We start from the raw sequence: 72,089 nt of genomic DNA, 5'->3' as shown, positions 1-72,089 counted from the left end.
TGCATTATATACTTCTCTTTTTGTTACAATACATTATATACTTTTCTTTGGTTACAGTGCATTATTTTCTTTAGGTTACAATGCATTATATACTTTCCTTTTGGTTACAGTGCATTATGTACTTTTCTTTTGGTTACAGTGCATTATATACTTTTCTTTGCTGAGCATCTTAATATAGAAGAACCACGTGGATCTCTCAGGGGTAATTCAGGATTCACCTTGCCTTCACCTTAGCGTGCAGGTGCTCCCAGGAATTTGAAAACTTTCCCTCACTCTGTATTTTGTCCTCCTGTTCCCTCCTCTTCCCAGAGTTGGATTACTGCATTCACTCCCAGCAGGATTTTGCAGCTTCCCTGCCAAGCATCCCACAAAGCCACGGTGCCATGTTGAGATTAACCACAACAAGACCAGCTGAAGTCCTCATTTAGGTCTTAATTAAGTCAAAAGTACCATTAACTTCAGCAGAAACCACTTGATCAAACGCTGCATGTGAATGAAGAGGAGCTGAGTGAAGATTTGGCTGGCAATTATCAGCAGATCCTGCTTGGGAGCACCGTGCCAGGATGCCTGGGATGAGATTATTTTTGGGAAATATTCTAGAAGTCACCCTCCTCAGTGACAAGGACAGCTCTGCACAGGCCCCTGGGGTGCAGGTGGGCTCTTTGCCAGCTGCTGCACTCTTTGCAGAGGTGTCTCCTTCCCCAAGCAAGGCAACTGCACCAGGGATGGGATTGTTTTTCCATGCCTGGGCTTGCCTGATAAGGAGCCGGGGCTCCCTCGCCCAGGCAGGAAAATGTCTCCTGGTGTCTGAAAACGCAGATGATCGAAATGTCTGCCCTGGGCATTGTTCAGCTCTGAATGGAGCTGAGAAAACACTTCAGAGTGTGGTGAGCACCGACATTCCAGCCTGGGGATGCCTGAGGAGGCTCTGGCTCCCTGGGAAGAAAGAACAGAGGAGGACAAAGGAGTCTGGAGCTGCTGGGCCAGCAGAGCAGCCTGGGCAGGAATCAGACACAGGAGCAAATTGTACCCCTGAGAGAAGCCCCAGGCTCATCCCCCAGGAGGGGCAGGGTCTCACTGAGCACCTCAGCCCCAGAGCAGGCTCAGCTGCTCCAAGAAAACTCAAAAGTCACAGAATGGTTTAGACTGGCATGTCACCACCATATTCTCTGAAAAATTTCTTTGCCCAGGATTCTTCTCCAAGGAAGCTGAGAAGCCTCAGAGAAAAATGAAAACAATAATTTTCTGATTTGCTTCTCCTGTGTTTTGCTCCTTTGAAATGTGTTTGGAGATTGTTTACCCACAGGGGATTGTTTCATTGGTTTCATGTGAATTGTTTTGACTTAATGACCAATCAGGGCCAAGCTGTGTCAGGACTCTGGAGAGAGTCACAAGTTTTCATTATTATCTTTTTAACCTTCTGTAAGTGTCCTTTCTGTATTCTTTAGTATAGTACAGTATAGTATTATATAATATAATATAGTATCATAAAATAATAAATTTGCCTTCTGAGAACATGAAGTCAGATTCATCATTTCCTTCCAATGACGTGGGTCTCAGAAAATACAACACTGGAAAGGAATTTAAAGATCACCCCAGGGACACCTCCCACTGTGCCAGGTGCTCCAGCCTGGCCTTGGGCACTGCCAGGGCTCCAGGGGCAGCCACAGCTGCTCTGGCAATTCCAGCCCAGCCCTTGCCCACCCTCACAAGGAGGGATTTCAGAGGATTTCCAACTCTCAAATGCCAATAAATCAGTACCAGAAGTGAGCTGGCCACACCTTGAGGGCGAGGGTGTTCTGGTGATAAACACTGGAGAGCTTCTGCTGAGTGAGATGGATTTGACAGGACAAGGGGGAATGGAGGCAAACTGAAAAAAAGTAGGTCAAAATTAGATGTGAGGAGTGAGTTTAGAGATTAGATTAGATTAGATTAGATTAGATTAGAATTAAGAAAGAGGAAGTTCTTTGCTGTGAGGGTGGGAGGCCCTGGCACAGGGTGCCCAGAGCAGCTGTGGCTGCCCCTGGAGCCCTGGCAGTGCCCAGGGCCAGGCTGGACATTGGGGCTGGCAGCACCTGGCACAGTGGCAGGTGTCCCTGGGCTGCAATCAGCTGCCATTGAAGATCCCTTCCCACCCAAACCACTCTGGCATTCACATTCCTGAACCAAGGATGGAAACCAGCACCAAAACCCATTGCAGCAAATGGAGAAAGGAAAGGAAAGAATGATTTCCTGGCTGGTTCCAGGTGCCCCCAGTGCCATTTGCCACAGGGGGTTTGTAGCCTGGCAAGGCCTGGTTCGAGAGGTTTGGGCTGTGCCAGGGTGCCCAGAGCAGCTGTGGCTGCCCCTGGAGCCCTGGCAGTGCCCAAGGCCAGGCTGGAGCACCTGGCACAGTGGGAGGTGTCCCTGCCATGGTTTGGGTTTGAATAAAATGAGTTTTAAGGTCCCTTCCAACCCAAACCATTCCATGATTCTGATTTAGGGCTGATTGGGCACATCCTAAAGCACAACCCAAAGCTTTTGCATGGGGAGGCTCAGAATCTCTCCCACCTCCCAGGGCTATCCCCAAAGTCCTTGTGTCCCTGAAGTCTGCTTTCATTTTGCTGCCTCAAATCAAACGGTTTCTCCTGTTGTGGATGTTTCCAGAAACAGCAAATTCACTCCAAAACAGCCCTCCCAAGATTTACTAAATGGGAAATCAGAGAAAAGGTGAAGGGCAGAGCAGAGGGGAAGGGGAGGGCTGGGGGTGCCACATAGCTTTAAAGGGCTGAGCAAATGTGCTTTATCCAGACACACTGAGTCCCCTCCTGCCAGCCTGGAGCCTCACAGGATGCCTTTGGCACCACCAGGAAAACCCCCTGGCCTCCCTGAAATGCCAAGCTGAAACATTTTCAAGGTAAAGAATGAAAAAAAAAAACAAGCCAAAGCAAGCCTCATCTGTTTCAGATATTTTTATTTCTTTTCATACTTCTGGGATTGAGATAAGGGACAATAACAGGAAAATCTCCAATTCAGGGCACTGGATGAAGAAATTCCATGACAGATTTCCAACAAAACAAAACAAAAAAAAAAATCATTCATTCAAAATAAGTGGTGGAAAATTCCTCGTTGTGGCCGGCTCTGCTTTCAGAATTCATTCCCCCCTGCACATATTTGTACTTCACATCCAAAAATCATAACCATGATTTTTCCCCTGTCCACTACATGAAAATGGAGTCAGTTGAACAATTTAGGGTGTTTGGGGGTTTATTTCTGGTTCTACTCATACCTTTTGGTCAGGATTTCTGGGATTATTCAAGGGTGGGATTCTAAGGGAGAAAAAATTCCAAATGAGAATGAGGAAAACATAAAACACACAAAAACATCCAGCAATAAAACACACCACGCCAAAAAATCTGGAATGAAAGGAAGTTGATCAATGGACCCCAGGGAAATATTTGGTTTATAAACTTACTCAAATGTCACTGAATGAATCTTTAATTTGTTATTAAAAGATTGTACTGTAGTATAAACTTTTAATAACAAATCTTTAGTACTACAGAACTCAGTATTGACTTCTGAGGGCTGTGGGGCCACTGAGGAAAAGTTTGGCACTGCAACATTTGCAGCTTTGGTGGCTTGTGGGGCAGTAGAAACAATGTGTGGTGAGTGCTGATGACCACTGGAGATAGTAAGGATTTTATCTATGACTGTAAACTATAAAATTATATTTTTAGAATAAATTTTAAATAAAAATTTTAATAATTAAAAAAAAATAATGGATGAAGAGACACAAACAAACACACAGAGTAAAGCAAGGCCTGAAAACCTGAGGGCTTTTCTTCTGCAGTGCTCTTCCTTGGTCCCTTTCTGGGTCCTCTGTTGTGTTTTTCCTGTCAAGGCCAAGCCTGGAGTTCCCAGCTCCCTCCTGCTTATGCTGGACACTGCTGGGAGCACCTGGGAGCCCCTGGGAACACCCTGCTCCCTTGCTGCAGATGCAGGGGATGGAGAGGGCACTGGCCTGTCCCAGTCACCCAACTGTCCCTGGAAATGCTGGTGCCCCCCAGGTGCCTCAGTGGTGGCCACTGCCCTTCCAAAGGGATCCCAAACCCCTTGGAGCACATTCCTCCATGGTTGGGAATCATCCTGCTGTCACTGCCCTTCCAAAGGGATCCCAAACCCCTTGGAGAACATTCCCCAGGACTGGGAATCATCCTGCTGTCACTGCCCTTCCAAAGGGATCCCAAACCCCTTGGAGCACATTCCTCCATGGCTGGGAATCATCTTTCTGTCACTGCCCTTCCAAAGGGATCCCAAACCCCTTGGAGCACATTCCTCCATGGCTGGGAATCATCTTTCTGTCACTGCCCTTCCAAATGGATCCCAAACCCCTTGGAGCACATTCCCCAGGGCTGGGAATCGCCCTGCTGTCACTGCTCTTCCAAAGGGATTCCCCATGGCTGGAAAGCATCTCCTGCTGTCACTGCCCTTCCAGAGGGATCCTAAACCCCTTGGAGCACGTTCCCCCAGGTCCCATCTGTCACTGTCCTTCCAAAAGGATCCTAAATTCCTTGGAGCACGTTCCCCCATGGCTGAGAATCATCCTGCTGTCACTGCCCTTCCAAAGGTATTCCAAACCCCTTGGAGCTCGTTCCCCAGGGCTGGGAATCATCCTGCTGTCACTGCCCTTCCAAAAGGATCCTAAACCCCTTGGATCACATTCCCCCAGATCCCTGCTGTCACTGCCCTTTCAAAGAGATTTCCCATGTCTGGGAAGCATCCTGCTGTTACTGTCCTTCCAAACGGATCCCAAAATCCCAGGTCCCTGCTTTCACTACCCTTCCAGAGGGATCCTAAACACCTTGGAGCACATTCCTCCATGGCTGGGAATCATCCTGCTGTCACTGCCCTTCTAAAGGGATCCTGAACTCCTTGGAGCACATTCCCCCAGGTCCCTGCTGTCACTGCCTTTCCAAAGAGATCCTAAATTCCTTGGAGCACGTTCCCCAGGTCCCTGCTGTCACCCTGACTCCCTGAACATCCCCCGAGTGCAGCAGCTCCAGCAGCTCCTTTGGGACTGAAGGAAACATCCCTGAGCCATTCCTGGCTGAGAGCTGGCTCACACCAGCTGGCCTGGGCAGAGATTCCTCCTGAAATTCACCTCTGAAATGGTGGTGATTGTGTGCGGATCCAGAAGCTGACTCAGGAAAATGATCCCATCCAAGCTGTTTCTCAAAGTCATCATGACTACAGCAGCTTTTCTGAATCAGCACCCAGATAAGGCCTGGCTATATTTATTTGTGGCAAATAATTTTTATGGTCTCCCTTTCATAAAATGAAAAGTCCATAAGTCTTCGTGGTTGGGGCTGTTAAATTTAGATAATGTGTTTCTGTGTATTAAATTGAGTTTATTATGGTCAGATAAGCTCTTGCATGAGCAAGGACATCCCTGTGCTGGTCCTTGCTTTAGATTGGGCCAGGTCAGGTTCAAGGAGAACTTGGCTTAAGGATCCCCTTTGTGATAGATGAGTAATGTGATGATTGACTCTCACAATTAATGGACAAATATCATGTATGTAGGTTAAGAAAAGTTTTATAGGTTTATAGTTCTGTTGTACCCCCTCACGTGGTTATCAAGGGACAGGTGGGTTGGGACACTGGGAGGGCTGGCTTGTCACTGTGGAACACCTGAGCTCCAATCAGGATTTGAGGAGTGATATCCACCACTGGAGAAGGGGTTGATGGACAGAACTTTGGGAGGGGTTAAAGGGTTAAACAGGGTAAAACCTCCATGGTGAGGGAGCTGAGCGCATGGGAGGGAAAATCTTTTATTCCCAGTGCCATAACCTTTTTTCTTTATTCAGCCTTCTGTTGTATTTTTGATAAGGTTTAATAAACCTTCCTAAACTAAGAGAAGTGAGCAGCTATTTCTCACATGCTGAACCACAGATGCTGATCTGGGTGAGGTGAGAGGCTGAGGGACTTTTCATGAGGCCCTGACAGGAGCTGTGGGGTTTTTATCTGGGGTGGGGAGCTGCAGGCTCCCCTCATCGCCTCTGGTGATGAGAAATTCTGCTTCTCTCAAGTGCAGGTGAAAGAAATGTGGATTTCACTGAGGCAGGTTCAGAGGGCAGCAAGGAATGGTTTGGATTTGGCCAGGAGTCAAGGCAGATGACACATCCAGTATTCCACAGAGCTTTACTTTTGCATTGCTCTTAGTCACACTTCAGGCATCCCTTTATTTCCCGGAGCTCCCCCAGCCAGCCCAGCGACCTGCTCTGTAATTACCCAGCCAATGTCATGCAAACACTGCCCAGGCAGAATCTGGGGCAGGTCGGCGCAGGTTACCTGGTAATTATCTCCCCAATTACCCAGTAATTCCCAGATGAATTACCGGGTAATTGGATAGCATGACCAGCGCTGTGCTGGAGACACGGCCTGTTCTTGTCTCCCTCTGGAGCCAGGCAGCTCTCCATGAACTCACACAGCCAAAGGGAAGCACAGCTGACAAACCCAGCCCTGCTCAGGGCTCATTCCTCACTGGGAGTTCCACCCCATGACTTGCTCGTGGATTCATAGAAGTGATAAAAATAGGATAATAACAATGATTATTAATAATAATGGCAATGTGGCAGCAGTGACTCATGGCCTGTAGGAGCCCCAATGAGGGCTTACACTGAAGGAATTCTCTGTGTGACAGATGAGCAATTCCAAGGCTGATTCCCACAATAAAATGCAAATATAATGGATATATGTCAGGAGAAGTTTAATAGATTTATAGTTGTGTTTTACAGAGCAGCACTGTGCTGGAGATACAGCCTGTTCTTGTCTCCCAGGCAGCTCTCCATGAACCCACACAGCCAAAGGGAAGCACAGCTGATAAACCCAGCCCTGCTCAGGGCTCATTCCTCACTGGGAGTTCCACCCCATGACTTGCTCGTGGACTTCTAGAAGTGATAAAAATAGAATAATGATAATAATGATAATAATAATTAATGATAATGGCAATGTGGCAGCACTGACTCATGGCCTGCAGGAGCCTCACTGAGGGCTCACACTAAAGAAATCCTCTGTGTGACAGATGAGCAATTCCATGGCTGATTCTCACAACTAAAAGGCAAATATCATGGATATATGTCAGGAGCAGTTTTATAGATTTATAGTTGTGTTTTACCCCCTTGTGTTGTTCTCAGGGGTGCCCTGGGTGGGTTTGGGACATTGGGGAGGGTCCCTCGTTCCCATGGCAACAGCTGCCCCCCAATCCAGGTGTCCGGCAGGGATCTCCACCCCTGGGCAGGGAAGGAGGAGTCCATGGACAGAACTTTGGGGGGATAAAGGGTTAAAAGGGGAAACCTCCATGGTGTGGGTGAGCACATGGTGGGGAACATCCTCTGCTCCTGGTGCTGGGATATTTTCTCTATTCAGTCTGCTGTTGTATTTTTGGCAAGGTTTTAATAAACCTTTTACATTTTTGGAAGTGAGGATCATTTCTCACACTCTGGCTCTCTTCACACCTCAGTGGGAGTGGGTTTGGGCTGGATCCCAGCCCTGGGAGGTGTAAAGGTTATTTCTCTACAGAAAAGTGCTTTGATTATTTGGAGTCACAGATTCAGCAGGACTTTGATGCCAGGTCAAGGCTAAGGATTCTCCTTAGCTCCTCCATCCCACAAACACCCAAGGAAGGTCCCAGACACACCAGCTCTGCCCCTGATGGCAGGAGGCACCTCCAGACCTGCTGGGCTCTCCCTGGGCTGTCCCTTCTAATCCTCCTTTGGTAAATACAGCCAGGATTTGGGATTTTCACAGGAAATAACCAGCTCATCCTAATGATGGCATCAGCCTGCCTGGAACTGCTGGGCTTGGGCCAGGGTGACATCACCAACCTGCAGAGACTGAGAGGCTGGCAGGAGCAGAGGGGCTGTCCTGGGCTGTCACAGTAATGCCTTAGGGTATCAGCTTTTATATTTTTCAGATCCTGCACTGCATTAGTGTATAATTCCAACCTCCATGTAAAGTGTTATTTTCTGTCCTCACGTGTTGATCAGATAAAACAATTCCTCCAGGCCTGAAACTCAAGGACACCCTCTGCCTCAGGGCCCAAAAAGTACAAACAAAAGTGAATTGGGGGGAGCAAACTGGGGGTAAATGACTTCACTACCTGAGGTTGTAATTGCAGAATTAACCCCTGATATGTGAATGGACCAAATTTAGAATTGTCTGAAAAAGTGTTGCCCATTGTCCATCTTGGGTGCAGCCTCTGGGAGATTTAGCTACCCAAGGCGTATCTGTTGAAGGCCTTTAATAAAAACCCACTGATTTGTTCCCAATAACAAATTCCCAGTAATTTATTCCTTTAATCTTTTCCAGGCTCTGATCTAGGGAGCCCCTCCAGGCATCACCAGGAGCAGAAGGGCACTCAGTCCCTGCCTGCCCTGGCATTCCCACCTGGGCCAGGCCCAGCCCTGCCTGCTCCCTGCAGCTCCTGTGCTGTCACTTACAAGGACTCAGATGTGGCACCTGCTGGCTCTGATTAGTGACAAAATCACCTTTTTGGGGAGCAGGGCTGTGCTTCCCTAAGCTGTATTTCCTGGGGGATCACTCTGCCTCTATCCAGGCAGATGCAAAAGCTCACTGTGAGACATCAGTGGCAGCAGAAAAAAAGCCGGATCTCAAACTGTAGCCAGACAACAACACCATTTCCAATGAATGCATGGAGAAATGCATTAGTTGCCCAAAAACATCCCCCATGGCATCACTCTCTGTGGGGAATGGATTTGTAAAGAATTGTACAAAATTTACAAAAAGCTAAAATCCATTTAGCCTCTGATGGAATGATGTTGAGCTTTACATCTCTTGTGTCTCACTATTCATCGAGACTGATAATGCAACAAAACCTTTTAAAACACCTCTCACTTATCCATTCTCTAGAAAAGCTGGGAAAACCAACAACTCCCAACCTTTTGGAAGGCCAGAGCATCCTGTTGGGTGGTACTGCACAAACACAGGTGGAGAGGAGATGGGCTTTTGTCTTGGTTTGGAAAGACAGGTGTCTGCTGAGCAAGGCAGGAGCTTCCCCTGAAATGGAAAAAATTAACTGCCCCCCTGAATTGCTATAAATTTTAAATTAAGGGGCTATCAGGCAACAAAAATATGGGAGCAGGAAATAAAAATTCTTTAATAGGGAAGAAAATAAAAGGATAAAATAAACAATGCAGTGAACGAAACCAACAGTGCCAGAGTCAGAACCCAACCTGACACCCTGTGGGTCAGGCTGTTGGCAGCAGTGCCATTGGAATTGTGGCTCAGCCCTCCTGCAGTGTCAGGGCTGGTTCTGCTGGAGCAGGGATCCTGGAGAAAGGTGCAGTCTCTGCCTCTGAAGATCCAGGGGCAGAGGCAGCTGCTGTTCCTCTGGGCAATCCAGTGCAGAAGCCGTGCTGGTGTTCCAGAATCTCCAGATTCTATCCGGGTAGGAATGCTTGGCTCCTCCCTCTGGGCTCCCATCTCCCAATGGGATGCTGTAGTTCTTATCAGCCATGCAGGGACATTCAATAGCTGTTATCAGCAGTGTCCCCTCCTGAGGGAGGAGTGATTGTGGTCACTCAGAGAGAGAGATAAGGCAAACTGCCCACTTGACAAAAGATAATCTGCCATACAGATGGTAATGGAAAACATCTTGCCTTGCAATCTGAAACAGCTTTTTTAAGTTTGCAGTCTTGGGCTCAGCTCTGTGAAGATTCACAGCAATATTTGATGTAGGTTGTTGACCAAACCCTCCAGGAGAAGAGGTGTGGAAGTGGCAGAGGATTGGTGCTCACTTATACAGCAATTCTTGTCCTACTGGGGATCAAATTGGTGTCACTGCTGCTCCAGGTTTGCAGGAGCTGCTGTCAGCAGGCTCAGAAATGAATTCTATTTATTTATTAGATTTATTCCTGGGCTGCAAGCCCCTGAACACATATTTAAAGGGACAGGGCAGGGATGTCTGTCAGGGGTTCCTGCTGCAGCAGTTGAAGGGTGAACAGAGGGGAGGGTCAGCAGGAAGCAGCTCTGTGCTCTCCTGAAATACCAACACCATTGCTGCTGCAGAGACAGAGCCTTGGGCCAGCTGGGCCAGCAGGCTGACCCATTTCCCTCGGAATTCTGTACACATCAATAACTCCATTGAAGGAAACCATGGAAAGGTTTGCAAACTCAAGCCTCCAATGAAGTTGGTTAAATCTCTCCTAACTCCTTGTCTCCTGCGTGGAGGAAGGGAGCAGAGGTGGTCCAGGAGTCCCTGCAGAACCAGGACTGTAAATGGAATCAGGACCTCTGTTTTCCTGCATTCAGTTCACACCTGTGGTGGTTTTGTTGAATTCAATCCCTGTTTCAGTGTGCAGGAAAAGAGAGAAATCTCTTGCAAGGAATTTCTGTTCTTTTGCATTTCAGCAAGGACTCCTCTGTGGTATTTGCAGGGGTCCCCAGGATGAAGTGAGAGATGAGTGAATCTGATTCCACATTCTTAGAAGGCTAATTTATTATTTTATGTACTTATATTAAAACTATAATAAAGAATAGAGAAAGGATACAGACAAAAGGCTTAATAAGAATGATAAGGAAAAACTCATGTCTCTCCAGAGCCTTGACACAGCTGGACAGTGATTGGTCATTAAGTTAAAACAATTCACATGAAATTGAATCAAACAATGACCAATTGGGAAACAGTCTCCAGACCACATTCCAAAGCAGCAAAACACAGGAGAAGCAATGAGATAATTATTGTTTTCATTTCTGTCTGAGGCTTCTCAGCTTCCCAGGAGAAGAAATCCTGGCAAAGGGATTTTTCCAGAAAATATGACAATGACATTATACATTGACTCTCACTGCCCCTATGGGTTTCCAAGGAAAAATATCCTCCTTTCCTCCTCCATGGACTGCTCTGCTGTCAGTGAACCTCAGAAAACATTATTGAAAGGGTCTTTTTTTATGATTTTTTCTTAATTTATTATTATGTTAGCAACAATAGTAGTTATTATTATTATTATTATTATTATTATTATTATTATTATTATTATTATTATTATTATTATTAATAATAATAATAATAATAATAATAATAATAATAATAATATTTCTCTAGCTTATCTGAAGATAGAGAACTAATCTGAACTGCCAACCCAATGCTCTTTTCACAGCAAAGAGAGGAGAACCCCATTCACTTTCTTTCAGACATTTTTATTCAGGATTGTGCAATTTTTTTTTTTTTGCTTTCTTCTCCACGAGTGGCAGAACAAACTCCTCAGTGTTCCGTGATGGGCCCCCAGAGCTGCTGTACCTGCGACAGGATGAGTAATAGGTTCCTCCCTGATGCAGAGCTGCTCGTGCACAGCAAGCTCCTGTTCACTCTCTTTATTTATTCTGTCTTATCTTCCTCACATTTCATCACTTTCTTGTTATGTTTGCTCAGTTAAGTCATTAAGACCACTTTGTTTTTTCTCTTTCCATGTTTAGCCCTAGGAAAGCAGCTAAGCCTGTGTAATTGATTTAGCATTTAATTTCCCTAAAAACCCCTTTTTCCTGCCATCAGGCTGGGGCCCTGAGACATTCCCGCTCCTGACTGGATTGGGTGCTGTGGGAAGGTGTCGCCACATTTCTCTTCACAGAGAAAGGCAAGGCACAATTCTTCCCAAGAATATTTCAGGGTTTCACATTCTCTGAACCCCAGAGAAAGGAAAAACAATTCTTATCATTTGCTGTGCCTGTGTTTGTGCCAAAGCAGAATGCAATATGGAGATTGTTCACCCACAGTGATGGTGTTTGGGTTCCTTGGCCTGTCCGCGCCAAGTGTGTATCCCCACATTTCTCTTCACAGAGAAAAGCAAGGCTCAATTCTTCCCAAGAATATTCTTATCTCATTTGCTGTGCCTGTGTTTGTGCCACAGTAGAATGCAATATGGAGATTGTTTACCCACAGTGATGGTGATTTGGTTCCTTGGCCTCTCAGGGCCAGGTGTGTGTTTGTGTGTGTATCAGGACTGTTGGGTGACAGTCACGAGATTCTGTGCAGTGTGTGCAGGGTTGAGTGCTTGGCACATTCAGTTTAGATATAATGTAATATAGTGTAATGTAATATAGAATAATATAATGTAATTAATTAGCCTTCTGATAAAATGGAGAAAACATCATCGATAAGAAGGAAATCTCTGAGCCAGCTCACAGATCTGAGAGGTGCTGGGGAGGTTTCTGCACCTCCATGCAGGTACTCTTCTACCTGTAGGGGTGTTCTGGGTTAAATCCCCATTTCAGTGGGCAGGAAAAGGGATAAATAACTTGTGAGGAACTTCTGCATTTCAGTTCTCACCCGTGGTGGTTTTGATGAATCAAATCCCTGTTTCAGTAGGCAGGAAAAGAGAGAAACCTCTTGTATGGAATTTCTGTTCTTCTGCATTTCAGTTCTCACCTGTGGGGGTGTGGATAGCTGAGCTCTCTTGTTTCCACGTTATAAATCTGCCTGGTGGGGAGCTAAAAAGACAAGAAGGGCAAGCAGGAATATCCAAATCCAAACAATTTGGCTTTCAAAAAAATTGCAGGGACATTAAGATTGGAGAAGAACTCCAAGATCCAATGTTTGACTGAATCCCAGCTGAACCAGACCACCAAGTGCCACCTCCACATGGTTTTTTGGACACTTCCAGGCCTGGTCACTCCAGCATTGCCCTGGCACCCTTTCAGTGCCCCATTTCTCACCACCCTGGTTTGCACAGAGACACCACCACAGCTTCACCACAGCAAATCTCCACTTCACATGGACATTGTCCCCTCTCCCTTGAGGTCTCCAGGCTCCAGGACCTGCTCAGCCCTTCTGGGTACTTTCCTTCCAGGATCCTTTGCAAGAACCAGTCGAGCTCTGGCTCAGGTGGGTCCCTCACCTCCTGCTCCACCTCTTCACCCCCCAAGGGAAGGAAATCTTGGAATCTCAGAGGTGTTTGTGCTCATCCTGCATCACTGCAGCCCTCAAGTTTAATCACTTTGCAAACCTGATCTTCTACCCCCTGGTTTATTTATACAACATTTGAATCGTTGCTCTGCTGAATTAATCAAGATTTTGGGTTCCCTCTCTGGAGACAACAATCCCGGAATCCTAAAAAAGACCTTTAGGATCATCCAGTCCAACTGTTCCCCCAGCACTGCCAAGGCCAGCACTGACACATGTGCCACCACTGACCCATGTCCTCAAGTGTCACCACTGACCCAAGTGCCGCCGCTAAAACACATCCCCAAGTCCCATCGTTGATCCACATCCCCAGGTGCCACCACTGAGACATGTCCTCAAGTGTCACCACTGACCCACATCCCAAAGTGCCACCACTGAACCACAGTCCCTAGTGCCATCACTGACCCATGTCCCCAGGTTCCACCACAGACCCACATCCCCAGATGCCACCACTGCCCTGTGTCCCCAAGTGCCACCATTGACCCATGTGCCCAGGAACCATCACTGACCCACGTCCCCAGGTGCCACCACTGACCCATGTCCCCCTGATGCCACATCCCCCTGGTTTTTAAGCCCCTCCAGGGCTGTTCCAGAGCTTGACAGCCCTTTCATGAAGAAATGAAATTGCAGCTTTGAGAGCCCCTGGGCAGCTCCCAGGCTGGCACAGCTCATCTGTGCCACCCAAACCAGGCTGACCCAAGCCAGGTCCCCTCCACCTGCTGGGGATGAACCCAGCATGGTCCCAAACCCAACCTGGCTGGGAATTCCTGTCACCCCTGAGACCCCACCTGGCTCCAGGGGCTGAGCAGAGCCCTGCCCTGTCCCCCCAGAGCCCCCTCAGACAGAGGGGCTTTGTTGGAAATGGATTTAAATGGATTTTAAAGAGGGTGATATTTGCAAAAAGGAGCCCAGACGAACAAAGCAATCCCAGCTGAGCTTATTACACAAGATGGAATTAAATAATGGGGATTTTACACTCTAATTGGGGTTTAAATCCTGGTTCTGAGCAGCTGCTGAGCTCCAGGAAGAGGCAGGAGGAGGTGCTGAGCCCCCCAGCCCTGAATGGGTGCATTCACAGCCCAGAGTTTCTATCTGAACAAGGAATTTGCTGACTGCTAATCTCTGCTGATTAATGATGTTTTCTCAAAGCCACCACAGAAGGTTTGCTGGTCTTGTCTAGAGAACCAGACTTTGGCCAAGCAAAGCCCTTTATCCAAAAATGTATTTGTCTAGAAAGCGCCATTATTATTCTTAGGAATGCCAGGTATGGATGCCCGTGTTTCTTGTTCTTGTTAAATGCAAGTTGTTCTGCAGATAAGGAGGCGAAAGAGTACAAGATAGGAGAGGTTTGTCACGACAGATAAAATCTTCAATTAGACCAAAAGCAGCAGGAGAAAATTCAGACAAACTTTCAGACACAGAAGCAGACGTGAAAGAAGCCTGGGTGTCCAAGAGCTGACACGTTTTTTTCTGCCCATTTATCACAGGAAAGATATCACCCCCTCCCCAAAAATTAAAAAAAAAATCATGCTTTTTTTGGTTTAATTCCCATTAAAAGGGGATTAAGGCAGGGAGGAACAAGGCAGACTTGTTCCACATCCACAGTGTGAGTTCCTTGCTGCTTTCTGAGTCAGATAACTCTGTTTAACAGCAACCTTTAGCTTTTATCAACGTCAAAGCCAAATCTCTGGTGCTAAAATTATTCCAACTTTCATCTGGGTGTTTGATTGCTGCAGAGCAGAGCTCTGGAGTGATCCAGTTACTGGGACAAGGGTCCCTCTGAACATGTGGGTAAGAAGATCTGCCTCTCATCCCTTGGAGTGGAACAGGATTCCTGACAGTTTGACATCCAAATCCCAGCAGGAAGGAGAACATTTCTGGCAGTGTTGAAATCTGGCACCTTTCTCCAGAGAACATAATCTCACTCCCAATAATCATCGAGTCGTTATGAATAACAAATGATTTCCTAGAAATCAAGACAGAGAGGAGTGAGTGCCAGTCAATATTGCAGCAGGGTGAATGATTTGGCTGCAGAGCTCAGGAGGAACAGCCAGGCCAGTTCCCAATAACCACGAGTGACGATCAAAGTGCTCTGCTCCCACAGATGCAGATGGAACAGATTGTTCCCTCCAACTGCTGCTCTGCCAGCAGCCCTGAGCTGAGCTCTGCAAGGCTCAGCCTGGAGCAAAGGAGGCTCAGGGGGCCCTTGTGGCTCTGCACAGCTCCTGCCAGGAGGGCACAGCCGGGGGGGTCGGGCTGTGCCCCAGGGAACAGGGACAGGAGCAGAGGGAACGGCCTCAGGCTGGGCCAGGGCAGCTCAGGGTGGGCACAGCAGGAATTTCCCCATGCAAAGGGGGCTCAGGCCTTGCCAGGGGCTGCCCAGGGAGCTTTGCAGTGCCCATCCCTGCAGGTGCCCCAGCAATTCCTGGAGGTGGCACTCAGAGCTCTGGGCTGGGGACAAGGTGGGATCAGCTGGGACTCGATGTCCTTGGAGCTCTTTTCCCACCTCATCTCTGCATCCTGAACACCAGAATCCCAAAGGCTTTTCCCACAAGGGAATATCCATCCAATGTAAGCCCAGCAGCAGAGGTGTCCCTGCCCCAGCCCCTTCTGGCAGGGAACATTTCCTGCTCCCCACAGCTCCAAACCCCTCACACCAACAACAGAAAAGGAGCCCTGAAAGGCCTTAAAATCCCATTTTTGCATATTGGGGGAAAATTTCTGCATGGACAGGGGGCTCAGGCCTTGGCAGAGGCTGCCCAGGGAGGTTTGTAGTGCCCATCCCTGGAGGTGCCCCAGCAATTCCTGGATGTGGCACTCAGAGCTCAGGGCTAGGTGAAGAATTGTTGTTTAGTCACACATTGAGGAAACGGCCTCAAGTTGTGCTCAGTTTGTGTGTTCATAATAATAAGTTCATTATTATGAACAATTCCTTCATAGTAAAGGGCTGGAAAACATTGGGATGGGCTTTCCAGGGCAGTGTGGAGTCACCATCCCTGGGAGTGTTCATAAAACCTGTGGATGTGGCACTTGGGGACACGGTGACCATGGTGGTGGTGGTTGCACTTGGTGACCTTTAAGGTCTTTTCTAACCTTAACAATTCTGGGGTTGATGTTTCTGCTCCCCTGCAGTTGCAGTAGATGCATCCTTCACTTTCAGGTTCTCAGGGTTATCTCTGAGTGCTGAAAGAACCTACACACCCTGGGAAGAGCAAAAGAGCCCAGCAAATCCTCAGTGGGAGTGGGCACAGCTCCATGTTTGATTTATAAATGGAGAAACAGCAAAATCCAGTCCTCAAGAGCCTAAAAAATTCTCTCCTGTCTCCAAATTTTATTTGGGGACAATGTCAAAATGCCCCTTATAAATCATATTTCATGTGTCCCCTGTCCTAAGCAAAGATAACAGGTCTCCAAGGAAAACATAGACATGATTTTGGAAATGCCTGACAAAATTTGCTCCTCGTGGGTTTTGGCCCTGCTTTCTCAGTCACTTTAGTTTCATCTGTCACAGGAAGATCCATCTGTAAACCTCATTAGATTCAAAATAACATGAGACAGATGAGGCCAGAAAAATTGTTTTTCTGCCTCCTCAGAATATTTTTTTAGTTTTTAAATGCAGTGTGGGCTTTTTAAAGCAAATTTGATTAATTGACAACAAAAGAGGATGGAGCAGGAGATGACAGAGCTGTTTATGGGTTGGGATGGTCTGATCCTGTCCTGGCTGAGACCAGCACTGACTGAATGCCCAAAATGGACCTGAGAGGTCACTCATGGCCACCTGGGGCTGGGTTGGGCTGAATCCTCAGGTGTGGATGGCCAAAAGTGACCCATGAGAGTCCCCATGGCCACACAGGGCTGGGCTGGGCTGAACCTGTGGGTGTGGGTGGCCAAAAGTTGTTGGAGCCCTGGACAGAGATAATTTGGGACTTTCTGTGCTGCCAGGCAATGACCCCCAGAGAACACTGCACTGATCTGAGGCTGTGGAGAAGCTTCCAGAATGGAATGACAGAACTGGGATTGTGGGTGTGGAGTTTGGGTAGAAGTGTGTGAGATCACAGGGTGGGAAACTCAGAGTTTGGGGTTTTAGAATAAAGTAATAGATATGGAGCAAGATGGAGGCTTTGGGGCTGATCCTTCTCCTTCTCCTTCTCCTTCTCCTTCTCCTTCTCCTTCTCCTTCTCCTTCTCCTTCTCCTTCTCCTTCTCCTTCTCCTTCTCCTTCTCCTTCTCCTTCTCCTTCTCCTTCTCCTTCTCCTTCTCCTTCTCCTTCTCCTTCTCCTTCTCCTTCTCCTTCTCCTTCTCCTTCTCCTTCTCCTCCATGGGTTTGGGTGGTTTTGTGTAATTGGATAAAAAGTCCCAATTGGGGGCATGGGTAGTTGGTTATTGGGTTAAAAGTGAAAATAATTTAAGTATCATTTCTTAATTGGACAGTTTAGCCTCAAAAGGCCTCATAGAGAGAGAGATGGGGCTCCATTTTCAGTGTGTCAGAGGGAATTGCTGCACATCTCAGGGTTTGTGAGTTTGAGGCCTGGAGCTCCCAACAAGAGCAGAAATGCTGCCAGAATGGGAGGAATTGGACACTGTCCCCTAAGTGGTAGCAGGCTGAGCACAGAGAGAGCCTGACTCTGAGGCAGAGGAAGGTGGAGGGAATGCTGGAGAGGATGGAAAGCTGCTTTTGGAGGAGTGGGAAAGGTCTTCCTTCAGCCTGGACTGAGATTCAGAGCCCTGGGCCCCTGATCTGAGCCACAAGGACAGATCTGTTTTGGGGGACATGAATGGTGTCACCTCTTCTTTTCAGCCCAGGAAGGTGTGAAAACGAATCTTCAAGCACTTTTCTTCAAAAATCGTATTCCCTTATTCCCCCTCTCCACTCCTGAGTGGGAAAATAACCCAGTAAATCCATGAAAAATCTATGCTTGAATTTAGATTTAAGGTTGTGTGTGTTTCTAAGGCAGGCAGAAATATCTCAGAGGAAGTAATTCCTGGAAAGTCAGGATCTGTTCATAGAATGATGGAATGGTTTGGGTGGGAAGGGACCTTAAATCCCATCCAGTGCCACCCCTGCCATGGCAGGGACACCTCCCACTGTCCCAGGTGCTCCAGCCTGGCCTTGGGCACTGCCAGGGCTCCAGGGGCAGCCACAGCTGCTCTGGGTGGAATTTTGCCCATTTGCCCATCTTTTGTCAGTGATAAATTTTGAGGTTTCATTTTAGAATGACTTTTTCCTCTAGGGATGGTCCATAATCCTGACAGTGTGGGTCAGTTCATCAAACCTCAGCAGAATAAAGTGACCTCCAGCCCCAAATTCTTGCAGAATGCTGCTCCTACAACGGCAGTTTGCTCATTTAAAGTCAGTCCAGTACTCCAGGCACTCAGAGCCAGTGGATGGAGACACAAAGTCTCAAGATAATCAACACGGAATCATTCTTGGTTCCTATTCTGGGTTCAAAGCAAACTGAGCAGCACCTTTGAGGTACCACGCAAAGCCTTTGAACTTTGCAGCGAGAGGAAAGATTTTCAACTCCTTCCCTCATTTGAAATCCTGTTTATCAGGTCTCAGCAGAGATTACTTATCTGAGAGCCCAGTGGAAACAAAGGAGGCTCACCACAACTCCCCATGCCCAGGTCACGGCCAGTAGGGAATGGGTCTGTTCCCATCAGCCACAGCCAGGCCTTGGAAAGCCATGGAAAGCTCTGGATACAGGATGTGGTTTAATGGCAATGAGAGCTTTCCTTGGGATCACAGAGGTTTAAAAAATGTGCCTTGTCTAAACCAGACTGGTTTGGGTTGGAAGGGATCTCAAAGACCATCCCATCCACCCCTGCCATGGCAGGGACACCTCCCACTGTGCCAGGTGCTCCCAACCCCAATGTCCAGTCTGGCCTTGGGCACTGCCAGGGATCCAGGGGCCATCCTCACATCCACAAGAGTGGACTGCTGCCAGCTCACTGGTGTTCTACAGAATCCTCTGAAGAGAAACCAGGGCACATTTGGGGCTCCTTTGCAGGAGTCATTCCAAATATTGGAGATGAGCCACTGGCTCTTGTACCAAGTCCACAACTGGGAGACCTCAGTGGTACCAAACACAGTGACCTCCAAGGTATTTTCAGATATCCCTTGCCCTAAAGCTTCAAAGGGAATTTTGCCTTCAGTTGGTTCTAAATGCTGCTGAGGTTTCAAAAATGTGCCTTGTCCATCAGTGGCTGAGATATTTCTCTCCAGGAAGGGTGGAGGATGTTGGATCTGCAGGGAACAGGGCAGGGGGACACAGAGCAGCTGTGGCTGCCCCTGGAGCCCTGGCAGTGCCCAAGGCCAGGCTGGACATTGGGGCTGGCAGCACCTGGCACAGTGGCAGGCGTCCCTGTCCATGGTAGGAGTGAGACTGAATGATCTTTAATGTCCTTTCCAACCCAAACCAGTCTGGGATTCTGGAATTCCATGGATTTTTGCTGGTGCACCCAGCCTGGTGTGGCAGACTTAATTATTGAAATACTTTACACAGTATTTCCCAGTGAAATAATTTAATATTTCATCCCCAGTGACATTTTTTTGTCACAGAAACGAGCTCCACTTCTCCCTGAAGGTGAGGAAAGGGTTGAACAAGCAGAGCCTGTTTGGACTGGGAGCCCATCAGGGGACACAGATGGAGATCTTGCTGTGATCTGGGCACCTGTGACCATGTTCACAGGGGTTCTTGGATGAGGGAAGAGATGACGATTTGACTCTGTTTCAGAAGGCTTGATTTATTATTTTATGACATATATTACATTAAAACTATACTAAAAGAATAGAAGAAAGGATTTCATCAAAAGGCTGGCTAAGAATAGAAGAAGAAGGAATGGTAACAAAGGTTTGTGGCTCAGGCTCTCTGTCCAAACCACTGGACTGTGATTAGGCATTAATTACAAACACCCAACATGGGCCAATCACAGATGCACCTGTTGCATTCCACAGCAGCAGATAATCAATGTTTATATTTTGTTCCTGAGGCCTCCCAGCTTCTCAGGAGGAAAAATCCTAAGGAAAGGATTTTCCATGAAAAGTTGTCTGCGACAGGCACCAGCAGGGCTGGGGGCACTGGGGCTCAGCAGAGCAGAGCCCTCAGCACCTTCCTGGGTGAGGAGGGACCAACAACAACGCCTTTTTCCAGTGAAAACGAAGGGAAGGAGAGAGCCAAAGGGCACGGGCTGTTATCAGGGTGGGAACGCTGGGCAGAGCAGCCACGGCCATGGTGCCAAGGAGCACAATCTTATCTGTGGGGAATGGGATCTCAGCCCCTCCTTCTGGATGAGGCCACCCCTCGGGGTGTTCCCCATATTCCTGCTCCTCCTCCTCACCGTGGGTGTGTACAGGGCACACAGAAACCCCAGGGCAGGCTGGCCGTTGTGGTATTTTCTGAGTCCCCTGTCAAAGGAAGGAATGATGAATCTGACTCCATGTTCTTGGAAGAATAATTTATTATTTTATGATCTATATTATATTAAAGAATGCTATACTTAAACTATACTAAAGGGTACAGAAATGATACTTACAGAAGATTAAAAAGATAATAATTAAAACTTGTTACTCTTTCCAGAGTCCTGACACAGCTTGGCCCTGATTGATCATTAAGTCAAAGCAATTGACATGAAAGAAATGAAACAATCACCTGTGGGTAAACAATCTCCAAACACATTCCAAAGCAGCAAAACACAGGAGAAGCAAATCAGATAATTATTGTTTTCCTTTTTCTCTGAGGCTTCTCAACTTCCCAGGAGAAAATCCTGGGCAAAGAGATTTTTCAGAAAATATGACAGTGACAGCCCCTGTCCCATGGGATGGTGACACCTTCATTGCCAACCTCTCAAATGTCCCCAAATGTGAGGTCTGGGCATCTTCAGAACCCTGCGCCATTCATGGTGAGTCAGGAATCCACAGCAGCTCCAGGTTCCCATCACTGAGGTTGTTCCAGGTGTTCCTACACAAGGATGAGCTGGGTTCTGCTGCAGGTGTCACCCTGTAGGTCCTGGTGACATGTCCAGCACTGTCCCTGCCATCACTGGGGGTGTTGAGCACTCACACCCTGGCAGCCTGGCATGGCGAAACCTTTGTCCCAGCAAATGGAGCAGGAGACAAAGTTGTCACCAAGCACAAGTCTCTAGGTCAGGCTTGGATCCTTCTATGCAGTGTGGGGGGCTGTGCTCCCTACCAGAGCCATTTCTACCAACATGCTGTGAGCAGAGACTCCCACAGGCACAGGGGATCCAAGGCAGAGAATTTCTGTGTTGAATCCTCACAGGCTGAGCCATTGGCTTGGGAACATTTCACACTTTTAATCCTCATTCCATGCTCCCATCAAACAGGCAGAAGGGAAAAGGTTCCTGCTGGCTTTAAACAGCACTGGCTGTTTGTCAGAGCTCTGTGGCTGCTCAGGAGGGGTTTGAGCCACTGTGAGGTCCTGATTTCAGTGGGATCCTGATTTCAGTGGGATCCTGCCTTTTAGTGGGAGTCTGCATTTACAGTGGGACCCTCCCTTTCCAATGAGATCCTGATTTTAGTGGGATCCTGCCTTTCCAATGGGATCCTGCGTTCCTTTCAGTGCAGGGGTTCCCTCAAACTGGGAGATGCCAGCAGCCATGTCTCAGGGATCATGGAATCATAAGTGTCCTGGGCTGGAAGGGACCTCAATGATCCTCCAGTGTAGCCTGCCCTGACCCCCACCAACCCCACCCTGGCCATCCCTGCAGCGCTGCCCAAATTTCTCCCCGATCCTTCATCTCCCCCATCCCTCACTCTCACACAGTCATGGAATGTGCTGAGCTGGAAGGGACCCACAGGGATGATCAATCCCAAAGCCAAACCCTGCCCAGAGCCCCCAGCAAGCCCAGCCTGGGCATCCCTGGAGCTCTGGCAGCCTCGGGGCCGTGCCCATTGCCTGGGCAGCCTGGGCAGTGCCAGCACCCTCTGGGGGAAGAGCCTTGCCCTGATCTCAGCCTGAGCTGCCCTGGCCCAGCCCCAGCCATTATCCTGTCTCAGGGAGCTTGTGTGAAAGTTCCATGTTCATATGGATTCAACCTCATATCCACGTAGTGAAAATGCTTATTTGTGACATCCTTAAAAACAACATTTTGTCTATGTTTTCTTTAGCAGTATTTATGTATTTAAATGACTCTGGAAGCTGAATGCAATTTGCATCTCAAAAACAACATTCAGTGTGTCTGTGCTTCAGGAGGAGCCTTGGAAAACAAGGAGTGGCATCCACAGGCAGGGCTCTCTTTGGAAAGGTATTTTCAAGTGTTTTTTGCCTTCCCGGGGCTCTGTGGGAGTTGAGGCAGCAGACTTCAGTCCCTTCTCTCCTGATGGCAAATCCATCTCCTCCAGGACTGTTGGCTTTGGATTTTCAGATACCAGTTGGAGTTGCCATCTGACATGAGCTCACTTTTGAATAGTTGGGTATTTTTAGTCCCTCACTCACACGTGTGGCATCCAAAATGGTGCTGGGAGCAGCTCAGAGCATTCTCTGAGGAGCACAGGGGCTCAGTCCTGCCCAGGCAGGTGCTGCATCACTCGAGATGCTCAGTGAGACGCCTGGTCCTGTATCTGCTCCTCACAGCAGGACAGCACAGGGTGGGACAGCCCAGCAGCAGCATCCCAGATTCCCCTCAGAATCAAGGGAAATCAAGGGAAATTCCCCCCAGGATCAAAGGAAATCCAGGGAAATCAAGGGAAATTTTCCCCCAGAATCAAGGGAAATCAAGGGAAATGAGGGGAAATTAACGGAAATCAAGGGAAATAAATGGAAATTCCCCTCCAAAATCAAGGGAAATCTGGGGAAATTTTCCCCCAGAATCAGGGGAAATCAAGGGAAATCCCCCCGAGAATCAAAAGAAATCAAGGGAAATTTCCCTCTCAGAAAAAAAGGGAAATTTCCATCTCAGAAAAAAGGGAAATCTGGGGAAATTTCCCCCAGAATCAAAGGAAATCAAGGAAATCCCCCCCCCCTCCCCCAGAATCAAGGGAAATTCACCCTTAGAATCAAGGGAAATAAAGGGAAATTTCCCCCAGAATCAAAGGAAATCAAGGAAATCCCCCCCCCCTCCCCCAGAATCAAGGGAAATTCACCCCTAGAATCAAGGGAAATAAAGGGAAATTCTCCCTCAGAATCAAGGGAAATCAGGGGAAATCAATGGAAAACAAGGGAAATCCCCCCCAGAATCAAAGAAAATCAAGGAAAAATTCCCCCTAGAATCAAGGGAAATCAAGGGAAATAAAGGGAAATCAAGAGAAATTACCTCCCAGAATCAAAGGAAATCAGGGGAAATCAAGGGAAATTAAGGAAAATTAAGGAAAACCTAGGGAAATTCCTCCCCCCAGAATCAAGGGAAATCAAGGGCAATGAGGGGAAATCAAGTGAAATCAAGTGAAATCAAGGGAAATCAAGTGAAATTCCCCCCCAGAATCAAGGGAAATCAGGAGAAATCAAGGGAAATTCCCCCCTGCCCCCCAAATCAAGGGAAATTGGGGGAAATTCCCCCTCAGAATCAAGTGAAATCAAGGGAAATCAGGGGAAATTAATGGAAAACAAGGGAAATATCCCCCCCCCCCCCAGAATCCAAGGAAATCAAGGGAAATTTCCCCCTCAGAATCAAGGGAATTCAAGGGAAATAAAGGGAAATCAAGAGAAATTCCCCCCCAGAATCAAAGAAAATCAGGTGAAATCAAGGGAAATTAAGGGAAATTTCCCCAAGAATCAAGGGGAATCAAAGGAAATCAAAGGAAATTCCCCTCCAGAATCAAGCAAAGGGAACAAGCTTGGAGCAGGGACAGGACAGGGTGGGCAGAGTGAAGCTCCCTGTGGAGGACACACAGGAATCCAGGACATCCCCAAGTGTGCACAGAGCTTTCCTCAGACAGACAGGGCTCCTCTGGGGGTGCAGAGGGTGAATAAATAGGAAATAATTCATTCTCTCCTTGACATCTCTCACCCCGAGTGTTCCCTCTGCCTGCACCAGGCCAAGGCTGGGACAAGGGACAGAGTTCAGCCTTTATGGCTCCAGCTTTGATCTTCCAGATGCTTTCTTTGAAATTCCTTTCCAGAAGAGAATTTACAGCTGCACTGAGAAGCTCCTGTCTCTCTGTGATCCTGGAGGATTTGGCTCCTGAGTCCTCTGGGCTTGGCCAAAGGTTTGCTTTATGGCCTCACCTTTGAGCTCCTTTTCAGGGTGGAATTCCCTCACTGAGCCACTCAGCTGTTCCCCAGGCTGGCTCCTGCCAAACCCAGGCTGGAATTCATTTCTGCAGAGGCCCAGGGTGAACCCAAACACAAAAGGAGATTTTGCTCACCCCGAGGTCATTGGCTGGTGCCAGACTCACCCCGTTGGCCCTGGCACAAGGGGATGGAGGGAAAAGGGACAAGGGAGGGTGCTCAGACCACCAAAGAGGTTTTTAGAGCATTGATAAGAATAAATATCTGCCCAAATGTGGAAGTTTGCAGGCAGCCCTGACATGGGAAGAGACAAGAATCTTGACTCCATGTTTCAGAATCTAGAATCTTGATTCCATGTTCTCAGACAAGAATCTTGACTCCATGATATATATTATATTAAAAGAAAATTAAATACTAATATTATGCTAAAAGAATAGAAGAAAGGATTTCATCAGAAGGCTTGAACAGAATAGAAAAGGAATGCTAATAAAATCTTGTGACAGAGTCAGAGACAGCTGGACTGTGATTGGCCATTAATTAAAACCAACCACATGAGACTAATCGCAGTTGCACCTGCTGCATTCCACAGCATCAGATGACCATTTTTTTCATTTTATTTCTGAGGCCTCTCAGCTTCTCAGGAGGAAAATCCTGGCAAAGGGATTTTTCATAAGATATCATGGCTACACCCAAACACAATCTGAGCTGGAGAACAGAGCACGAGGGAGGGTTTCTCTGAGGGAGAGACATTTGTGGGACAGCAGAGCTGATGGGAACGGGGATGTCCAGGAGTGGCAAAGTGTGGGCAGAATGTGAACAGCTCCAACCCCACCTGGGCTCTGGGCAGAAGGGGGAATGCTTGGGACAGGGGTGACAGGGACAGGGTTACAGGGCAGGGACAGCACTGGGCAGTCCAGGAGAGCTCCACTGCATCAGCACCAGGTGCTCTGAAATTAGAAAAGGGAAACAGCTCTTCCTGACAGAAATGTAATAGAAATGTATAGAAATTCATAATTCTCTGGAAATGAAGACACTTTGGGTAGTGCCTAAAAGAATGATTTTTGTTTGACTGCAGGCTCAGGACTCGTGGCCAGTGCATAAAACATGACAGGAATGTCCTGGATCTGTCTCACTCTGTGGTCTTGATGAGCACAGGCAGAGCCTCCTGACCCCAAGAGGTGCTTTCCATCCCTCATTTCTGTGCCTCTGTGATGGAATGAGACAGGAGGCATTAAAAAGGGGAAAAGTTTTCCCATTACATCAATGAAAACTCTGTGGTAGAGGGGCCCTGGAATCCATCCTGTCCTCAGAGCAGCTGAAATTCCTCTCCTACACCCAGCCCAGCTGAGAGCTGACAGCCCTTGGAGCCCTGTCTGGGAGAGCAGGGGTGCTCTGGCCTCAGCTCCATGAGTTCCCAGAGCTTCTTGAACACTTCCCACTAAAAGAAAAAACCCCTGTGTGAAGAGTCTTTCATTTCTCCCATTTCTTCTGCCATATAATTTATATTTCTAATTTATACATATATTTCTAATTTATGCCTTTGTTTCCTTTGGGACTTGCTTTATTGTAGGAATATTCCTATATTAAACTTATATATTCAACATTTGAATATATATATAACATATAACATATAACATATAACATATAACATATAACATATAACATATAACATATAACATATAATATATAATATATATAACAATATAATATATAATATATATAACATATAACATATAACATATAACATATAACATATAACATATAACATATAACATATAATATGTAATATATAATATATAACATATAACATAACATATAATATATAATATATAATATATAATATATAATATATAATATATAATATATAATATATAATATATAATATATAATATATAATATATAATATATAATATATAATATATAATATATAATATATAATATATAATATATAATATATAGTATATAATATATAATATATAGTATATAATATATAATATATAATATATAATATATAATATATAATATACATATTCAATATATTCAACTTTTGTCCATGTCTAGAGAAACTAAATGATCTAAACAGTAAAAGTTTTAGGTTTTTTTTTTAAATGAACTAACATTTATGAGGCAATTTATTTTGCTGCCCAAAGCACAGGAATCAAAGATAATATAGATTCTTCAGGTTTGATTTCATTTAATGATTGCAGGAATAGAAATCTTCACATCTTCTGAAGTAAGTCTGTTTGTCTTTGCTGCTTTTTCTGCCAGGTCTCCTCTGTCCCGCCTTAACAGGAGGATGGAGTTTGCACAAGAGTGAATTCTTCATCAATTGGAACCTGCAAACCAAATTCTTCCACTCACTGTTCCTTGCTGTCCCTTGAGTGTCCACCTGGCCCCTGTCCTTGTTCCCAGCAGAGCCTCAAATTTCCCCAAACATCACAAAAGAGTTTCAGCCCCCAAAAAGTTGTCACACCACCAACTCTGTGAGGCTGATGCCAGGATTGCAGTGGAGGGACTGTGGGCACAGTTCATGGGAATTGGGGGATAATTCCAATGGGAAGGGAATTAGGGTGTCTGCAGCCCCATGTCCTGCTCAAGTGTCACATCCCATCCTCCTCCCTGCTGTCTCTGGCCACCTCTGTGCTCAGGGATCTCCACATTTCTCTTAGAAAAGGGGAGCCAACATGTTTGCAGTGCCCAGGAACTTCCAGCCTGGCAGATGACCAACCCCTCTGGTAGTCTCCCCCTCTGTTCTCCAGGATATTGCCCTTCCTCCTCAATTTTTTCCATCTTTGAGGTGATTCTCACGTGGTGTCAGCCCTTGCCAGTCCCAGTGGACTGTCCCATCCTCGTCCTGGTGTCCTTGTTCCCAGGACAAATAAACAGCTGAAGGAACGGTGGCAAAGGCCTGGAAACACAGCTGCTGGGGCCACCCCGCTTGGTGGCATCTGCTCAAGGACCTTCCACCCCAAAACCGCCTCCCCACAGCCCCCAGAGGGTGAATCCCCCCATCCCTGCCCTTCTTGGGGAGCTCGGGCACGGCAGAGCCAAGCTGTTCCATGAGAGGGCAGTGTGGGATGAAGGCAAACACTCCCTGGAACCTGCAGATGGGAAACGTCCCAGAAATGTGGGTAAGGATGGGTTCAGTCCTGCTGGTGGAGACTGCAGACATCTAGAATTTACAGGAGATGAGATCCTCTCTCCTTTTCTTTTTTAAAGTCTAGAAAGGAGCTGGAAATATCTTTGGAAAACTGGGGAAGAAAGGGAGGTAAATAAAGGAGGTGACTATCCATGAAATTCCATGAATGCTTTTGTCCAGACTGGGTTCTGAAGGCCTCAAGCTTCTCTCTGGAAATTCTCCCTCTCTCCAAGGTGTCTGAGCTTTGTGCTGCCAGAGATGGATCAGAGGGAGCCCTCTGCTCACTCTGCTTTTCCCAAATCTCACTGAGGTTCCTGGGACCTCATCCCACCTCCAGGAGACACCTGGATCCACCAGCTGCTGGGAGCTGGAGCTGCCAAGGAAAATCTGGGGAGTCTTTTGCCTCTGAGTCACAAAAGAGCACCCAGCTGGCCTTCTCTCTCTCTGTGTGGAGCTCCAAAGGAGGATCACGAGGCTTCCCACAGCATCTCTCCCACAAACATTGTCCACTCCAGAGATGAGCCACAACTCCAGAAGCTCCTCCTTGAGAAGGTCCCATCTCCAGCAGCAGCTGCCTCCTGGTACAGTTGGGGCTCATCCCAGGTTCCTCTGCTTTGTCTCCTCCGCCAAGAGGCCATGGGATGTGTCCTTGTAGCTAAAGAAGCCCCAGGATCTGTCCTTGTGGCTGAAGAAGACACACGCTGTCCTACTTTGGTGAGAGAAGATCCCAGATGAAGGAGGGGAAGGGATTCTGTCCCTCCTGGCTTCATCTTGGGTCTGAATGTGCAAAAATAGAGGATTTTCTCTATCCTGCCACCTCTCTCTGGAAAGGGGAGATAGCATCTCCTGGGGGAGAAGGGACCTCCATCCTTCCTCCGCCCTCCCTGCTCATGGCAGAGCCACAGACACTGTCCCCTGAGACATCAACAGCCACAAGAGGGACACCGGGGACACAGCGACATCTCTGTTGCCCCTGCTGTGGCCCCACCATTTTGGAGACTTTCCCAGCCCCTACTGTGTCTCAGGTGACTTCAGCTGATGCCTCAAGTTCCCTGTCTGACAAAAATACCATTTTTATCATCTCACACCTTAAAAACAGCCCTGAGTCTTGGGGGGAAGTGGCACAGGAGGGGCAGGTGCCATGTCTGAGATCACAGAGCTTCCCATTTCATCACCCAGCCTGGAATTAAACCCACAGGGCTGGGATGGCTTTGGAGATGTCCCTGGAAGCTTCTGTTGACCACAGCCCGCCCATCCATCCATCCATCCATCCATCCATCCATCCATCCATCCATCCATCCATCCATCCATCCATCCATCCATCCATCCATCCATCCATCCACAGGATCTTTGCTCTGCCCCAGAGCCCTGTTGGGAGCTGTCTCTGCCCAGGCTGAGCGTGGCCAGGGGTTGGTTTCTCATGCCAAGGTTCTCCCACATCATCAAACACAATTTTTTCAATGATTCTGCTGACCAAGTCACCCAGCAATGGTGGAGGGATCCCAGGGTTATTGAGATCTTATGTCCTGGTTTTCTGGAACTGCAACCAGCATCAGCTGTTTCAAATCAACACTGCTGTGGTTGGTCTTTGAAATATTTATTTTTCAACAGCACTTTCAAATGCCATCTCCCATCTCAGGAGGTTCAGCTGCCAGCAACCCCCAAATCTTGGTTTTTTTAAGGTTGATTGGGATGGTTGGTGATGCATTGGAGCAGATGAATGTGTAATTAAAATTTTCAGCGGCTGGAGGTTAAAATCCAAGTTAGGAAACAGTGGAAGGGAGTGAACAGTGAGGCTGATCAAGTACTGCCAGAAATCCCTGACTTTGACACAAACACAGGACCACAGATTGTCCCAGGTGCTCCCATCTCCCCTGGCTGAGCAGGACTATTTTGTGGAAACATCTAATCCTTAATTCACATTAGTAATCCTTTCCCAGTGCTGCTCGAAGGATCCTCTGATGTCACACATAACCACAGGATGATGAGCACACCGAATTTGCCAGCACCCAAACTCCACATTGGCAGCAAACCCCAAACACAACCAGGCCCCAGTGTCAACCTGCCCTGTATGTCACGCTGAGGGCTGGAGGAGGCTGAGGTTTTGCAGGAAAGGATGGAAAGTGTCCACAGCTGGCTGGGGGATGGTTACAGCCACAGCCACACAGCCAGCAGGGCCGGTGGGTTTGTGAGGCACTGGGATTTACCTCCAGTACAGGGAACAAGAACAGCCTGGGGCATGGGGTCGTTGTGGAGCCACCTTTGACAGCTGTAATTGAGGGACTCTGAAACAATATTCATTTTCCACATTTGCTAAAAGGAGCCAGCAGTGAGTCTGGAGCTCCTGTGAGCATTGGTGCTGAGCTCCTTACATCTTTTAATGCCTTGTAGCTGGGCTTTCCCTTGGGATCTGAGCTTGGGATCTTGAGCTGGAACACCCAGGGCTGGAAGGGACCTCAATGATCATCCAGTCCAACTCCAAACCCTGCCCAGACACCCCAACAGCCCCACCCTGGCCATCCCTGCAGTGCTGCCCAAATTTCTCCCCCATCCTTCATCTCCCCCATCCCTCACTCTCACACCATCATGGAATGTGCTGAGCTGGAAGGGACCCACAGGGATGATCAATCCCAACCCCAAACCCTGCCCAGAGCCCCCAGCAAGCCCAGCCTGGGCATCCCTGGAGCTCTGGCAGCCTCGGGGCCGTGCCCATTGCCTGGGCAGCCTGGGCAGTGCCAGCACCCTCTGGGGGAAGAGCCTTGCCCTGAGCTCCAGCCTGAGCTGCCCTGGCCCAGCCCCAGCCGTGCCCTGGCTGCTGTCCCTGTCCCAGAGCAGGGATGGGAGCTGCCCCTCGGGAGGAGCTGCAGATCCCTGAGCTCTGCCCTCAGTGTGCCCTGCTCCAGCTGCACACACCAAGAGCCCTCAGCTGCTCCAGACCCTTCCCCATCCCTGTGTCCCTCCAGCTCAGTTGCCTCTCAAGGTTCAGTTTCCCTTTCCCTGGGGCAATTCTGTGCAGGAATGGGAGGCCCAGGGCCGTGCCTGGCTCTGTCCCTGCTCTCAGGTGCGTTTGCAGCCGTGACTCAGAGCTCAGGGCCCTGCTCATCTCTCATAAAGCCGGGTGACTTCATCATACCTTCCCTGTGAACTCATGCTGCTGCACCTTCCCTCCTGGCTACCCCAGCCAGCATTCCTGGGCACTAACGCCCATTCCAGCAGCCTCCTGGCACAGCCTCCCCTCTCAGGCTGCTGAGAGGAGCCACTGGGTGCTACTGGGGCAACACGTGTGTGCTCAGAGCTGCCCTGTGCAGAGAGGTGCCTCTGCCTGCTTTCTGCAGGAGTTTTTCCCTCTGAGAGATCCCAAACTGCTCCTGAGGAGCTCTGCTTTCAGAGGAGGCTCTCGCATGAATCAGCTGCCTCTGTCTCACCAAAATTTTTCCTTGGCAGCTCAGCAAGAGGTGCTGGAAGGAGTCGATGCAGCCTGGCAGAGGGGCAGCCTGCCCTGGTGGGAGTGCCAGGGTTGGGGTGGTGTTCACGGGGGTCCCAGAACAAGGGAAGGGATGAGAATCTTGACTCCATGTCTCAGAAGGCTGATTTATTATTTTATCATATATATTATATTAAAACTATACTAAAAGAATAGAAGAAAGGATTTAATCAGAAGGCTAGCAAGGAATGGAAAGGAATTGAATGATAATAAAATCTTGTGAATGACCAGAGAGTCTGAGACAGCTGGACTGTGATTGGCCATTAATTAAAAACAACCATATGAGACCCCTCAAAGTTGCCAAACTCACCACACTGGCCCTGGCACAAGGGGCTGGAGGGAAAAGGGGCAGGGAGGGTGCTCAGGCCACCACAGAGGTTTGTAGAGTATTGATAAGAATAAATATCTGCCCAAATGGGGAATTTGCAGGCAGCCCAAACATGGGAAAAGACGAGAATCTTGACTCCATGTTTCAGAAGGCTGATTTATTATTTTATTATATATTATATTAAAAGAAAATGATATGCTAAAACTGTACTAAAAGAATAGAAGAAAGGATTTCATCAGAAGGCTAGCAAGGAAAGGAATGGAATGATAATTAAATCTTGTGACTGACCAGAGAGTCTGAGACAACTGGACTGTGATTGACCACTAAATAAAAACAACCACGAGACCAATCCCAGATGCACCTGTTGCATTCCACAGCAGCAGATAACCATTGTTTACATTTTGTTTCTGAGGCTTCTCAGCTTCTCAAGAGAAAAAATCCTAAGTAAAGAATTTTTCATATAATATGTCCATGACACCAAGGTCCATCCTGCTCCAGCTGCAGCTGGGGAGGCTGGAACCAGGCTCTGCCACATCTGTGCTTCCCAGGAGAGAGAGGAATCCTCCAGCATGAGAGTCTGGTCTGCAAATAGGATCAAAGAGCTTTAACAGGAGAGGATTTTAATAATTTACATGATTATCAATTCATTTTCATAGGAGTTTTTAATAATTGAAAGAAAACTATGCTGAGGGAAGCGAGAATGAGAACATTCTCTTGTTCACCTAGTGTGTTGGCCTCCTTAGGCCACACCAGGGGAGGGTTAGGTGGGAAATTTGGGAAAATTTATTCACTCAAAGGGTGCTTAAGAATTGGAACAGGCAGTGGTGGAGTCACCAGCCCTGGAAGGCAACAAATGTCAGAACCAGAGCACACAGCCTCGAGCTGCCCCAAGGGAAATACAGGTTGGATATCAGGAAAAGGATTTTTACAGAATGTTCTGCCCGGGGAGGTGGTGGAGTCCCCATCCCTGGGGGTGTTTAACAAAGCCTGGTTGTGGCACTGGGTGCCAGGGTTGAGTTGAGGTGTTGGGGCTGGGGTGGACTCGATCAGCTCGAAGGTCTCTTCCAACCCAGTGATTCTGGGAATTCTGTGATTCCGTAAGGTGTTTAAAAAGTGAGAAGATGTGGCACTTGGATTAGTGACACTGGGCTGTTTGTTGAAGGCTGGACTTGATGATCTTGGAGGTCTTTTCCAACCTCAGTAATTCCATGACTCTCTGTCTGCCTCTCCTAAACCCATCTCTGCACTCATCCCCACCTTCTCCTACCCCAAGCCTGTTGATATTTTCAATGTACACAACATTGTCACAAAAACCACAGAGTGAAAAAACACATTCCTCAGCTGTAAATATGGCTGGGAAATAAGGACAGCTTGCAGGGAAAGGAAATTGTCTTGATAACAAAGGATCATCATCGTTATCATCCTGATAACAAACCATCCTCCTTGTTATCATCCTGATAACAAATCATCTTCTCTTTTCCTGCACTGCTGCTCTGACCTGAACATCTTTGCCTGGACAGTGATGCTGGACATAAGGAGGGTTTGCCTAAATTCTCTCCCAGTTCTCCCAGTTCACCACTGGGCAATGTGAGCCAGGGGGTCCCTTGGCTGAGTGGGCCCACAGGGACTCACTCAGGAGCAGTCTTGCCTTGATTTTTATGGAATAAAATTTTTAAGTGATAAAATGATGCAGTTGATTGAAAATTGTAGCTGGTGTTCCCAAAATGTTGAGCTGGAGGCCTGTTTCTGACAGTGCTGTTCCTAAACATTGAGCAGTTCTGCCTTGATTTGGGTTTTTGGGGTTTGGTTCAGGTTTTTCTGTTTGTTTCCATTTAGTTTGTCTTTCTTTGGTTCAGATGAGTGCAGGGTAACAATGGGAAGGTGAACACCATGCAAGAGCTCTGAAGGACCCCTCTCCTACAAATTCTCTCTGTAAATATTCCTGTAATGGCAGAAATTATAATAGAAACAAGAAAGAAATAATGCTCCTTACTGGACATAAATCCATTTCCTCACCTACCTCCCCAAAGAAGAAATCTCCTATTATTAGACTGAATTTTCCTCTCTGTATGAATCCCACAGAAGGCCCCAATTATTAGATTCACAACAATTATTAGATAAAGAGCAGAATTTTCCAAGGCCAGGCTGGACAGGGGTTGGAGCAACTGGGACAGTGGAGGTGTCCCTGCCATGGCAGGGGTGGGATGGGGTTTAAGGTCCCCTCAACCCAAACTCATGGTTCTTCAGGGAGGTCCCGACCCTGACAGGTTTTCTCTCACACAGGGCACTGCTAAACGTCAAATTTTATCTTCTGTTTGCCAGGGTCGAGATTAAATGTGAGATGGTGTTTCTCATTTGGACTCAGATGTTTGTTAGTTCTTATCTCTGTCACAGTCCCACAAACCCTGAGTTCTGCCGCACTTCACTCTCACACACTGAAAATGGGGATGTATCTCTCTCTATAAGGCCTTTTAAGGATAAACTGTCCAATTAAGAAATGACACCTAAATTATTTTCACTTTTAATCTAATATCCAACCACCCGTGCCCCACAATGGGGACTTTTTGTCCAATTACACAAAACCACCCAAACCCATGGAGGAGAAGGAGAAGGAGAAGGAGAAGGAGAAGGAGAAGGAGAAGGAGAAGGAGAAGGAGAAGGAGAAGGAGAAGGAGAAGGAGAAGGAGAAGGAGAAGGAGAAGGAGAAGGAGAAGGAGAAGGAGAAGGAGAAGGAGAAGGAGAAGGAGAAGGAGAAGGAGAAGGAGAAGGAGAAGGAAGGACCAGCTTCCACCCCAAAGCCTCCATCTTGTTCCATATCTATTACTTTATTCTAAACCCCAAACTCTGAGTTTCCCTCCCTGTGATCTCACACACTTTTACCCAAACTCCACACCCACAATCCCAGTTCTGCCATTCCATTCTGGAAGCTTCTCCACAGCCTCAGGTCAGTGCAGTGTTCTCTGGGGGTCATTGCCTGGCAGCACAGAAAGTCTCCAATTCTCATCAGTAACCAGGGCTCCAACAGTCTCTTTTGCATTAGCACATTGCCATACATCATTCTGAAAACCAATGATGTTCCACAACCATTTCCATCAGACCTTGAGCATCACTCATCCCTTTGGAGTCAAATTTGCCCCATGCCCTGTAGCATCCCACATTTGTGCAGGAAACCCTGGCTCATCCCAAAGGATTGCTTAAAAATATTCCTGCCTCTCTTGAATCCTGCTGGGACCTGTCACCAGCTGATGTAAAAGCTTCATGTAAATGTGCTGCAAGTAAATGTTGAGCTGTGGAGTGGGGAAAAGCCTGCCCAGGTCAGGACTGTGATAGCAGAGGGATGCAGTGCCCACAGCTCATCTGTGTTCATCAGGGAGCCACCAGCACTCGGGTTAATGGCTTTAAATTCCAAGTGGAGATTGCAAACCCACCCAGCCCTGGCAGCAGAGGCACCTGGTGTAGGAGCTTTGGGGGGTAGGACAGTGGGGATGGATGGAGACCAGAGATCTCTGAAGCCAGGGCTTGGAACTTGTGGTTTATTGCAAAGGGGACCTGCTGGGAGCTGCCAGCCACAGCTCAGAGCAGGCCTGGGAGAAGTGAAGAGAGTGGTACAGAAGATGAGAGATGTGGATGCCATGGGACAGAGAAAGAGAAATGGCGAGCGTTTCTCACAGCAGCTTGTGAGAATTTTTAAGGAGTTGGAAAGATGTGAAAACTTGTTGAGTATAAACAATTTGCAAGTATTTTTCTCTACTTTATTTTTGTGCTCCTCTTAAAGACAGTGTGTGAGAAAGATGTTTCTGTTGGCCAATAGAATAGAACCTATCGTACCACTCTATAAAAACTGCGTGGTTCTTTTGAGTAAAGCCTTCTTTGCCTTAGCTAGATCCTGACTCTTTCCTGTTCCTGCCTCAATCTCAGTGCAAGAGCGACAGAGAGAGAGAGAGGATGAGATGCTAATAGAGTAAGAGGGTAAGAGAGTGAGGTTCCCATTACAATACCATAAATCTTCTTCTGTCTTGAATCTTCTCATTCTCACTAACCAGTCTCATACAAGATACAAATCCTACAGCATTTCCATACAGCCTAGAAGAATCATTACATTCCCACACTGGGTTACATTTTAAACCCTAAAAACTCCTCTTTGGCCCCTTCTGCCAAGCTGGCAGGGTCTGCTCTGAGCCTTGGGCCTGTCTGCAAGCAGAGGGGATTGTTTGATCCAAAGGGATCACCTTCAGCTGGCCATGCCATTGTTTTCCAGTTGTTCAGTAACTGAGGGATCTCAAAGCTTGCTTTCATTTCAATCTCACTTAGAGTTTCCATATTCTCAAAATCTTTTGCCAGGCAATCATATTTATAAGGCTTTCCTGTTTCATCTTCCCCAACAGCCTGGGCCTTTGGCTTATGAAATAATGGACAAAGAGGCTGTTAAAAATAGGATGGGGACAAAGCATGCCTGAAGCTGCGGTGGCATTATGTAATCCATTAATAAATTGAACACTGGTGCGTGTGAAGGACGATGGAGGGGACAGGGGGATGAGTTCTGCACATCAAAACAGCTCTTCCCGCTGCTGTACAGCCACAGGGAGCACAGCTTACAGCTTGTTGTGCCCCAGCCATTTGGGAGAAAATGTCCTTTTAAGGGTGGATCTGGTGAAACACCCAGGAGTGTGCGTGAGGGAACTTGTCTGTGCCCTCAGAGGCTGCCAGGGCTGGGGCTGCTGTTCACTCCCAGCTCCAGCTCCGAGGGGTGCAGGAGGGCAGGAAGGCTGGCAGCAGGGAATGTGCACCCTGTGCAGGTTTGGCCCGGGTATTCCTCAATATTCCCCTTTCCCTGGGTGTGAAAAGGCTGAAACTGCAGCTGGGCTGAGATGGGAGCTCACCCTCCTTCCCCACGTAGGGTTGAACAGAAGTTCTGCCCTGGTTCATGCACACTCTGCTCCCCCTCTGCATTCCTGCTTGCTGCTGCAATCCCAGTCCCGGGAGCAGCAATAATCACATTAAAAGCTGGCTGGGAAGATTTCTGTGACGCAAAAGTCGCTCACATCACCTCTGAAGGTCTGTGCACGTGCTGCTGCCTCTGCTGGGGTGGCACTGACTTTTCCTGCTGGAAAAGGGACTCTCCAGGTGACAACCACCCTGCACAGGCAGCTCAGCCCCCAGGGACTGCCCTGGGCTGTGCAGGGCAGTGGGGAAGGGGCTGGGGAAGGCAGGACCTGCTTTAGCCCCATTCAGAATCCCAATGTCCACTTGTGACACGAAGAAATCCTTCCCTTGAGGGCAGTGAGGCCCTGGCACAGGGTGCCCAGAGCAGCTGTGGCTGCCCCTGTATCCCTGGAAATCCCAGGCAATCATATTTATAAGGCTTTCTGGTTTCATCTCCCACAACAGCCTCCTCTGACAGTCCCAGGGAATGCTGTTTTCATGGACAAACCTCCACGAGAGTGGGCACCAAGCATGGCAGCTGCACTGGCTTTGCCAGCACTCAGAGGGCACCTGGAGATTTGGATCCTGGACAGCGCTGGGGGATGACTTTCTTTGGGAGTACCTTGTTTCAAAGGAAGGAGCTCTAAACTTCCCCTGCCATTCTCTGCAGCTCATGGACAAGAAAATCACAGAACCCCTAACTAGTTTGGGTTGGGAGAGACCTCTAAACTTCCCCTGTGGGGCTGCTGGCCAGGATGCCATTAACAAGGTTGGCTCATGTTCACATGGCTGCTGACCAGGTGGGTTCAGATGGGTGGTTGCCCAGCACCCCCAGTTCATTTTCTGCAGGGCATCTTTGCCATGCTCATGTGTGACAGTGTTCACAGGGGTTCTTGGATGAAGGAAAGGACAAGGATCTGACTCCATGTTTCAGAAGGCTGATTTATTATTTTATGATATATATCACATTAAAACTATACTAAAAGAATAGAAGAAAAGGTTTCATCAGAAGGCTGGCTAAGAATAGGAAAAGAAAGAATGATAAGAAAGGTTTGTGGCTCGGCTCTCTGTCCGAGCCAGCTGACTGTGATTGGCCATTAATTAGAAACATCCAACATGGGCCAATCCCAGATGCACCTGTTGCATTCCACAGCAGCAGATAATCAATGTTTACATTGTGTTCCTGAGGCCTCCCAGCTTCTCAGGAGGAAAAATCCTAAGGAAAGGATTTTTCATAAAAGTTGTCTGCGACACTCATGTTCTGTCCTGAGCACCCCATGAGCCTTAGCAGCTCATTTCTCATCTGTCACTGTAAATCAGAGACTGTAAAAATGCAAATTCCCACATGGGAGGCTGAAATCTCTTCAAAGAAAATACTTTAAGCCTTGTATTTTGTTTAATTTCCCTTCACTTAAAATCAGGGTCACAGAACATCCTGAGCTGGAGGGGATCCATAAGGATCATCAAAATCCTGATGTCAGGATGGGAACTGGGCTATTTCTGAGCTCGCACATCAGCTGAGAACATCCTGGGCAGCAACACCCAGGCTTTGGCCAAGATTTCCATGCAGGACTGGAAGGTCCATTTTTGGTTGCCTAACCTGAGATTTTTCACAGCAAACAAGTTTCCCACAGGCAGCACTTCCCAGAAATAATGCATCCCAGGCACCTCGTGGCTGCAGAGCTTGGCTGCAGACGTGGGTGTCTGGAGAAGAGCCTTTCCACAGGCACAGCAGCTGTGGAATTCACTTCCTCCATCAGGCAGTGGAGCAGACTCTGAAATTCAGACAGGAATGTGCTGCTTTGAGGACACAGCCCAGGCCTAGCTCAGGTTCCTGCTGGAGGTGAGGGTTGGGCACCATGACTGAGGCTGTGGCACATCCTGGTTCAGGAAGAGAGCTCCAGTTTCAGGATTTCAGGAGGGAAACTCCTGAATTTTTTATAAAGATCACCATTTTCACTGGTTGGATCTATCAGGTCCCTTTGGCTGATTTTCCTCCAGGTGAGCCCTGTTTTCCATATCTCCATAAAGAACAGAACATCAGCACCAATTCCACTTTTCCAGGAACAGAAACTACTTGTCAGTTCAGCTCCAGCACTCTTTCCCCAGCAGAAGTGTTGGGTAAGGCTTTGGAGCCAGAGAGCATCCTGGCAATGCTCCCAAGGTGCTTCTCTTGCTCCCAAGGTGCTTTTCTTGTTCCCAAGATGTTTTTTTTTTTTTTCTCCCAAGGTGCTTCTTTTGCTCTCAAGCTGGTTTCCTTACTCCCAAGGTGCTTTTTTTCCTCCCGACGTGCTTCTATTGCTCCCAAGGTGTTTCTCTTGCTCCCAGGGTGCTTTTTTTTTCCTCCCAAGGTGCTTTCCTTACTCCCAAAGTCCTTTTTTTGCTCCCAAGGTGCTTTTCTTGCAGCAGTTCTGGGCAGAGGTTGGAACAGGACACATCCCATTTGTGGAGATCCCTGCTGCCTGGCATCAGAGGGAAGGAAGGTTCGGTGTTTATGGGATGGAAACACAGCAGTCCCAGCAGGGCCTGGCTTTGCTCTCCAAGTGTCTCCTCTCCTCACTGAGCTCCCCAGGGCTCCCCTGCCCTTGTCAGGACACGGACACTGCCGGCGAGCACCATCCCCATGGCTGCTGATCAGCCCTTCCAGACACTCCTCTGATACGGAGAGACAGACAATGAGCACATTTGCCACCAACAAATCCTCCAGACAGCGTTCCCTTTATCTGCATCCCCTTTGTGGGCAGTCCCCCCATGCTGGCAGGGAGCAGCCATGGCTCTGAGGAGGAGGAGGAGGAGGAATGAATCACTCTGATTAATTCATTTGGGCAGGTGCCACGGGCAGGGCAGAGCTGTGGTGCCCCTGTCACTGTGTCACTGTCCCCAGCCTGGCTGTGTGGCAGCAGAGAGGAGCTGGAGGCTGGCAGAGCTGTGCCCAGATGTCACTGCTCTGTCAGGGGAGCTGCTCCAGGAGCTCACACCATGGGCTGGAGATCCTGCAGGGGCACAGAGCTCTGGCACTGCAGCTCTGCAAGCCTGGTGATGCTTTAAACAGGGCTGGAAAGGCCACAGGGGTGGGAAATGTAGATCAAGAGCTGAGCTGTGGATGCAGACGCCTCCCAGGCTGTGCCGTGGGCCTGTCTGGACTCCAGAGCCCCAGGAAGAAGTGACAAGAAAGAAGAAAGCCACTTTGGCTTCATTGTTACTCTGCTGAGGCCAGCTGCATCACCTGGTTACTGCTCCCAGAGTGGGGGTGTCTGGGATGTGCTCTCCAACAACCTGAGAAAAATGGGGAAAGTATGGAAGGGTGGAGAACAGGGAGGGTAAATGTGGTGTTGTGAGGGTCCCCAGGATGAGGTGAGAGACGAGAATTTGACTCCAAGTTCTCAGAAAGCTGATATATTATATTATATTATATTATATTATATTATATTATATTATATTATATTATATTATATTATATTATATTATATTATATTATATTATATTATATTATATTATATTATATTATATATGTTATGTTATATGTTATGTCATGTTACGTTACATTACGTTATGTTATACTATGTTATACTATGTTATATATTATATGGAAATGCTGTACTAAAACTATACTAAAGAAAGAGAAAGGAGACATCAGAAGGCTTAACGAGAATGGTAATTAAAACCCATGACAGCCTCAGAGAGTCCGACACAGCTGGCTGTGATTGGCCATTAATTAAAAACAATTCACATGCTGGGTAAACAATTCTCCAAATCACATTCCAAAGCAGCAAAACATGGAGAAGCTGAAGCTTCCCAGATTCCCAGAAGAAAAAACCCTAGTGAAGGGATTTTTCATAAAATCTCATGGTGAGTGGTAAATCCTCCCTGCCAGAACACAGCTGCTCCTCTTTGCATTGAACAGCCCCAAACTGGATCCTGCACACCCCATTTCCCTGCAGGGGCTGTGGATTCACCTCCTCCCCAGGCCTGGCTGGTGCTCAGGAGAGGGAATGTGTCACAGACATCTTTTATGAAAAATCCTTTCCTTAGGATTTTTCCTCCTGAGAAGCTGGGAGGCCTCAGGAACAAAATGTAAACATTGATTATCTGCTGCTGTGGAATGCAACAGGTGCATCTGGGATTGGCCCATGTTAGGTGTTTCTTATTAATGGCCAATCACACTCCAGCTGTGTTGGACACAGAGCCTGAGCCTCAAACCTTTGTTATCATTCTTTCCTATTCTATTCTTAGCAAGCCTTCTGATGAAATCCTTTCTTCTATTGTTTTAGTATAGTTTTAATATAATACATATGATAAAATAATAAATCAGCCTTCTGAAACATGGAGTCAGATCCTCATCTCTTCCCTCATCCTAAGACCCCCTGTGAACACGGTCACAGGAATGGAAGGGGCTGCTTTATCCTTGATTTTTGTACCTTGAGCCCAGGCAGGAGCTGAGCCCAGGTTTGCTGTTCAGCCCTGGGGAGCTCAGGTCTCACCTGCAGCAAAGGAGCAGATTCTGTCTGGTTCAGGAGCACTGGGAGCCCTTGGGAGGTCACTCCTCCAATCCTGGGGTCAGTTTTGGGCCCCTCATGACAAGAGGGACATGGAGGGGCTGGAGAGTGTCCAGGGCAGGGAATGGAGCTGGGAAGGGTCTGGAGCCCCAGGGGAGGCTGAGGGAGCTGGGCAGGGGCTCAGCCTGGAGCAAAGGAGGCTCAGGGGGCCCTTGTGGCTCTGCACAGCTCCTGCCAGGAGGGCACAGCCGGGGGGGTCGGGCTGTGCCCCAGGGAACAGGGACAGGAGCAGAGGGAACGGCCTCAGGCTGGGCCAGGGCAGCTTTGGGTTGGATCTCAGGGACATTTTCCTCATGGGAAGGGTGCTCAGGTCCCAGGGCAGTGCTGGAATCACCATTCCTGGAGGGATTTTAAAGCCCTTAAAGGATGTGAGACATTGGCAGTGCTGGGGGGTGGTTGCACTCCATGATCTTCAAGGCCCTTTCCAGCCTCAGAGATTCTGGGACTTTGCGCCTCAAGCTCAGATCAACCTCTGGCCTTGGTTAACACCAGAACTAAGGAATAAAATTTGCAAGCATCTGCTAGACCCTTCCAAGTGTTTATGGAGAATTAGGTGGGAACTCAACATTGTTGGTATCACACGAGCCTCAGCAGGAGAGGAAGGACAGAGCAGAGACCCAGGGTGGGCCACTGGGGATCCTGTGGGGACTCCCCAGCCTTCAAAAACAGGGAAAATTTGCCAAAAAATGAGGAGCTCTCCCAGGGAGGTGTGGCAGGAGAAGACAAGGAGCAAACCATCAACACCACTTTGAGATCCCACTGGAATGAGAGAGACAGGGAGTTCTGGATGCAGCCAAGGGGTCCCCAGGTCACCAGGGAATTGTTGTTATCCTACCACTGCAAGAAGACCATGAGCTCACTTCAGTTTTTCCTTCAAAACACAAGTTTAAAGCAAAAAAATTCCCACTTAGAGAAAAACTTTGAGTGTAAAATGTCAGATTTTACTCTATTACCTCAACATAAAGTTGAATAAAGTTAAGTTTTTCCAAAATTATACATTTTTATTGAAAAAAAGAACTCTTGGACATCATTATTAACAGATTTTTAAGTTAAAATAGACTTGGAGAAATGTGATTTTTGTCAGATTCCATATGTTTTCCAGATTCCACTTTCAACTATTCATAAGGAATAAAATAATTTCAATTTCCTCAACTCTATTTCTCAGCATTCACCTGGAACACGTTTTAATCCGGGTGGGCAAGGAACCAAACGAAGGGGCACATCAAAAGGAACCAAATCAGTAATTACAGAAGATTCCAAGCACTCAATGACATCTGTGCAAACCCAGGGCACAGGGAATATTTCTCTGTCTGCTCTGGGGTGCCCTGAGCCCCAGGGGAGGTCTGACTTTGACCCTCATTCATGGAGAAAGTTTCCTGAAGTTCAAGATAAACTGGAATCCACAAAAGTGTGAAATAGATTCTAGAGAGCAGTGTAAGTGCATCACTTGGTGAGAAATTGAGGTTTTGGGGTTTTTAGTGTGTTGTGGATGGCAGCAAGATGGAGGGCACAGAGTGTTGTCCTGGGTTTCTTCTTCATGTTTCTTCATGGGTTTGGGTGGCATTTTGAGATTGGGCAGAAAAGTCCCCATTGAGGGTTCTCTGGGATCAGTTATTGGGTTAAAATGGAAAATAATCTAGATAATTGGATAATTTACTCTTGAAAGACCTTGTAACAAGAGATTGTTGGCCATTTTGTGCCTTCTAATGAAGAGCTGCAGAACTCACATCAGTGAGACTGTTTTACTGATCAGAAATAATTAACACCTGAGTCCAACCATGAACTACTGTCTCAAGTGCCTTCAATCCAGACCCAGAGAAACCCACAACTGGCACGACCACAACATTCATGGGCTGCAGCTCCACATCTCCAGTTCTCATGGGAAGGACAAGAGGGTGGTGTGGGATGAGGGAGCACTCCAGACATCCTGGAATGAGATGTCCCTCTCCTGGGAGCAGAGATTAGCTGTGGTTTCTCTGGGCTGAGCTCATTTTTTTGTGTCTGAGGAATTTCCTATGGTTTCCTCTGAGCCCAGCTGAATCCCAGAGCCTGATTTTGGAGGCAGGGACAGGCAGCCTGAGTCTTCAGGACACCTCCTGTGGAGTCTTAACTTCTTTTTCACCAGGGTTGGGATTAAATGTGTGAGATGGTATTTCTTGTTGGGACTCAGATGTTTGTTAGTTCTTATCTCTGTCACAGTCTTGCAGACCCTGAGTTCTGCAGCATTTCACTCTCACACACTGAAAATGGGGATGTATCTCTTTTTCTACGAGGCCTTTTAAGGATAAACTGTCCAATTAAGAAATGACACCTGTGGTGTTCACATTCTCTGAACAGAGAGAGACATAATTCTCTCTCACAGGATTTTTCCTGGGGAAGGCAGTGAGAAGCTCAGAGAAGAGGAGAGAACAATCCTTATCTCTACTCCCTGCTCCCGTTGTTTGGCGCATGTGGAATGTGTTATAGGGATTATTTACCAGAGTGATTTGTCAATTCGATTCTGCTGAGGATTGTTTTGTTTCCTTTGGCCAGTTGGGTCAAAGCTGTGTCCCGGCTGTCTCAGACAGTCACGGGTTTTTCTTAAGTATCTTTTAGAGTAGTATCTCTTTAGTGTAATACAGTATTGGTGTAATATAACCTAGCTTAATAAAGCATTGTTCAGCCTCCTGATCACGGAGTCAGAGCACATTACTCCCTGCATCAATAGACACCTAAATTATTTTTACTTTTGACCCAATAACCAACAACCTGTGTCCCTCATGGGGACTTTTTTATCCAATTACACAAAACCACCCAAACCCATGGAGAAGAAGGTGAAAAAGAAGGAGAAGAAGAAGGTGAAGAAAGAGGAGAAGGTGAAGAAGGAGGAGAAGAAGAGAAGGAGAAGAAGAAGGACCAGCGTCCACCCCAAAACCTCTGATGTTGGAGCCCTGGTTACTGCTGACAATTTGAGATTTTCTGTGCTGCCAGGCTCTGACCCCCCAGAGAACACTGCACTGACCTGAGGCTGTGCAGAAGCTTCCAGAATGGAATGACAGAACTGGGATTGTGGGTGTGGAGTTTGGATAGAAGAATGTGATAGCACAGGGTGGGAAACTTAGAGTTTGGGGTTTTGGAATATCCTAATATATATAAGGCAATAATAATAATAATTATAATAATAATAATTATAATAATAGGCAATAATATTATAAGGCAATAATTTTAATAGTGACATATAATAATAGGCAATAATATAGTAATATATATAAGGCAATAACATGTATAAGGCAATAATAATATAATTATAATAATAGGAAATAATAATATAATATAGTAATAGATATGGCAATAATATGTATAAGGCAATATTAATTATATAATTACAATAATGGCAATAATAATATAATGTAGTGATATATAAGGCAATAATATTTTTAAGGCAATATTAATAATATAACATCATAATATATATGACAATAGTAGTAATATAATTATAATAATATAATATAGTAATATATATAAGGCAATAATGTATATAAGGCAATAATAATAATAAAAGTATAATAATAGGCAATAATTATAATAGGCAATAATTATAATAAAATATAGTAATATATATAAGGCAAAATAATATATATAAGGCATGACTCCTTCCTCCTCCTCACAGCTCAGAGCTGCTCTCTCTGGGACAGGACAGCCTGAGGCATAAACACCTCAGTGTTCAGAGCACCCATAAATTGGCTTTCTGCAGGTAATGACTGTGACCTTTCCACTTTAAACCCTGGAGCAGGGAGGGTTAAATGGAAATGAAATGTGTGGGACAGATGCTGAAAAGCAGAGCAGCTCCCTATGCCAGCAGCGTGGGCTGCACCTTGACTCAAATTAGGCTAAAGTGGCACGAGCAGAAAACAGGAGAGCAGGGAAAATGTCAGACGTGTCAGAGGAGCAGGAAAATAAACCTGGACTTCCCAAAAGCACAGGCAGCAAATTAATTCCAAGTGCAGGTGAGGAGTGAGGAGTATCTGCTGGTTGGGTGTGACAGAGCCTGTCCCAGAGATGTGACAGCAGAGTGGAGCTCCTTTGGTCACACAGCTGCTCCTGCCCTCAGCCTCACCTGGAATCTGCTCCTGGGCTTCATTAAAACTCCACCACAGAGAGGTTTTAGCCCTGGGATGCTGAAACTCTTCCTAGTGACAGCAGTGATGAGACCTCTGAGTGTCCCAGCTCCTGTTGTGTGTCTAATGACAGATGCAGTTTGCACACATTAATTAATCAAACTTGATCTATTCCACACTTTTCTGTTCACTCGTGGTGCTAAATAAGCAGATTTCACTTCAATATTTGGTGTTTTGGTACAGATGTCTCACTCCAAGCCATGACAAGAATGCAGCCAACAAGATGGGGGACACTGAAATGTGAAATTGGAGACTGAAATGTAGAATTGGAGAATGAGATGTAGAATTGGAGAATGAAATGTAAAATTGAAGGCTCAAATGTAAAAGTGGAGACTGAAATGTAGAATTCAAGACTCAAATGAAAAATTGGGGACTGAAATGTAGAATTGGATGCTGAAATGTAGAATTGGAGGCTCAAATGTAAAACTGGAGAACGAAATGTAGAATTGGAGACTGAAATGTAGAATTGGATGCTGAAATGTACAATTTGAGACTCAAATGTAAAACTGGTCACTGAAATGTAAAATTGCATGCTGAAATGTAGAACTGGAGCCTAAAACGTAAATTTGGAGACTGAAATGTATAACTCTGGATTTGAAAAACAATGTCCAGTGTAAAAATTGGACACTGAAATGCAAAGTGTCCTGCCCTGGGGCATTGCATGATCCCAGGTCTCTCCTGAATGACCTCTGTGGGTGTGCAGTGCGAGCACACACCATGGTCATTGTTGGGTTTGGTTCCTTGGCTCACCCATGCCGGGCACAGCTCCTGCTGGCCCCAGGGGTTTGGAGTGTCCCGGGCTCGGTCCCAGCACAGCCAGGACATCCCCAGGGCTGAGCCCACGGACCCCTCAGAGGCTCCCAGCCCACGCCTGCAGGCACAGCCTGAGCACAAACCCTTCCCACGTCATTTCCAGACTGAAACAAATCAGTTCCATCCCCACATTCCAATGGCCAAACGCTCTCTGCCAAGTCCTGGGCAGCTTCCTCCTCCTACCATTCATTATTTTCCTACTCTCACACCCTGTGACCGTGTTCACAGAGGTTCTTGGATGAGGGAAGAGATGAGGATCTGACTCCATGTTTCAGAAGGCTGATTTATTATTTTATTATATATCTTGCATTAAAACTATACTAAAAGAATAGAAGAAAGGATTTCATCAGAAGGCTGGCTAAGAATAGAATAGCAAAGAATGATAACAAAGGTTTGTGGCTCAGCTCTCTGTCTGAGCAGCTGGGCTGTGATTGGCCGTTAATTAGAGACAACCACATGAGACCAATCACAGATGCACCTGTTGCATTCCACAGCAGCAGATAATCATTGTTTGCATTTTGTTCCTGAGGCCTCCCAGTTTCTCAGGCAGAAAAATCCTAAGGAAAGGATTTTTCGTGAAAAGATGTCTGTGACAAACCTCCTTGGGGTGACTCCAGAAGTGATGCCCTTGGTTCTGTGCCTTGTTTCATGTGAGGAAATCAGCCAGGCTCCAAACCCAGGCTGGCTCCAGGCCCCTGCAGGACAGGGACACATTTGAACACTTCAGCTCCTCTCAGGAGAGAACCTTCACTGGCTTTGGCACTTCTGCAGCAGGAGGTGTTGGTTTGGGGTGCTGGGAACGGAGCTGGGAAGGGTCTGGAGCCCCAGGAGGGGCTGAGGGAGCTGGGCAGGGGCTCAGCCTGGAGCAAAGGAGGCTCAGGGGCCCTTGTGGCTCTGCACAGCTCCTGCCAGGAGGGCACAGCCGGGGGGGATGGGCTGTGCCCCAGGGAACAGGGACAGGAGCAGAGGGAAGAGCATTAATCTGCTCCAGGAGTGGTTTAGGTGGGACATCAGGAGGAATTTCTCCCCAGAAATGGTGATTGGGCATTGGAGGGCGTTGTCCAGGGGTGTGGTGGAGTCCCCATCCCTGGAGGAGTTTAAGAAAAGCCTGGATGTGGCACCCAGTACCATGGTCTGGGTGGTGTCAGGTCGCAGGTTGGACTTGATGATTTCAAAGGTCTTTTCCAGCCCAGCTCATTCTGTGATTATGTTCTCTGGTTCTGGGATTCTGGGATTGATTCTGTGATTCTATTCTGGGATTCCAGGACTCTGTGATTCTCTTCTCTCGGATTCTGGTATTCTGGGATTCTGGAATTCTGGGATTGATTCTGTGATTCTGTTCTGGGATTCCAGGACTCTGTGATTCTCTTCTCTCGGATTCTGGTATTCTGGGATTCTGGAATTCTGGGATTGATTCTGTGATTCTATTCTGGGATTCCAGGATTCTGTGATTCTGTTCTCTGGGATTCTGTGATTCTGTGATTCTGTTCTGGGATTCCAGGATTCTGGAATTCTGTGACTCTGTTCTCTGGGATTCTGGGGTTCCAGAATTCTGGTTCTGGAATTATGGGATTGGTTCTGGGATTCTGTTCTCTGGGACTCTGGGATTCTGTTCTCTGGTTCTGGAATTCTGGGATTCCAGGATTCTGGGATTCTGTTCTCTGGGATTCTTGGATTCTGTGATTGATTCTGTGATTCTGTTCTGGGGTTCTGGGATTCTGTTCTCTGGGATTCTTGGATTCTGGGATAGATTCTGAGATTCTGTTCTGGGATTCCAGGATTCTGTGATTCTGTTCTCTGGTTCTGAGAGATTGGTTCTGTGATTCTGTTCCAGGACTCTGGGATTCCAGGATTCTGTGATTCTGTTCTCTGGGATTCTGGGGTTCCACCTCCAGCAGCCCTGGCCCAGCCCTGTGTCCCCTCAGGAGCAGCAGGCCCCGTGTGCCCCACACAGATGAAGCTTTGAGCTCCTCAGGGTGGGGATCACCCAGCTGCCATCCTCAAGAAGAAAAGCCTGGAATTCCTCCTGAGTGTCCATCCCTGCCCCGAGCACTCACTGATGGTGCCACACACAGCCCAGGGCTGGAGCTGGGCTCCCCACACTCACCTGGGCACAGTCTGAAGGCAGCCCAGCTCCCAGTGCTGTTTGCTGTTTGCTCTCCATCCCTTTCCAGCCTGGTTATCTCGAGGTGAGGCCCTTCCAGGCACCCCAGGGCCTCAGAAAAGCTGCAGATCTGAGAGCTAGGTGAGCACAGAGCCCAGCCCAGCAGAGCCCAGCCCAGCAGAGCCCAGCCCAGCCCGCTGACCCATGGGTCAGGCCAGCCAAAGTAGGGCACTGTGATACCAGCGGGAGCCCAGATCTGCTGATACTGAGCTATTTATTGAGTGATAAATAAACTAATGCGCCTGATAGTCTGGAAGGAGCTGCTAATGCCTGTAAATTTCCATTTATCAGCCTGCAGAGAGTCCTGGAATGGTTTGGGTTGGAATGGTTAAAGCTCAGCTCAGTTAAAGCTCAACTCAAGTAAAGCTCAGCTCAGCCCACCCCTGCCATGGCAAGGACAACTTCCACTGTCCCAGAGTGCTCCAAGCCTATCCAGCCTGGCTGGGACAATTCCAAGGATGATTTGCTGGTGCATCTCAACCTCCCCAGGTCTGAGTCCTCCCTCTGCAGCAGATCTGTGGGCCAAGACCTTCCTTCCCTCTCCCACTCTCAGTCCCATGTGAGCAGAAGATGCTCAGATGGCTTTTTGGGTGGTGCTGATGCTGCAGCCCCCACACTTTCTGTGATTGCACAAACAGCTCTCACAGGGCTCTCTGACCTCCTCTCTCACAGCCCTGATGACAAAAAATTATTCAGAGCTTTGGGTTTCAGGAAAGAGGCCAATAAATCACTCACCTGCTGCTGGGAAGGAGCCATAAAATGGGGTTTGCCATTTTGCAATTGTATCAAAAGTCCCACGAGGTTTCATCGTGGTGTGATGAGAGTTTCAGCTTTTCTGAATGGAGCACAAAGGAAAATATTTATTACAAAGCCTTAGAAGAAACAGCAGAGCAAAGATTGGAGGAAGGTGTTTATTGATAAATCAGGGCAGTATCGGGATAAGACAGGTAAGCACTCAGGAATGCGAATTCACATAAAGCTCAGGGAGCTGCTGAGTCACCAGGGGAAGGATGGGTCAATAACTGGAGGCCTTTCTACCCAGGAACAGCTGTGTCACTTTTCCCCTGAAATTCATTCTTAACTGAATTAGATGGAGCAGGTCCAGCAGGCAGAACAGTGGGACCTGATTGGTTTGGGCATCTTCTCAAAAATCTCCTGTTCTGCAGCCCTAATCCAGGCTCAGCCTGCCCCCCTGCACACCAGCAGAGCAATTAAAGGGTTAAACATGAAGGAGCTGTCTCCACAGCTCTGGGTTTTGGATACTCCAGGACATGAATCCTCAAGTCCTCTTATTCAGCACATTTCTCCCCACAGCTGAGTGGGGAGAAAATGCAGAGCAGGGTTTCTGAGAGCAGAGGTTCAGTTCCACCAGGAGAAGGTGTAAAACGGCGCTCAGGTGAGGCTGAGTGCAGCCAGGAATGCTGGCAGAACTCCTCAGTTATTCCATCTGCTGGCCTGGATGCACTGAAAATGTGAATTTTACTTTATTCAGAGCTTTGCCTGAGCAGCATCCCCTCACATCTGAGCTGTGAGCACCCATGGGGTGGATCTGTGTCTGTTATTTCAGCTTGGATTGGGCCTGGAGAGCTTCTGAACCAACACCACCCTTGGGAATTGAAAAATGACTTTTTGTCCAAGAGCAGCCCTGCACTGGCTGTGCTTCCTCCTGTGCCACCTCTTGCCAGGAACAGCCTGGCCAGGTCCCTGCTGCATTTCCAGCTCATGGATCCTTCCTGGGCACACCTGGCACCTTCCCTGCAGGCTTTGGACAGGAAATTGGCCCCAAGAACAGCTTGTCCCGAGCCTATCCCAGGGTAATTCCCATTCCAAACTTCTCCCTGTTGTCCCTGACCCAGGAAGGTTTGATTTGGGAGGCACAGCCTTTCCAACCCCTGTGGGCTCTCCTGCCATCTGAACACTTCAGCAGTTCATTTCAGAGAAGAGCTGAGCCATCACACAAAGGCTCAAAAATGCCTCCCCCAACCCAAACCCTTCATGTTTAACCCTTTAATTACTACCAGCCCACCAGTATGATGGTGTTCACAGGGGTCCCAGGATGAGGAAAGAGACGAGGATCTGACTCCATGTTTCAGAATTTATTATTTTATGATATATATTACATTAAAACCATACTAAAAGAATAAAAGAAATGGTTTCATCAGAAGGCTGGCTAAGAATAGAATAGGAAAGAATTATAACAAAGGTTTGTGGCTCAGACAGAGAGTCTGAGCCAGCTGACTGTGATTGGCCATTAATTACAAACAACCACATGAGGCCAATCCCAGATGCACCTGTTGCATTCCACAGCAGCAGATAATCATTGTTTACATTTTGTTCCTGAGGCCTCCCAGCTTCTCAGGAGGAAAAAATCCTAAGGAAAGGATTTTCCATAAAAGATGTCTGCGACAGGGTGGGACAAGAAGGGAGGAGGTCTCCACTGTGCTCCCCCTGCCTGGCAGCAGAGTCCATCAAGCCTGGACTCATGTCACAGCTGTGTTAAACCTCTGCAGCCCCACCAGCCCAGGGCCTCCTCAGGAGCTACCAGGGGTGGATTTCCAATCTCTGCCTGTTAATTAATGTGCTGGGGCAGGAGCAAACTGCCCCCTCAGGTCCAGGTGCTGTGCTCAGAGTGCAGCTTGGAGCTAAACAGAGCCCAGACCTCTGTCTGGGCCAGCACCACATGGCTGGGGCTGGCCAGGGCCACAGAGTGGCCAAGGGAAGGGATCTGAGTGTGCCAATGTACAGGGGTGGGCTGTTCCCAGGGCAGGGGACATTCGCTGGGCACGGGACAGTGCCTGGGCAGGAAGCTTCACCATCACAGGGCACCACAGAACATCCTGAGTTGGAAGGACCCACAGGATCATCAGAGCAGCCCCAAACCCTGCCCAGAGCTCCCACCAGCCCCACCCTGGCCATCCCTGCAGCGCTGCCCAAATTTCTCCCCCATCCTTCATCTCCCCCATCCCTCACTCTCACACAATCATGGAATGTGCTGAGCTGGAAGGGACCCACAGGGATGATCAATCCCAAAGCCAAACCCTGCCCAGAGCCCTCAGCAAGCCCAGCCTGGGCATCCCTGGAGCTCTGGCAGCCTCGGGGCCGTGCCCATTGCCTGGGCAGCCTGGGCAGTGCCAGCACCCTCTGGGGGAAAAGCCTTGCCCTGAGCTCCAGCCTGAGCTGCCCTGGCCCAGCCCCAGCCGTGCCCTGGCTGCTGTCCCTGTCCCAGAGCTGTTCCTCCTCTCCCCCTCCTGAGTTTCTGGTAACTGTGAGGAGTCTCCCCTCAGTCTCCCTTCAGTCTCCCTTTCTCCACGTGGCCTCACTTGCTCCTCATTCAGCTTCCCCTCAAGGCCCATCAACAACTTTGCTGCCTCCCTTTGGATACTCTCTAATAATTTCCTGTCTTTCTTACATTGTGCTGCCCAAATTTCTCACAATATTCAATCTGAGGCTGCCCAGCCCAGAACAGAGCAGTTGCTTCCACTCCCATTGCTCAAACCCTTCCCCTTTCTGCAGCCCTGCCTTATCCAGCTCTTCCTCCTCTGTTGATTTCTATTTTCCTGTCGCTCTGATAAAACCAACCCAAATGCTCTTCTCTGGATAACAACACTGACACTTCCCAAATCATGTCTCCAGTGTGCCCCCACTTCAACTTTCAATCACATTTCTGTTTTCCCACCCTTAAATTCCAAATTAGTGACCACCAAGTCCCTTCAGGGGGATTGTGAGAAAACTGGGAAGCTTTGAGCACAGAAAAAAAGAGTTTGAGAGGAATTTCTGATTGACAACTTCCCCATTGTACATGATATGCACAAGGCTGAAGTTCAGATCACAAGAATGGTTTTGCTTTCATCCTTGAATTGCGCAATAATGAAATCTTGCAGCTCTTGCCATCCCTTGAGCTGTTTCTGATGAAACTGCACTAAAATCTGTCAGTCCAAGCCAGAACTGCAGAGAAATAAAGAGAATTCATCTGAGGCTCCTCACACCCAACAAAGATCTGTAAATCCTGAACCACTGCTCACAGCTCTGCCCAGCTCAGCTGATCCTTCTTCTCCCCTCCTCCTCCTCCTCCTCCTCCTCCCCAGGCAGATCAGAGCCCTGCAGGGCTGGATGGAAATTCTGCATTTTCCAGGGCACCATTTCCAGGCCGTCAAAGGGAATTGGAGGCTGCAAACTCCGGCCATGGGAGGAGATGTGTGTGTGTTGCTGCAGAGCACACTGGGACTGTGGTCACACCTTTCCTTGTCACCACAAATAGATTTTCTTCCACAGAATCCCAGGCTCAGTGCTTGTAGCAAATATTTCTGTTTGTTTTTTCATAGAATAGAGAATCCCAGAATTGTTTGGGTTGGAAGGGACCTTAAAGATTGTCCCATCCCACCCCTTCCATGGCAGGGACACCTGCCACTGTGCCAGGTGCTCCAAACTCCCATGTCCAGCCTGGCATTGGGCACTGCCAGGTCTCCAGGGACAGCCACAGCTGCTCTGGGCACCCTGTGCCAGGGCCTGCCCACCCTCACAGGGTAGAATTCTTCCTTATTATCTAATCTAAATCTATTTTATCCAATCCAATCAAAATCTATCTCATACAACCCAAATCTATCTTATCCAATCCAAATCTATCCTATGCAATCCAAGTCTATTTTATCCAATCCAAATCAATCTTATCCAGTCCAATCTATCTAAATTTTCTTCCACAACAGGGCAGCTTCCAAGCTGGGCACACAGAGCTGACACTGCTTAGGAAAAGGCAGGAGGGTCCTGTCCCCATCACTGAGCTGTGTCACCCCCAGACCCCATAGGGAGGGTCCTGTCCGGTGTCATCCCCTGTCCCCATAACATTCTGCTCAGGAATTCCATCCCCCCTCTTGTCCATCTTGCTGGGTGTCATCTCAAGACATTCCAGGTTTCTGCATTTTTATTAATACAATTTCATTATTATTTTTATTCATATTACCCAGCAGGCCACGTTTTGAGGCATGAACCAGGATATGGGAAATTCCCTGTTAAACATCCTTCAATGCTGGGGGGGAATTCCTGCCCGAGTGCAATTCCAGCTGCAGCTGCTCTGCAGGGTGACAGGGCTGTCCCAGCTCCTGGGGACTGTCCCAGGCCCCATTGGGAGGGTCCTGTCCCCATCACTGAGCTGTGTCACCCTCTGTCCCCATAACATTCTTCTCAGGAATTCCCTCCTCCTCCTCGTCCATCTTGCTGGGTGTCATCTCAAGACATTCCAGGTTTCTGTATTTTTATTGATTTAGTTTTGCTATTATTTTTATTCATGTTAACCAGCAGAGTCCACCAAGCCTGGATTTGGTGGACACATTGTGAGGCATGAACCAGGATATGGAACATTCCCTGTTAAAAACCCTTCAAGGCTGGGGGTGAATTCCTGCAGCTGCTCTGCAGGGTGACAGAGATTGTGTCTGACAATCTTTGAGATTGTCTCAGCCCAGGGGTCCCCAGCTGCTCCCAGAACAAACATCTCACAAAACCCCAAAGGTGAGAGAGGAGACAGCGCCCATGCAGAATTCCAGGGAGCTGCACAGCTCCTGGGTTTGCAGAGCCAGGCAGTGAAAAATGAATTCCAGAGCACCCCTGCCCTGCTGGGACTGTGGGCTGGGTAAATGCTGGGCAGAGAAAGGAAGGGAAACACGTGGAGCTCCAGCTGCTCTGCAAACCCAGCTGCTTTTTGGAGTTGCAAAACTCCAAGTGTAAAAGTGTAAATCCTAGGAAAACAAAGAGGGCAGGGTGCAGAGGAGCCAAAGGTGACAATACACCTGTTCATTACATAATTCCTGGGCGATAAAATGCATTTATCTCCCTCTTTTCTCTTTTCTGCACTTTGTCCAGCAAACTTTCTCTGGGACAGACTGCCAAAGTCCCAGGGCAGCTTCACTCAGTGAATGGTTTTTATCAAAATAATGTTCATCTCCTTCCTCAAGGCATTGTTGTTTGGAGTGAACAACATTTATCAGATAAACTGTGACCTTCCAGAGGCAATAACAGCAGCCTGAAGAGGGAGATCTGGCACTTCCCTGGCCAGGACTCTGCATTTCCCAATCCTTTGCCTTGGGATTTATATGGATCTGCACCTGTTGTGTCTCAGCAATTCCCATTTCATCAGGGAATGCCCCATAAAGCCCCCCCCCCGCTTCACCTGCCCCCAAAACTCTATCTCCCACACAACTTGGATCAAAATCTCAGCTCAAAATCACTCTGAAATGATGAAAATCAAATTACTTGAAATCCCAAAGGTGGCAGAAGAAGGAAACAGCTTGACTGTCCACAACAACAACATCTCTGATTTGTGGGACCTTTCCCAATGAGAGAGGAATTGTTCCACCCCAAATTCATTTGAAACTGCTCACTTCTGGGCTGGACAGTCATGGGGCACACCTTGGGGTACACCCAAACTCTTCACCCAGCTTGAGGCAGTAGGGGATGACAGAGAGGAGCTGTGGGAGCATCCAGGGGCTCTGACAAACTGGGTTTTCTGTTTGAGCCCGGCTTTGGGACAGTCACTGCAGGGCACAGGGGCTGAGCAGCTGGGAGAGACCCCAGGGAGGAATCCTGGAGAGGCTCCAGGGCACTGCATCCTCTGCCATGCTGGGGAAAGGCTCAGAGGGCTGGGAGGCATTTTGGACATATCATGGGGTTCATTTTGGGCACCTCCTGACAAGAAAGGGGCTGGAGACAGGGAAGGGAATGGAGCTGGAAAGGGGCTGGAGCCCCAGGAGAGGCTGAGGCAGCTGGGAAGGAGAAAAGGAGAAAAGGAGGCTCAGGGGGGACCTTATCGCTCTGCACAGCTCCTGACAGGAGGGGACAGCTGGGGGGGTCAAGTCTCTTTCTCCTTCTCCTCCATGGGTTTGGGTGGTTTTGTGTAATTGGATAAAAAGCCCCCATTGAGGGACACGGGCGGTTGCTTATTGGGTTAAAAGTGAAAATAATTCAGGTGTCATTTCTTAGTCGGACAGTTTATCCTTAAAAAGCACTCACAGCCTCTCTTGGGGCCCAGCTCCTGTCCCTGGGATAGTGGAAGGTGTCCCTGCACATGGCAGGGGTGGGATTGTGTTGGAGTTCTGGATGCAGAGAATTCCAGACTTTCTGTGCTGCCAGGCACTGACCCCCAGAGAACACTGCACTGACCTGAGGCCGTGGAGAAGCTTCCAGAATGGAATGACAGAACTGGGATTGTGGGTGTGGAGTTTGGATAGAAGTGTGTGAGAGCACAGGGTGGGAAACTCGGAGTTTGAGGTTTTAGAATATAGTAATAGATATAGAGCAAGATGGAGGTTTTGGGGCAGAGGCTGGTCCTTCTCCTCCTCCTCATCTTCCTCATCCTCCTCCTGCAGCAGCCAAGTTGCAAATGGCAGAGAGGATTTTTGGAAGCCAGTTCCCCAGAGCAGGTTTGGTAAAGGCAAATGTCCTGTTTGGGTTCTCATAAATGGAAGAGGAACTGCAAGGACCTGAGGATCCTTTGTGAAGGCCAGGACACTCCAGGAGAGCTCTGGAGCACTTGGAGATCATCTCCATGTCTGGGAGTAAAAAGTCCCTTTATGATTTGGGCTGGTAACAAAGGTAAAGCAAAGGGAAAATTTCCATGAATGAAAAAGTGGTGTATGGGAATATTTTCCCTGGAGGGTGGTGAAAACTTCTTCATTGGGAGTGTTTAAGAAGGGCAGAGACAAATTAAAGTTGGTTTGCTTTGGACAGGGAGTGCCAGTTCCATTTCTTCTTGAATCCATTGGTCTGTGGCTTCTTTTCCTGAAAAAGAATATTCTCCCCATAAGGAGGTGAAGGAAGGAGGCAGCACAGGCAGAGCATCCATTTCCCACAGGAATCTTCCTCCAGGGAGCCAAGAGATGAGAAGGGAGAATGAGAAATTTTCCCCAAAATCAAGACATGCTGGGGAAATAAAGATTTCACTCCAAGTCTGAGAGAGAGGAGGAAACTGAGAGCAACCCATGTGGAGGGGAAGAAAAGCTGACTTTCGATCAACTGTGAATATCCTGAGCCTCTTCTTGTTTCCTGCCTCTGTTTATAAACATTCTGTGAGGAGCAGTGGCTGCTTATAAAAGAAGTGTTAAAATGAGCAAAGCAAGCTGCTGCAGAGGACTGGGCTGCCAGCTCAGGTGAGGCTGACAAAAGCACTGCCCATAAATTCCTGCAGCTCCTCAGGACCCTCAAAGCCATTTCAGAAACAGCAGAAAAGAAAAAAAAAAAAAAAAAAGAAAAAAAAAGAAAATTCAGAGAAAAGGAATCCTCAAAGCCACATTGTGACAAAGGTGGGCTTTTGCCACCTGGTTTATTCCTGAAGAGGGAAGTGGTTGTATCATCTTCAAGCCCTCTCGTGGCGCGTGCCCTGCGGCAGCTCAGCGAGGCAATTAATTTCGGGAGGAATTACCCAACCCTTAATTTTTCTGAGCAATTATCAGCTCAGGTACCAGCCAGGAGCCCGAGCGCTCCCTGCTCTGACAATGGCTGCCTGCAAGTAGCTGCAGAATCCTGCACTTGGCCGGGGAGCCTCCTGTGGGATCTGACTCCAGGTGCCCCCACGGGCGGAGCGGGCCCAGGGAGCGACTGCAGCCTCTCCCAGGATCTGCTCTCCTGCTCCTGAGCACTGGTGCAAAGGGCCTCGGCTGTGAAGGAGTTCAGCCTTCCTCTTTCTCCTTCTCCTCCTCCTATTGTTGTTATCTTATTGTATTTCATATTTCTAGAGTCCCATCTTGAAGTCCATACCTTCTAGCTTGTTTTCTACCATGCAGCTCCTCTCTGCTGTGCAGTTCCTCATGGCTTCACAGGGGCTCCTCCTGGACTCTCAACCCAACCCCTTTCATCCCAGTTATCTTTGCAAGCCACAGCTGCTGCCCAACTAAAGACTTCACAGCTGTGGCTCATTTAGAACAACTAGGAACCACTTATCCAATACATAGGACTCTCACTACATTCTCCTTCTCCTTCTCATCCTTCTCCATCTCCTCCTCCTGCAGCAGCAGAATTGCAAATGGCAGAGAGGACTTTTGGAAGCCAATTCTTCTCCTCTGGATCCACAGGCCAACATGAGCCTGACAGCCAGGACAGAATTGTGAGTGGAAAATGAGCTGCAATTGTCACTTCTTGCAGCTCCCCTCTGAGCAGAGAGCAGCGGCAGCCCCTGCAGGTGCTGCAGTCCCTACAGGAGTGGCAGGTTCTGCAGGTGTGGCAGTTCCTGCAGGTATTGCAGTCCTTGCAGGTGCTGCAGTCCCTGCAGTTGTTGCAGTCCCTGCACTGTTGCAGATGTTGATGATGGGCAGAGAGAACAGGAGCAGGATCCTGATGAAATTCCCTGGGGAATCCAGCACATTCTGTGTGTGCATTGAACACCTGGGTTTGGGCTGCAGCTGCTCTGTGCCTGTTCCAGGGGTAGGCTGAGCCTGGCCCAGCGCTGCTTTTGGGCAAAACCTGGCTCCTGATCCATTTACAACTCTGCATGGCCTGGCTGTGGATGCCAGAACTCCTGCCATCAGCCCAAAAATTCCTGGGGCCCTGAACCCACATTTTAGAACACTGGTTATTTTTACACACGGGTGCCAAGCATGCCCAGGTGTTTTTGGGAGTCTGAGATCAAGATCAGCCCCTCCTGGAGATCCTCAGGGCTGTCACCAGCCGGCACTTTGGTGCTGACTGCAGCAAAAAGCGCCACGGGCCGGGTGTGCTTTGCTTGGCTCTCACCTGGGGATGATGCAGGAGCTTGAACCAAAGCCCACTGAAGAAGAGGTTGGCATTCCTTGAATTCCCAGGCATTCCAGGGTCCTCCAGGAGCTCCACACACCCTGTGCTGTCTGCCTGGGACATAAAACCCTTCTGAATCATCCTGTGCTGCAGGATGGAGCTTCACTCCTGCTCTGTGCTGGAGCATCCTTCAAAGATGTGACTCCAAATCTGCACAAACATTGGGATGGCTTTGCCATAATGGCCTTGGAGGTGGCTGTGTTTGGCCAAGGTCACACCTGGGGACAGGCTGAGGTTGAGGGGACACCAGGAGATGAGCAGAGGTCACACAGAGGGACGTGGTGAGCTGAGTTTATTGTGGGGCAGCATCCTTGGTGTCCTCACTCCCTTTGCCTGATGTCCCACACTCAGAGTGACCCCTCTGAGCCCAAGAGCAGCTCTAGGGGAATCTGGATCCCCCTTCCAGGTGGAGAAAGGAAGGAGGCTTGTTTCTAAGCCCAGGAACTTACGCAGGAATAAGAATTGTACTGATGGCTCCACCAAGAACGAGAGTGACACCTGAGCTCCCACCAAAACACAGCACAAATCCCCACAGCTTTCTAGGAAGCCCAGTCCTGTTCATCTGAGCAGGGAGAGCTCAGAGCCCTTGCAGGGCCTGAAGGGGCTCCAGGAGAGCTGCAGAGGGACTGGGGACAAGGATGGAGGGACAGGAGGCAGGGAATGGCTGCCAGTGCCAGAGGGCAGGGCTGGATGGGATCTTGGCAATTGGGAATTGTTCCCTGGCAGGGTGGGCAGGGGCTGGGCTGGAATTGCCAGAGCAGCTGTGGCTGCCCCTGGAGCCCTGGCAGTGCCCAAGGCCAGGCTGGGCATTGGGGCTGGCAGCACCTGGCACAGTGGCAGGTGTCCCTGGGCTGCAATCAGCTGCCATTGAAGATCCCTTCCCACCCAAACCACTCTGGCATTCACATTCCTCAACCAAGGATGGAAACCAGCACCAAAACCCATTGCAGCAAATGGAGAAAGGAAAGGAAAGAATGATTGCCTGGCTGGTTCCAGGTGCCCCCAGTGCCATTTGCCACAGGGGGTTTGTAGGCTGGCAAGGCCTGGTTAGAGAGGTTTGGGCTGTGCCAGGGTGCCCAGAGCAGCTGTGGCTGCCCCTGGAGCCCTGGCAGTGCCCAAGGCCAGGCTGGACATTGGGGCTGGCAGCACCTGGCACAGTGGCAGGTGGCCCTGGGGTGGCACTGAATGGGATGGGATGGGATGGGATGGGATGGGATGGGATGGGATGGGATGGGATGGGATGGGATTTCAAGTCCCTCCCAACCCAACCCATTCTGGGATTCTGTGCACTCAGCTCTGGACATGGGACCTGCCTTGCTGCCCCCCCAGAGGGAAGGAGGATGTGGGTGCAGATGCCCATGGGCACTCCAGGAGCTCTGGAGGCCCCACTGCCATCACTACAAGGGTGTTCAGGCCTTGGCAAGAGCTGCCCAGGGGGGTTTGGAGTCCCCATCCCTGGAGGCGTCCCAGGAAGGGCTGGAGGTGGCACTGAGTGGGGACAAGGTGGGGATGGGTCACAGCTGGGACTCCATGGGCTGGGAGAGCTTCTCCAGCCTCAGGGGTTCTGGAATTCTGTGATTTTGAGACTCTGGGATCAATGCTCTGCACTGGCAGTTCTTAAGGCTGATTTTTCCATTCCCACAGCTGGGAATGCCAGAGCAGGGAGCACCTGAGGCTGATTTTATGGGACTGGACTGGAGCAGGCCTGAAGGACTCCAAAACTGTCATTTGGTGATTGCTGCAGCCTCCAGAGCCTTTCAATCCTCCTGAAGGTGCTTATTCCAGAGTGTGAGGGGAATTCCTGTCTCAACATCCATTGGTGAGATGCGCCTCTGACTCAGTCACTCTTTGGTGTTCCCAGAGTCACTGGCAGTGATTCTGTGCCCGTTTTTCCTCCACAAAGCAGGAAAATTGCTTCCCTGCTCAACCTCAGTGACAAAGCACCGATGTCCTCGTGTCCCTGCAGTGCTGAGTTATGGCAGTGGCAGGAATGTGAAATTATTCCAGGCCAGATCTTTGCCCACAGGCAAAGGGGGGCCAAGCAAAGCTATCACCAGTTTATGGTACGATTTGGAATAATTTCTTGAGCACCAAAGCAAAATATGACTCTTTAGTAGATTTTTAAATTTTTTTTTTTAGAAAGAGAAAAATAATTGGACTTGAGGTATGGCACCACTTCTGGGAAAGTTGTTTTTCCCACTTTTGCCAGGTTAAAAGTCTGTGTGGAAAGGTTTGAAAATTAAATTTCTATCCTGAAAAAGCAAAGCAGACAGGGCTGGGGAAGGAGGTGATGGGGAAAGAGGATTATTTGCCCTATTTCTGCAGCAGCGCTGCCAAATTCCTGGGCTGTTATGTAATTAGCACATTCTCCCTGCTCCAATCATGACAGCACGTGCCTTCCTGCCATTCCCCAGGCACTGGTGCAGCCTTTTATCCATTCAGAGCATGTTTAAAATCTGTAACCTCAAAAGTTTTGTTGAGAAATAGGGTGGGAGGGCAGAAGGGGGAAGAAAATTTGTGATTTTGGTTATTGTTTTTGTTTCCAGGTGAGATTTCGATTTCTCCCTCTCCCTTCTGCCTCTCTGGATGCTCCTGCTTGATTGCATCCCAGCCCAAGCCAGTGTCCAGGAGGATCCACGTTTCTGGGGATTTTTTGGACACAAAAAGTGCTGCCAAGATACCTCCCCTGCCTCAGGATCTCACAGATATTTTTAACAGATATTCCACTTTATTTCTTGCTTGAGTCACCCACCCAGCAGAAGAGATATGCAAACAACTTCCTGACAGCCCTTCCCATTTTTCCTGGTAGCAGCAGGTCCCTGGTGCAGCGAGATTCCCAGGTGACAATTCCTGAGGATAACACAGATAAACATCACCCAGGAACATCAACCAGCCCAGCCCAATTCCTCAGGTTCAGACCTCTCAGGGCACATATTGGAATCCCCTTTTCCAAGGTTATTTTCATGCTGTTTAATGAGCTCTTATCTGGAGAACTGTAATGAGGTTTCAGGAATTATTCCAGTGAGATTACTTTGGGGAGGGGCAGTTCTGGAGCTTTTTAGTGCCTGGGGGACAGAACATCCAGGGCCAAACCCAGAGACACAACTGGAGGACACCACAAATCACAGCTGGAGTGCATTTGGTCAATATTTTTCATGGGTCACCGGAGGGAAAAAATCAGTTTCCCCAGTCAGTGATTAAAAAAAAATAGATAAAAATATATATATATATATATCCCAATTCTACTCCCTAAAACTGATTTTTCACAGAAAATTTGGGATTTTTAAAGGAGGCAAGTGGGAATTGGGTTCTGTTTCCAGGGAACAAGGGACAGGTCAAGAGGAAATGGCCCCAAGTTTTGTCAGAGGAGGTTTAGGTTGGATTTTATGGGAAATTTATTCGTTTTGAGAGTGGTTCAGCCCTAGCACAGCTGGCCAGGGCAGTGATGGAGTCACCATCCCTGGAAGTGGTCAAAAATCAGATGGACATGGCACTTTGTGATAAGGTTCATTGATACAGTGGGGTTCAGTCAAAGACTGGATGATCTTGGAGGTCTTTCCCAACATTGGTGATTCTGGAATTCTATGATTGAAACATCTCAGCTCTGGTACAGAAAAATACAGCTGAAAAATGGGAATCCCCCCACAATGTGATCACTGGAATTGGACAAATCCGGGTGGTTATTCCTCATTTAGTGCCAGGAAAGGTGCTGAGCCTTTGTCCTCCAAATCATCAGAAGTTCCTGATTACAGAGCTATTCCCATAAACAGGATTAGATGGGAAGGATGATCTGTAGGTGGAACGTGTTTCCCATCAAGGCTGAGTGGAAATTGGGATATTTCCATGGAGAACCCCCACGGCCCCTCTCCAAGGCTTCTAACACAGATTTTTCAGCGTTTTCTTTTTCCCTGGTCCATCTATCCCAAGACCTGGCGTCACATTCATATTCTCTGAAAAATCCCTTCACCCAGGATTTTTCTCCTGGGAAGCTGAGAAGGCTCAGAGAAAAGGAAAACAATTCTTATCTCACTCATTTGCTTCTCCTGTGTTGTGCTCATGTGGAATGTGTTTGGAGATTGTTTGCCCACAGGTGATTGTTCCATTGGATTCTGCTGGGAGTTGTTTTCACTCTTTGGCCAATCAGGGCCAAGCTGTGTCCGGAAGGCGTCATGAGTTTTATTATTATCTTTTTAGCATTCTGTAAGTATCCTTTCTGTATTTTTTAGTACAGTTTAGTATAGCATTCTTTAATATAATATAGTATCATAAAATAATAAATTAGCCTCTGAGAACATGGAGTCAGATTCATCATTCCTTCCTTTGTCTGGGCACCCAGCAAATACAATAACCTGGCTCTGCTGATTTTGATGCTCCTGTTGCTGGGAGCAGAGTCACCAAACCTGCACATTGTACAGGTGGAGTCAAATTCCCCACATCAGTTCAGAATTAAGACTCCCACCATTCATTTGCACAACTCAGGGGACATCTTAAGAGTCTCCAGAAGCTCCCCAGAAGCTGCATGAGCACAAATTATTGCTTGCTCTGCAAAGTTCATCTGAATTTGGAGAGAGCAGCTCTTTGAACCCATAAAGACATCATGAAAGGGGGGGAATGTAACAGGGCATCCCAGGAACTGGGATGAGGGAAAGGCAGTGCAACAGGCAGGGAAAAGCCCTGGGTTTTTCAAGCAGGTGAGGGCAGAGTTTCCAGTCCCTTCCCTGCCCATGGAAGGAAATGATCTTTAAGGGCCCTTCCAACTCAAACCATTCCAATATTCTCTGGTTCTGTGATTCATTCCCAGCTGAGCTTCCATTTCAGAAGTTGGCCTAAGGAACCCTCATCTCAGTCCTGCCAGGGTGATGTTGGTGGTTATACTCTTAAAAACAAACATTTGTCCTTCTTTAGGGAGCCTGGTTTTTCATTTGTACTTCACCTCCCATTGTCAGACCTCAAACGAACGAGACCTCAACAAATCATGAGTAGCAAACCTTAATGAGAGCCTACCAGTGCAGGCTGTACACAAGAACTTTCTTTAGGCAGTGATTCACAGAATTCCCAGAATCACTGGGTTGGAAGAGACCTTCAAGCTCACGAAGTTCAACCCAGCCCCAACACCTCAACTAAACCCTGGCACCCAGTGCCACATCCAGGTTTTGTTAAACACACCCAGGGATGGTGACTCCACCACCTCCCTGGGCAGAACATTCCAGAACTTTATCACCCTTTCTGTAAAAAACTTTTCCCTAAAAGTGAGACAGGAAACCTTCCCCCTCATTCCAGAGGTTTTCTGCTCCAAGCAGTGGAAGCAGCCCGAGGTGCAGATCCCTGCACTCCCCCACTCCCGCGCTCCCCAAGCGATTCCTGAAAGCCCCACATTTATCAGAGATCAGCAGGGGCTGGAAATCCAAAACTCCTTTGTTTAGTCTTGGGGAATGTGCAGCAGGAAAACATCACCATCCTGTTTTCCAGGCGCTAGCACGCAAATAAGGATGGAGGAAAAACATGGCAGCGTCTCGGACAGGCGGTGATTAATCCTCATTGTGTCCGCTGCTGAGCAGGTGCCAGGGCTGCTGCTGGCCAGGCTGTGCCCCCCTCACTGCCCAGCCCTGGGGCACGTGCTGGGCTGGTCCCGTGAGCGGGGACAAGGAGGATGCACCAAAATCCAAGGTGGAAGCGCCCATGGAGATAAAGGTGTAGAAGGTGCTGGCATGGGGTGAGAGGGAGAGGGACAGAGCCAGGGAGCAGCTCCTTGTGCTCCTCCCCAGGTGGCCTGACTCACCTACCCCTTGCCTGTCTCTGTCCCCTTGCCACCCCTGGCTAGCTCAGCCAGCTCGCTTTGCTTCCCTCCTCTGGGACTGTCCCAGTGTGGAAATATCCTGGGCTGAGGCTGCAGGGCTGAGAAGCTGCACAAAGCTGTGTGGTGAGTCAGTGGCAGCCCCCAGACAGCATCCCCGGGCTGTGACCCAGCTCAGGCCACCCAGGAGCTGTGCCAGCTCAGTGCCAGCTGGGTCACAGTGGCAGGGAAGGGACTGACAATGGGCTAAAAGCCTCCTCCTAAGGAAGGCAAAGCCTTGAGAACTCTGCAGGTGACTTCACTGCTGGTTCTGTGCATTTCCCCAGCACAGCCTGTGCATCTTTTGCAGAAAAACCCCACACCTGTGCAGCCTGAGGGGTGAAAGGGGTGAGCAGGGACATGGGGACAAGGCTGAAGTGTCTCTGCCCTTGCGATCACAGTTGTGGGGCTCTATTCAGCACAAACATCTGACCACAAATTTTCCATGATGTGCTCCATCTTCCAGAGGAGTAAACCAGTGAGGATTAGTTCTGCTGTCACCCTGCACCTCTTTGGTCTCTGCCCCAGCTCATCTCTGCTCATTTTTGACTTCAGGGACTTTGGGGAGTGATGGCATTTGAGCCACAACTCTGCAGTGAGGCCCCAGCCTTGTGCACGGGTCTCTGGGTCCTACCACAAAATCAGTGATAAAGAGCCTCATTAGTAATGATTATAATGAGGGTGTGAATGGCTTTGTTCATGTAAAACCAGTTCTGGGCTCTCTGCATTAACCAGGAGCTGTGGGTGCAGATAGGGCAGGATGCAGCAGAAGGACCAGGGCTGGTATTTCTGTGCTGATACAGATCTCTGTGTTCTGAGCCTCCTGAGAGCTCCAGGATTTAAACAGTGAAGAAATCAGAACACAAATTTCAAATATGTTCACATCCCACAGAGGTCAAAGCCTCAGGTGTGGGCTCACAGTTGACCTTCCCTCTGCCACCTGCACAGCCCTGGTGGGAATGGGACACCCCAAATCTTCCCAAACTGTCCCCTCCTTCCTGGAGTCCAGGCTGTTCCATGAAGTGGGAAGAGGTGGCCTGGAAACAGGGTGACAATCCTGCTGTTCCTGCTGGTCAAGGCAGGTGATCCTAAATTTGGCACGAATCAGGGTGGGATTCTTGGGGTTGTCCTGTGCAGGGTCAAGGGCTGGACATGGATGATCTTTGTGGGTCCCTTCATGGAGCTCTGAAGACTCCATTCCATTCCATTCCATTCCAATCCATCCCAGTAAAATCCATCCCATTAAAATCCATTCCATTCCATCTCATTAAAATCCATTCCATTCCATTCCATTCCAATCCATCCCATTAAAATCCATCCCATTAAAATCCATCCCATTAAAATCCATTCCATTCCATTCCATTCCATTCCATTCCATTCCATTCCATTCCATTCCATTCCATTCCAATCCATCCCATTAAAATCCATCCCATTAAAATCCATTCCATTCCATCCCATTAAAATCCATTCCATTCCATTCCATTCCATTCCATCCCATCCCATCCCACTGTATCCCATCGTATCCCATCGAATCCCATCGTATCCCATTGTACCCCATCTATTCCAAATCCCATTCCATCCATTCTATTCAACCCATGTATCCCATCCCATCCCATCCCATCCCCTCCCATCCCATCCCATCCCATCCCATCCCATCCCATCCCATCCCATCCCATCCCATCCCATCCCATCCCATCTCTTCCATGATCTCCCTAGACCAAAGTATTTCAGGAAAAGCTCCAGCCTGGAGATGAGCTGTGTGCTGTGTGTGCTGGGGTGACCAGACAGGTCCCAGGGTCAGGGACAGGGCCCCCTGTGCCTCAGGCTCTAGGAAAAGGCTCCCTGTGGGACAGCCAGGGCCAACGGCCTCGGCGTGGGAATCACCAAGGGCCATTCCAAGGCTGCACTCCTTGGGAAGGTCGGATGACATAATTGCACTGGTCCCTCCTGACCTTGCAATCTCCAAACCCTCATAATTTGTAATCAGGATACAAATTATTTGCCTTGTGAGCTGAGGAAGGAAGTCTTCTGCATCACCTATCTGCTCCCAAACATCCGCTATTGCACAACTGCTCCGGGCACGGGCAGGGCTTTCACTGCAGCCTCCAGGAGCTCTGGCCAGCCTGGCTGCTCCAGTCCAGCCTGTCCCAATCCAGTCTGGCTGCTCTGATCCAGCCTGGCTGCCCCAATCCATCCTGGATGCCCCAATCCAGCCTGGATGCCCAAGTCCATCTTGGCTGTCCCAGTCCAGCCAATTCTGCCCCAATCCATCCTGGCTGCCACAATCCATCCTGTTCCAGTCCATCCAAGGTGCCCCAATCCACCCTGCCCACCCCAATCCATCCTGCCCCAAGCCATCCTCTCCCAATCCAGCCTGGCTTCTCCAATCCATCCTGCTCCAATCCCTCCTGGCTGCCCCAATCCATCCTGCCCCAATCCATCCTGGCTGCCCCAATCCATCCTGCCCCAATCCATCCTGTTCCAATCCATCCTGCTCCAATCCCTCCTGGCTACCCCAATCCATCCTGCCCCAATCCATCCTGTTTCAATCCATCCTGCTCCAATCCCTCCTGGCTGACCCCACCATGCTCTCAATGATGAGTATAAACATTCCATTTGGGGAGGAAATCCCTGTTGTGTAGGTTACCACAATACCATCAAGTGGGTTAAGCACACTTGAAGAGACTCAAAATTTAGCCAAAACATTTCTGTAAAATCAACAACTACATCTTTCAAATTAATTTTTTTCCCTACAGACAGTCAGTTCACATCTACTGAAAGGGAAGCAAAGGCTGTGACCACCATGGGATGGCCACTGTCACCTGTCCTGTGTGGGCACAACTCAGAGCACATGGCCGTGTTTCAGAGCATGCCTGATGCATCCCACTGGGCACATCCATCACCCCAGAACTGCTGCATCCAAAAATGCTCTGAAGTACCAAGGCTGTGCCACATCCCAGAGCAGCTGTGGTTGCCCCTGGATCCCTGGGAGTGTCCAAGGATGGGACTTGGAGCAGCCTGGGACAGTGGGAGGTGTCCCTGCAATGGCAGGGGTGAAATGGAATGAATTTTAGGATCCCTCCCAACCCAAACCATTCCAGGTTCTGTGATTCTGTGATTCCACGATCCCAGCGCACAGCCCTGTTCCAGCCAGTCCTGTGCTGTCACAATGAAGACATCCTTGTCCCCTGTGGGGTGTGTTACACCCTCACCAGCACCACACCTTGGTGTTCATTGAGGAGCTCACCACAGCCGAGCTCACCCTAGGTGCAGCCTCATCTTCTGTCCTTCAGCTCCATAAAATGAAAATATTTGGGGGAATGAGGTCTTTGCCACATCCTGAGGTTTGCTTTTGAATTTATTTGTCCTATATATTCCCAGAAACTGGATTTTAAATCACCCTGATAACAACCTGGCAGAGATAGAAAACACAAGTTCTGTCCCTGGTGCTCTGCTGGGCAGTGTGAAGAGGCAGAAGGGCTTCAATTGAGGGAAGTGATTGGGATTTCATCTCTGAGCAGAGTGGATCAGACAGGTCAGCAGAGGGCAGGAGCTGCAGTGCCCTGAGGACAGGATTAAAGGAGGCCTTTGCAGAGCTCAGCTCCTGTCTGAGCTCCTGTCCCCTTCCTGTGCATATTCTCAGTCCAGTTGAAGAAAGAACAGAGATAATTTCTCCCAGACCAAGCCTGGGAATCTTAGAAGAAAGAATTAAAACAATTATCACCTCTCTTTCTGTAATTGTTGTCTATAGATATAGTTCTCTAGAGTGCGCTACTAATAGTTTACCAATAGTGAACTTGTGGGTTATTGCAAAGGGCCTGGGTGCAGGGCCCTGCTGGGAGCTGCCAGCCACAGCTCAGAGCAGGCCCGAGAGAAGAGAGGGGGAGAGAGGATGAGACAGTAAGAGAGTAAATGCATAAGAAAGTAAAAGGGGTAGGAGAGCGAAGTTCCCGTTACAATACAATAAATCTTCTTCTGTGTTGAATATTCTCATTCTCACTAACCAATCTAGTACAAGATACAAATCCTACAGCATTTCCATACAGCCTAGAAGAATCATTACATTCCCACACTGGGTTACATTTTAAACCCTAAAATCTCCTCTTTGGGCCCTTCTGCCAAGCTGGCAGGCTCTGCTCTGAGCCTTGGGCCTGTCTGCAAGCAGAGGGGATTGTTTGATCCAAAGGGGATCACCTTCAGCTGGCCATGCCATTGTTTTCCAGTTGTTCAGTAACTGAGGGATCTCAAAGCTTGCTTTCATTTCAGTCTTGCTTATAGTTTCCATAGTCTCAAAATCTTTTGCCAGACAATCATATTTATAAGGCTTTCCTGTTTCATCTTCCCCAACAACAAACCATCCCTGGAGGGGTTAAATCCACGATTTCCTCTCACTCCAGTGCATGTGCTGCTGGAGGAAATGCACCTCTCCAGCCTTGACTCTGTGTCCTTTGTGGAGAGCAGGATGAGCCTGGGACGGTGGGGAGCAGGAGGAGGGAGGGCAGCGTTAGTCAGCAGCGCTCCTGGGGGCGCTTCCAGCAGCAGCGAGCACGGAAAATGCACTGTACAAAATATTTGTGCAAAGCAGGAAAACGCTGCATTCCTGGCATGACAATGGCCTTGTGTCACTGTCTGTGGCCACAGCCGTGACTCAGGCTGTGGCTGGGGAGGGACAGCAGGCTGAGCTGAGCGGGCAGCGCTCGCTGCCAGCCAGGGCTGTGCTGCTGACTGTGCTGGGGCTCAGAGCTCCAAAGAAAACACGGGGCCATTGTTGGAATTGGCTGTTTTTCCAAAGGGTTGATAGGCTGGCAGAGGGAATGCTCCTCCTGGGCCGTGTGTATGAGGCACGAGCATCCCTGGGCAGGGATGGACATGCTCCAGCCTCAGTGTGTGGGGCAGCTGGGTGCATTGCACCACGGCTTCCCAAAGCCTTGATCCCGGGAATCTGCAGTGTCTGCCCCCTCCCAGACATTATCAGATCTGAATTAATGAGCTGGAAAAGCAGATTCCAGCCAAGCCTGAAAAATTGGAAAGTCCCTGCACATCCTTGCTTTCCCTCTTCCCAGCCCATGGAAGATGCTGATGACTTTGGGTCCTGCACACCCTGACTGAGCACCTGGCCAGGCTTAGCAAGGCTGAGCTCAGGATCTGCTGCAAAACCCTGGGTGGGCTTCAGGATGGCATAATCCCACTGGGAGAGGGCAGCTCTGCCCCCACTCCATGACCCTGAGGTGATGGGAGGGGATGGGATGGGATGGGATGGGATGGGATGGGATGGGATGGGATGGGATGGGATGGGATGGGATGGGATGGGATGGGATGGGTTGGGATGGCAGCTCAACCAGCCTTGGCTCTATCAGGAGTCTGATGTTCACACCTGGCTGTGTTTCCAGGTGATGGCCAACAGAGAAATCTCCATGAACTCCTAAAAATAACAAGTCTTAGCAGAGAGGAAAAACATTGCAGGGAAAGCAACTAATTGAGGAAAAATGATCAGAATCTGCCTATTTTACAACTGCTTGCTGGACTCTGAAGTCTGAAGGACCCTTTAGAGCTGGGTGTCTTTCTAGCACTTTGTCCACTCAGTACTTTTAGCTTTTATCAACTCCATGGACTTGCAGTACAGGCTGAGTGGAACTGTAAGTGAATACATGCCTGGGGACAGCAAGCTGCCACTGCCACCAGGAAAATCATGATGGGTGGCAAGGTGGGGATGAAAAATGTGGCACGTGCTTCAGAGGGACAGACTGAGCATGGCAGGACAGAGGTGGCTGTGCATGAGCCTTGGCTGAAGCTGTGACTGCTCCATGAGCTCCTGTCCCAGCTCTGGGGAGGCCACAGGTGACAGGGACACAGCCAGAGACTCATCTGCACCGGGGTGTAGGAGCTTTGGGGGTAGGACGGTTGGGACAGATGGAGATGAGAGATCTCTGAAGCCAGGGCTTGGAAGTTGTGGTTTATTGCAAAGGGCCTGGGTGCAGGGCCCTGCTGGGAGCTGCCAGCCACAGCTCAGAGCAGGGCCCAAAGAGGAACCCAAAGAGACCCAAAAAACCTGGGAAGTTTCTATTACAATATCATAAATCTTCTCCTGTGCTGAATATTCTCATTCTCGCTTACCAATCTAGTACAAGATACAAATCCTACAGCATTTCCATACAGCCTATAAGAACCATTACATTACCACACTGGGTTACATTTTAAACCCTAAAAACTCCTCTTTGGGCCCTTCTGCCAAGCTGGCAGGGTCTGCTCTGAGCCTTGGGCCTGTCTGCAAGCAGAGGGGATTGTTTGATCCAAAGGGGATCACCTTCAGCTGGCCATGCCATTGTTTTCCAGTTGTTCAGTAACTGAGGGATCTCAAAGCTTGCTTTCATTTCAATCTCACTTAGAGTTTCCATATTCTCAAAAATCTTTTGCCAGGCAATCATATCTATAAGGCTTTCCTGTTTCATCTTCCCCCAACACAGGGGAATCCCTGGGGGATTAAACCCTCGTTTCACACGTCTCAAGGCCCAGCTCTGAGCACTGTGGCAGTGGCAGCTTGTGCTGACCATCACACAGCAGTGATGCTGAAAAATGTGCAAACCTCTCCTGGCACCAAGCTACGACAGCAGTTTCTTCATTGACTTCTGCTGGGGAAAACAATGTTCCTGCCTTTCCTTATTTTGGTAGGAATGGGGAGTTTGTGTGCTGCTCTGGGAACAGCTGGAAGGAGAGGGAGTGGATGGAGCAGGATAAGGGCACTGGAGGAAAACATCTTTCTCCTTCCCTTCCTTCATCTTTCTCCTTCCCTTCCTTCATCTTTCTCCTTCACTGGCAGTCCCTCCCCCTGTGTGTCAGGCAGGAAATTTAAGAAAACTTTTAAAAGGCTGTGCAGCATTAACTTAGAGAGTCCAGAGAGGAAAGATCCTCATCCCATCTCTCCCACTGGGAAAAACTTCCCAGTCCTCCACTTACTGTTGTGCAAAGCAGAGGAGGAGGAGGAACAAGACGTTCTGTCAGCCTGGAGGAGGCAGGAAGACACTTCTTCTGTGCCCTGCCAGGACCTGGATGCCATGGCCAGGGAAATACGTGCGTTCCCTGCACTTCCTGGCCAGTGGTGCTGGCCAAGGACAGCACTTGAGGGGGGAACAGTGTTGGGAAGAATGAAAGTTTGACAAGGAAGTCTCACAGATATGTGTGTTTAGCAGAATGATTTTTGAAGGTAGAATATGAAGAAGGAATAGAGATGGAAGAAAGTTTTGATATAGGAGAAAAGAATTGCAGGGCAAATCTTGCTGGATAACCAAGAAGGCAAAGGGTGTGTTAGTTAGGAGGAGTTTTTATGGCTTAGAACAAAGGATAAATCTACCTCAAACAAGGAGATGTTTTTACCAAGCAGGAAGAGAGCACAGGCAAACAAGTCTGCCAATGTTGTAAGTAGAAAAAAAGGTCTCAGAATTTTCCACTGCAAGAAAACTGAAAACCAACTTCTTAGCTTAAACTGTAATGTACTAACTTTTAGTGATTGGAGAACAGTAACATGAATATGGGTAATTATAGTAGTTATAACAGGCTATAGATAAAAGTTAAGGTATTGATTGGTTCTACTGTACTGGAGATGCTCAGCAAAGAAAAGTAGATAATGCATGGTAACCAAAAGAAAAGTATATAATGCGTTTGTAACCAAAACCAAAGGGTTTCCAGTCCTGCCTGCAGCTGGAGCTGACAGCTGTAGGCACAGCTCTGTCACCCATGACCCTGGACTGCAGTAACACCTTGGATACAATAAACTGCATTTGGAAGAGCTGCCTGGAGTCCAACATGTCTTGTTCAGGCCCTTACCATACAGCTCCCATCTACCCTTTGCTCCAAGGCTCTGAGATGGAACTGGAGAGGAAAGCAGCCCTGCACATCTCGAGGAAAAAACACTCAGCCCCACACAGACCTTGGCCTGCCAGGCATTGCTGTGGAAAACTCCCCCAAGCCCAGGGGATGCGCCCTGGCTGCTGCTGCCCAGTGGGAGGGAGGGGGGTCAGGGAGGGCAAGGCACCTCTGAAGGGTGTGTGGTGCCCCATGGGTGCTCCAGGTGCTCACACATCCCATTCCAACCCACCTTCCCACACTCTGGCTTTCCTCTTGTACACCAACACCTGCACCAACAGCTCCCTTCCCACAAGGGTGAGGGCAAATTTTCCTTTAAGAGCCTCAAGTTCATGACCTGCTGTCAGGTTTGGGGTCTGTGTCCTGGTTTGGAAAAGACAGTAGTCTGCTAAGGAAGGCAGGAGCCTCCCATGAAATGGAAAATGTATACCCCTCCCACCCCTCTGAATTGCTATAAATTTTAAATTAAGGGGGTCTCAGGCAAAAAAAATATGGGAGAAGGAATAACAGCTCTTTAATAGGGAAGAAAATAAAAATATAAAATAAACAATGCAGTACACTAGAGCAACACTGGCAGAGTCAGAACCCAACCTGACACCCTGTGGGTCAGGCTGTTGGCAGCAGTGCCATTGGAATTGTGGCTCAGCCCTCCTGCAGTGTCAGGGCTGGTTCTGCTGGAGCAGGGATCCTGCAGAAAGGTGCAGTCTCTGCCTCTGAAGATCCAGGGGCAGAGGCAGCTGCTGTTCCTCTGGGCAATCCAGTGCAGAAGCCGTGCTGGTGTTCCAGAATCTCCAGATTCTATCCGGGTAGGAATGCTTGGCTCCTCCCTCTGGGCTCCCATCTCCCAATGGGATGCTGTAGTTCTTATCAGCCATGCAGTGACATTCCATAGCTGTTATCAGCAGGTGTCCCCTCCCGAGG

This window comes from Melospiza melodia, chromosome 27, assembly GCF_035770615.1.
Source record: "Melospiza melodia melodia isolate bMelMel2 chromosome 27, bMelMel2.pri, whole genome shotgun sequence".
NCBI classification, from domain to species: domain Eukaryota; kingdom Metazoa; phylum Chordata; class Aves; order Passeriformes; family Passerellidae; genus Melospiza; species Melospiza melodia.
This window is presented reverse-complemented; position numbering follows the sequence as displayed.